The sequence below is a fragment of the Amphiura filiformis genome, chromosome 1 (assembly GCF_039555335.1).
Source record: "Amphiura filiformis chromosome 1, Afil_fr2py, whole genome shotgun sequence".
Classification (NCBI taxonomy): domain Eukaryota; kingdom Metazoa; phylum Echinodermata; class Ophiuroidea; order Amphilepidida; family Amphiuridae; genus Amphiura; species Amphiura filiformis.
This window is the reverse complement of record NC_092628.1, coordinates 1,395,321-1,467,409: the sequence shown is the minus strand read 5'-3', so window position 1 is coordinate 1,467,409 and position 72,089 is coordinate 1,395,321. Positions and strand designations below refer to the sequence as shown.

The 72,089-nt window shown below is 37.3% G+C and overlaps 2 protein-coding genes across 3 annotated transcripts; one reads left to right on the top strand and one right to left on the bottom strand.

Annotated features, from left to right (window-relative positions):
- Positions 1-12,958: 12,958 nt before the first annotated feature.
- On the bottom strand, positions 12,959-46,577 carry LOC140169423 (protein KRI1 homolog). 2 transcript variants are annotated; one of them, XM_072192693.1, is made up of 17 exons: positions 46,484-46,518; positions 41,574-41,617; positions 36,042-36,171; positions 33,435-33,540; positions 32,419-32,629; positions 31,287-31,368; positions 30,419-30,490; positions 28,719-28,828; positions 28,079-28,205; positions 26,732-26,827; positions 25,912-26,082; positions 23,405-23,480; positions 22,385-22,506; positions 20,658-20,790; positions 19,366-19,561; positions 17,663-17,764; positions 12,959-16,314 (listed from the first exon to the last, which is right to left on the bottom strand). In XM_072192693.1, the coding sequence occupies exons 3-17, from the start codon at positions 36,156-36,158 to the stop codon at positions 15,243-15,245; spliced, it is 2,793 nt and encodes a 930-aa protein (XP_072048794.1). In that variant the 5' UTR covers positions 36,159-36,171; positions 41,574-41,617; positions 46,484-46,518; the 3' UTR covers positions 12,959-15,242. The 2 variants fall into 2 exon arrangements, with proteins under 2 accessions (XP_072048794.1, XP_072048787.1); XM_072192686.1 differs by lacking the exon at positions 41,574-41,617 and having other exon boundaries at positions 46,484-46,577.
- A 3,077-nt stretch (positions 46,578-49,654) lies between these two features.
- Positions 49,655-57,998, top strand: LOC140169414 (cell division control protein 42 homolog). The gene is made up of 3 exons (XM_072192675.1): positions 49,655-50,324; positions 52,493-52,551; positions 56,780-57,998. The coding sequence occupies exons 1-3, from the start codon at positions 50,009-50,011 to the stop codon at positions 57,290-57,292; spliced, it is 888 nt and encodes a 295-aa protein (XP_072048776.1). The 5' UTR covers positions 49,655-50,008; the 3' UTR covers positions 57,293-57,998.
- The last annotated feature ends 14,091 nt before the right edge of the window (positions 57,999-72,089 follow it).

The window sequence follows — 72,089 nt, the reverse complement described above, 5'->3', positions numbered from 1 at the left end:
GGTGGAGAAATTTGAAACTAAGCCCTACACACGAGCCAGCCGCAAGTCATCAATTACAGACATTCACAAGTCAGCTATCACCGATCACGTTGCCTCGACAAACCATACCATCAATTGGGAGGACTCAGGAGACATCGATGGAGAAGCTGACAAAACCACCAGATGGCTGAAAGAAGCCATCTGGATTCGCCGAAAAGGAAAAGACACTCTAAACAAGGACGAGGGGGCCTACTCACTCAACAACATCTTTGACCAACTCATCACGCCCTCTATAGCGGTTCCTGTTGCCTATAAAAGGAAGCAGTCAGATGTGATGAGTTGCCAGTCTGATGAAACCACTAGTGTAGTGGTGAAACGTCACTAAAATGTGAGTTTAACATCTTCATTACCTAGCTGGGGGGTTTTCAACCCCCCGAGCTAGGTACTGTTTTGCTATCCGATTCTTCTTTTTCTTTCTTCTTCTTCTTCTTCTTCTTCTGGCAACAAACTTCAAAATGCTTCTCCTCCTACATGTTACACCCTACAATTACGTAACTTGCACATATGTATCGGCTATATCCAGTGCCCATAGGTTACAAACAGAATTGGGATCAAAGGTCATTAAAGGGGCATTTTTGGTATATAACCAAATACCTTCAATATGCTTCTTCTGCCACATATTACATAGCACAATGACGTCACTTACACATGTGCATCGGCTTTACCCAGCGCCCATCACTTGCACACAGAATTGGGGTCAAAGGTCATTAAAGGTATTAAGGGGGTAAAATCTTGCAATTGCATTATCTGGACATCTGTAAGGGGTATGGGGCTTAAACTCAGTGACAACAAATCTCATGACCAGGGGAACATGTTGCAGGCATCAGGTCAAAGGTCATGCAGAGGTCAAATTTTAGAAATGCATTTTCTGGACATCTGTAAGGGGTACGAGGTTCAAACTCGCTGACAACAAACTTAATGACCAAGGGAACATTTTGGAACATTTTGCTAGGGTCAGGTCAAAGGTTATCTGGGGTCAAACCTTTTAATTTGATTGTCTGGACATCTGTAAGAAGTATGGGGCTCAAACTCAGTGACAACAAATCTCATGACCAGGGGAACATTTTGCAGGGGTCAGGTCAAAGGTCATGCAGAGGTCAAATTTTAGAAATGCATTTTCTGGACATCTGTAAGGGGTACAGGGCTTAATGCCAAGGGGAACATTTTGGAACACTTTGCAGGGGTCAGGTCAAAGGTCACCTGGGGCCAAATCTTAGAATTTCATTATCTGGACATCTGTAAAGAGTACGGGACTCAAACTCGGTGACAACAAACCTCATAACCAGGGGAACATTTTTGGAACATTTTGCAGGGGTCAGATACCTCCACAACACCAACACGCCCAGCTAGGTTTGTGGTCTATGACCACCATTTGCCACTAGTTTTTATTGGATTTGTACAAAAAGAAATATGTCAACAGTGACATCTATGCACAGTTTCACCTCAAAGACTTTCCTGCCACACTGTATCGAATGCCTTTTCAAAGTCGATGTAAAACAACAGAATAGGCTTTTCTTCTTCTCAAGGTGTTTCTCTTCCGGTTTCTCTGCTATCTGTCTGAGGGTGGACAGTTGATCTGTTGTTGATCTTCTTAGTCTGAAGCCTGTCTGGGACTCTTGACAGAATATCAGAACTCAGATGCAGGGATGGACGTACATGTGGTATATATTTAGTGAACTTTGGCCACTGGGAATTTCATTGCCATTTTGGTAAAAATGTGAAACACATTTGGACAAATGTTAACTCAAGAGAAAATATCCTTTAAATTTGAACCAATTTGAATATGCTGGGTGTCAATCTGGACCGAAAATGAGCCATTCGCCAGATATCGTTGATTACAGCCAATTTCATACATAAACAAAAAACTTATCCAGCACATTTCATATTTACCTAAACTCTTGAACAACCTCATCCTTTTTTCTGAAAATAGCTACATTTTGAAGGTCATCACAAGAAAGTCTTGCATATGCAAAATGAAGCAAATTCCTATTGCCAACTCAGTAAAATGCATACTGGTAGCTCAATCTCATACATCATACCACCCAGTTTTGGTTGGTGGTTACGGTGGTAATTATTGCAATTAAACATTTCGTTCAAATATGAAACGCTAAAACACAAATCTAGAGCAATCAATCATGAGATATAGCAAACTTTCCATGGTAGAGATTGGACCCAGGATAAATAAATAAGTGTCAATTCAGGGTTACGCACCATGGTGGGAATAAATAAAGATGCTCATGGTAAATGAAATCAACAATTTTGATAGCTATTGGGGGCCTGTGACCCAGAATATTCCACCTCTTTTAAAAGGTTGCAACATGAGAATGATCGGGAATGCCAACATATCCGAATTGACACATCCACAGAGGTTGAAATGACGTGGACCGAACCCGGGGTATCGAAGCCGGAGAATTCACGAACACAGATCATGTCGTGAACTATGTTAGCCTCCATAGGGTGGATTACATCCAGGCATACATTCAGACAGCCTCTGCCTGGGAAGCCACATGTTCTGTACATTGGAACATTAATGAGGTCAGGGATCACCAGGGATCAATTATTATGGGATCACACAAACAACATTTCGTGACTTGAAACATGATTACTCCCAGAACTTTCTAATATGACGTGGGTGTGAGGCTGGAAGTATTTTATTTTCCCATTTGAGCTTCTTCAGTTTTCCACATTGGTAATATATCGTTAGAATGTCCTCAACTAAATAGCATTATATTTTCATGATTAAACGGTTGTTTATGCCCGAGGGGCCGCTTGCGGCAGAGGGCATAAACAACCACTTAGTCATGAAAATATATGAAAGAACCCAGTTCATGCTTACCAGAACATTTTTGTGATTCTTATTTCATCAAAATAATAACAAAAAAATCACGCGCGCTGTTACATAGCGTGTATGTATGAACCATATTTTCTACTATCTTAACTTGTCTTGTGCTGGTACTACCCAACACCCCAAAAAATTGGGAGTCAACCGGGTAGGATACTTGGAGCGTACGGTACTGCGACTGTAAACTAGTTGTTCATACTGCAGTTACTGTCCGTTTTCCTATACACAATACACAGTGGTCTTTCCCATTGACGCGTGACCTCTACAAATAGCCTACGTTAAAAGTATGGGGATATGCCTAGTTAACGTCGCTGTGTGAAAAATAACCGGCCAATATTAAAAGTACTCTTCTAAAGTTCTAGAAAATATAGTTTTGTAACATGTCCTAAATTTTAGCTAATTTAGATGTTTGGAAATACTCGTACTTTGGTGTTTTAGTTAATGTTATAGGTAATGGTACATTGCCTAGTTAACGTCGCTGTGTGAAAAATAACCGGCCAATATTAAAAGTACTCTTCTAAAATTCTAGACAATATAGTTTTGTAACATGTCCTAAATTTTTAGCTAATTTAGGTGTTTGGAGAGGGTCGCACTTTTGTGTTTTAGGAAGGATATGTAAACGACAGATAACACCAAAAATATGAAGAAATTATTTCCAAACCGTGTTAAGTCAACAATCATTATGTTGCTCATTTTCAAGAATGCTGGTTTACAAAAAGCACGCCATTGTCTCATTTCGTGAACAAAGGTACACATACCATTGTTTCCTTTCGTTTCCTTTATAATCGGTTACCCAACTGAAGCTATAATACCAGCTTTATTGCGATATCGACATGTAAAACAGACACTTGTGCACAACCAGAGAAGATCCGATTTAATCAGTTGAGCTGCTTCAATGAGTGTTATCTTGGTTTAATAGCTTTTAATGGGGTTTAAGTCCTGCAAAGGTCGAGATGAATTCTACTGTAGACATGACTGCATCATGTTGCAGGTGGTTGTTGTTATTGCTTTCTTGAAGGTTTCTTTTTCTTGGATGTTGGTTAGGTTTGCTGGTAGGGTATTCCAGTCAGTTATTGTACGGGGGTGAAGGAGAATTTGTAACAGTTTTTATTTGTTGAAATCGGAATAAAACTCTTTGCTGCTTGTGTTGTATGACGCAAGGTCCAATTGACCGGGCGCAGGGTGTTTCGCCTCTTTTTTTTTAATGCTGTAACACTTGTGTTTCTGCCATACATCCCTTTTAAAAAGAGATATGTGACGTGTCATGTCAAAAGGAGACACTTTTGGGCAGGATCGTAAATGGAGAAATTGTCAAAAATCTGACCGGAGTGATTTTTTCACAATTTGGGTTTGTTGCGATTTTGTGATGTTATTAATGTTAAAAATATTGTGGGATAGTTTCAGACCGGAATATAACGGGCGTCTTGTATTTTTTGAGACATTTTTCAAGGTAATTCCCACTCTCAACATTGTCAATAAAATTTTTAAAGGCCGATATCTCAATTTCCAATTTTATAATACCATAACTTACGAACTCAATATCTTCGCTTAGGAATGTCCGATTTCATTGGGGAAACGGCGTTCTGGAGCAAAATATCATTTGTAAGACATGTAAAAACCTCAGAATTGATAACCTGCCCAAAAGTGTCTCCTTTTGACATGACACATCACATATACTCGGTCATTTCAAATATTAAGTTTTATTTTTGGCTTTGGTCACTTGGTGTCCTATTATCCTGCCTAAGCTCTTGAATGACATCATTATCGATATCTTTGTCTCTACCCTTTGAAACTTAAAATTTGTAAAAAGCATTTTTAGTTTTCATTTCAGTTTAGCGTTTGTTACATAATCGAAAAACTGCAGTTTTTAAATTTCGAGGTCGAACAAGTCAAAGACAGAATATATGACTGCAAACTGTAACGCCTAACCAGCACTTGAAGTCTATGGTAGTACCATCAACCATGTCACAGACTTCAGGTATTTGGGTTCCAAGATGGGCTCTAGTGTTGGAGACCTAAAAAGAAGAAAAGCACTAGCCTGGGCAGCTTTCTGGAAACTGGAACGCCTTTGGAGAAGCCCGTCCCTTCCAATCGAAACAAAACTTCAAGCTGTTTCAGACAACGTGTGTTACTGTCTTTCTGTACGGGTGCGAGTCATGGGTAATTACCAAGGACATGGAAACAAGATCAATGCATTTGCAACATCTTGCTACAGAGTCATGTTAAACATCAAGCGTGTGGATCGGATTCCAAACGAAACCATCTACAACCTGACCAACACCACTCCACTGGTTGCCAGAGTCAAGATTCATCAACTCAAATTTCTCGCCATATACTGCGTCTTGAAGATGGCGAGCCTGTGAAAGAATATGCGCTTTATATTCCACCACATGGGAAGAGGAAACCGGGACGGCCGCGCACACTGTACTTACAGTATGTCCAGCACCTCCTGGGAGATACTGAAGGGATGCTGCAGCCAAACAAAATTGTTTCGCTTGCCCAAGATCGCATTAGTTGGAGAAAGCTTGTAGTCGCCTGCTCCGCAGCCGACTGATGATGATGATACAATACACGGGGATCGATGGAAGATTGAAGCTATATTACTCCCAGAATAGACTAGGTAGTCATTTTATAGGCTGTAGAAAATGCCCAAATCTGCATGGATAATTGATTTTCTATTTCACAAAATATGAATACTTCAATTTTGCATCAAATTCATTAAATTTTGAAAAATTTTACTTTTTCGGCCGTATCGTAAAAATAAAAAATGGCATATGACCAATCTTGCTTGATGTTGCCCACATCGCTTTTATAAAGCAATACAGGCGTGTTTCCCATCAAAATAACTTTCTGCGGTCCCTAATTCAGTTCACTGCTGTTTAATACCAACTAGGACAATTATATTGTTGGTATCGATCCATATTTACATCAGCAAAATGAACCATGAATAAATTTGACAGGGCAAGGGTTTTCCAAAAGAGTCATACAATTGCATAATGCACTTTCCAAAAGAAAAAGTAAAATGTAAAGCGAAAACATATTGACACATTATCACACATTTTTTTTCACTTGATTTCTTACTTCCAATTGATAGAATAAATTTCCAAGATGTGGTCATAGACCAGAAACCTAGCTGGGACGTGTTGGTGTTTTGGAGTTATGCCCTTTCACCTAATACCCCAACACTGAGGTTTGTTGTCACCGAGTTTGAGTCCCGTACTACTTACTTGGAGCTATGCCCTTTCACCTTACCCCAACACTGAGGTTTGTTGTCACCGAGTTTGATCCAGAAAATGCAGTTCTAATATTTAGCCCCAAATGACCTTTGACCTGACCCCTGCAAAACGATCCTAAATGTTTCCCTGGTCATGAGGTTTGTTGTTATCAAGTTTGAGCCCCGTACCCCTTGCATATGTCCAGATAATTCAATTCTAAGATTTGACCCCAGGTTACCTTTGACCTGACCCGTGCAAAATGTTCCAAGTGTTCCCCTGGTCAAGAAGTTTGTTGTCACCGAGTTTGAGCCCTGTGCCCGTAATACAGATGTCCAGATAATTCATTATTCTAAGATTTGACACCAGATAAATACTAAACATTGCATTATGGGTATACAATCACTTATACCATTGCTTTAGCATAGTAGCATTGCATTATGGAATGCTATACAAGGTGTCCCAGAATGATTTATACCGTGTTTGAACAAAATATCAAAAATATATAGTCAACAGTGTATCTAATCTTAATAAGTGCAATACAATGCCACACATGTCTCCTACTTATTCTGTGACTTTCATGGAAATAGCTTGATTCGTTTTGCAGACATTGCTATGACTGAAAATGGTATATGTGTGTAATTTACAGTGCAAAGGCACCCCAACACATGGATCCTTTATCACCATCGTCCAGCCGCACAGTGCAATATATTGGAAAAATCCTACATTCTTTTATAGGAAATACACCAAATTTGGCACAGATGTAGAGCTTACAATGCAAAATAATTCTTGATATGGGATTAAGTGAAACATTTCAATATGACATCAGATATTTAGGTTGAAAAACATACTTTTTATGTGATTTTTACCTCAATTTTTACCCAAAAAATTCATTATTACAGAGGATATAACTTCCTCAAGCATCCTCTGCAGTAAATTTTAATCTTCTTCGTCACTAAGCTGTGAGTTTGCCAATATACTGTGGACATAAATGCATGCTGTGACACTAAAGACGAACCTTCTCTATACTTTTATGAAAATTACATCTTTGCCGGCATTTCAAATGATGTGAAACTCACACACCGCAATAATAGGCTTCAAAACTGCCGCCAAAGAAAGAATAGTTTAAGGTCACTCAAGCGTAGCAAATCCTTTATTCCATACAAGGATTGCTTCGTAACATCATAAATAAACGATAGATATCGACTATTTAGTAGAAGAACAGGACACAACAGATATACTGCATAACTTTTTCCAAATTTGTGCTGAATGGTTAGTAATTTTACAGATTTTCAAAATAGGTTGCTTTGTCAGCACTTATAATTCACCATTTTTACGCAATCCTCTCTAACTTCAACTAGAAACATCCAATTTTTAAAATCTAAAAAATCTGAGAAAGCTAAATATATGTAAAACTTAAATTGCGAAACAATATGACCAATAGAAAAGCCCTTCATACCTTAAAAATCCATCTTTCCCGGTACAAATCATTCTGGGACACCCTGTATAATACTACCAACAGACAGAAATGACACATCTACCCATTAGAACATAGAAGTAAATCCTGCATTTGTATTTAGTTTCATTCCCCTGACCTTATAAACCATTTAGCCACATATTGTGCCAACCCACTTTAGGGGCTGCGCAATAATTATGAGCCCCACCCCCTCCTCTCGGCCCCTTATGCTCCGGCTCTGGAGACACAGAGAAACTTACAAAGTTGGCGTGCTTATTATTATGATTCCAATGTATAGCTATACATGTATAAAGTAGACATCTTCTATCCAGTGATACCAAAATACTAGTAAGTACAAACATTCCCTACATGATATCACTATGACGTAATGTGAGTGTGCCTTCATAAATGGAAATTCTAGAAAATTATATGCAAAAATATAGACCAATATTGTTATCTCTTCTTGATAAACATTATAGGGATTACTATAACTATGTACCAAAGTTGCCCTATTTGTTGATGATGCTCAACGTTTTTTAGAATATTGACAGTTTTGATGATTGCCAATTGCTTCAGAATGATCTAATGTGCTTGTTGATTGGAGTAGCATCTGGGAGTTAAATTTTCATCCCTCAAAGTTATTTAGGTCACCAGAAAACGAAATCTATTTCATTTTGACTATTTCATGAACAACATTAAACTCGGTTAAATCCATTAAAGATCTTGGAATTTAAATATCTTCAAAACTAGACTGGAATACTCATATCAACAATGTAGTCAAAAAGTGCAATAGAAAATTGGGTCTGATTAAGCGTACTGTAGGTTTTAATGCACCAGTAAATGTCACCAAAGCCGTGTATCTTGCCCTGATCAGGAGGGATCATGAGTTTGGTAGCTGCCTCTGGAGTGGTACCTCCAGACTGACACAATGTTGAGTGCCCGAGTGTTCAGAGGCGAGCTACCAAAGTAGCAGTATTTCTATGGTTTCCAACCTTGAATAATAGTAATTTAGTGCCTACAGGGTGTCCCAGAAAAAATTACTGGGCGAATAGATGTGGACGTAAGTCGAGCAATAGCCCATCTTATTCTGCATCTTATACGCCAATTTTACTGGAATCGGTTGACTGATTGCGAAGAAATGAGCGATTACATAACGCATGCGTCAATTCACTTCATTCCAAGTTTGAAAGAAAGATCATTCAACACAATGCACACTATAGTGGGCTTCATGTTCTGTGAAATCATTTTCGTTCTTTTTAAACAATCCGTTTCTTGCAAAACATTTAATTAGGTTTTGTTCAAATTTGAAAACCTGCACGATGTTGAAAATGAAAGCTTGCATGTAAGATGATGCTCGGTACTTGTAAATATATTTTTTCGTTAATGTTTATATAAATGTTGCATAAAGAATTATCGCATAAAGAATTCCAGCTGGCTTAAAAAATTTCTCACACACATTAATATTTTTGGAATATTTCCAAGAAATTGTAATGGAAAGTTTAAAACTTCAACATTAATGTTGCATGGTATCAGAAATCACACGTAAAGTTGTAAGTACTTGATCGTTGTTATTCTTGGCTTAAATGTTCTTTGGAAAGTTAAAATATAACATATTTGCACAACATAAATAATTGGAGTTGGAAAGCTTCCAATTGCAGAAATCAAAGTTTTCTCGGACAAACTGTTATCATTTTCAGTGAAAGCATGAATGACATAACACCGTCGGATTATGAAATAAATAATGTGGTTTTAATTTAATGAGATACACAAACTTTAGGTAGCGGTAAGCGAGTATGAAAAAAGCGCCTGTTGATCAAACTTGGAATCAACTGCATTGATGCACGCATTATGTAATCGTTTTTCTTCGCAACCAGTCAACCGAATCAAATAAAATTTTCATATGTGATGCACAACAAAATAAGCTATGCGCTACATTTTGAATTTTATGAATATGATGTCTATTTCTCGACTTACGTTCAATTTTATTCGCTCAGTAATTTTTTCTGGGACACCCTGTATAACTTGCTTTTTTGGCCAAAAATATTTTTTGAAAATTAAAAAAAAAAAAATCTTTTTTTTAGAAAATCAGATTTTTTGGAAAAATACAAAAATCGAATTCGATTAAAATCGGAAGATTGGCATCTCTGATTTAACAGTGCTCGAAGTAATCTTTGGAAGTCTAATGATTTATACTTAAAGTGTATGTAGGTGGGATGAAAACAGGGTTCGCAGGTTTTTGCCACAGGTGGAAAAAACCGCGGTTTTAACCGCTTGGCAAAAACAGTTTTTGCCGGCAAAAATTAAAAAACTGATTTATAGTTCAATTTTGTCATCTCAACACAAATTATTAAGTTACAAAAATCATTTCCTGAGTGTAACAAGGGCAGATTTTGTAATTATAAGTAACATATTAAGAAATTAAAGGCATGCATGTTCATTGCTCAAGTGCAATTACCAGAAATGTGGCATACATCAGATTCAAAACTTTTTCATTTTAAGGACTTGATGAGACAACAATTATGTTGAATCATTCATTAAAAGCTGTGTGCTGCTGTTTATGAGCTTTCTGTGTTATTTTTTGATATTTGAGTGACTATATGTGAGTTTTTGCCAGTTTTTGCCATTTTTGCCGGTTTAAACCAGGCAAAAACGGGCAAAAACAGGTTTTTGCCAGTTTTTGCCACTGGCAACGGCAAAAACAAGTTTTTGCCGGCAAAAACCGAACCCTGGATGAAAAGCTGATGATCAATTGAAAATTAGGGGAAAAAAATCCATATCTTCAATATGAAAGGTCAAAATCTTCAATTGATCGTCGGCTTTTCCTCCCAGCTACATACACTTTAAGAATATATCATTAGATTTATAAAATTTACTTGAGGACTGTTATATATATCAAAATGTGAAAAATATCAAATTTTGATAATTTGTCATAAAATTTGTATTATATCGTGAATTTCAAAAAATGAAAATTATTTGATATGAGAAAGACATTCTTCGTATTCAGAATGCAATTCGATAGGTCTGATGTGCTCTCATGTCCCACAAAAAATACTGTCAAAACGCTCAAAATGCTCATTCCAGATCCCTTAAAACCAAATAGCTGTAAATGCCCGTTTTGAGGGATATATTGATTGTTTCAGTACAAGTATTGCAAACAACTAGTGCACATTCACTTCTATAATACATATTTCAAATGAGTGCTCATGAATGTTCTCAATTTATGATGGCACGCATGCATATTATCCAGTCAAACCACACAAAGCAATTAAATTTGAGTGAAAAAAATAATATTTATTTCACAATTAAAATCAAATAATGTATACATAGTAAATAATGTAATTCGATGCAAGTATACAAAGTCTAGCAAACCTACAGGCTTATTGCTTGGTTTGGCCTATTCAAGTTGAAAACCATACAGCCCCTATGGGTCACTCCATATGAAATCAAGGAGGTGCCCCACCTGACCCCCTCAGATTTGCTTTATATTTTATATGTTGTACCTGTAAAAATATTAAAAACCTGCAAATTTGAGGTCTGTAGCTTTTACAGATTTTCTGTGGCAGCCATTTAAAGTTGGAGTAGGGGGTATAAATTTGGACCCAAAAGTTGCCCTTTAAATAAATTTCATCTTTGGGAGTCTGTGCCTTCTTTATAAAATAAGAGAGAGGTCTGAAACTTTGTATACACATTAACTGCATGCCCAATTTGTCAAAAAATAAAAAAATTTCTGTAATTGCGCATTGTGTCACGGGGTCATTAAATATGCAAGAAAAAATGTAATGTTTTGTAAACTGGCAAGTTTAGCCCCCCTAAATTCATGTTTTTTGTCAGATTAATTGATGCTATATATAGGATAAACACAATGCATATCCAAACAAGGCGGTTCTCGAACCACGAGTCTCGCCTGCTTTTGCGACCGCCTGTTTTTTCAATTACTTTTGGTAGCGGTAAATGAATTTGGCGGTTATCGGCTGGGCACGATTATCTGGCTGATGGTGACTGTACCCACCAAGTGTCATGCCCATGCACGTTTTTACTAATTTGACCTCAGATGACCCCTGGTGATCCTGAAATGACCTTCCAAAACCAAAAATTTGGCTCTAAATGTTGACTGGACCCACCAAGTTTCATGCCTATCCGACAGTTTTTATTAATTTGACCTCAGATGACCCCTGGTGACCCTGAAATGACCTTCCAGAAATTTGGCTTCAAATGTTGACTGTACCCACCAAGTTTCATGCCCATACGACAGTTTTACTAATTTGACCTCAGATGACCTCTGGTGACCCCAAAATGACCTTCCAAAATTTGGCTTCAAATGTTGACTGCACCCACCAAGTTTCATGCCCATCCGACAGTTTTTACTAATTTGACCTCAGATGACCTCGAAATGACCTTCCAAAAATTTGGCTTAAAATGTTGACTGTACCCACCAAGTTTCATGCCCATACGACTGTTTTTACTAATTTGACCTCAAATGACCCCTGGTGACCTCCAAATGACCTTCCAAAAATTTGGCTTTAAATGTTGATTGTACCCACCAAGTTTCATGCCCACCCGACAGTTTTTACTAATTTGATCTCAGATGACCCCTGGTGACCTCGAAATGACCTTCCAAAAATTTGGCTTAAAATGTTGACTGTACCCACCAAGTTTCATGCCCATACGACTGTTTTTACTAATTCGACCTCAAATGACCCCTGGTGACCTCGAAATGACCTTCCAAAAATTTGGCTTAAAATGTTGACTGGACCCACCAAGTTTCATGCCCATACGACAGTTTTTACTAATTTGACCTCAGATGACCCCTGGTGACCTCGAAATAACCTTCCAAAAATTTGGCTTCAAATGTTGACTGTACCCACCAAGTTTCATGCCCATCCGACACTTTTTACTAATTTGACCTCAGATGACCCCTGGTGACCTCGCTCAGATGACCCCTGGTGACCTCGAAATGACCTTCCAAAAATTTGGCTTTAAATGTTGACTGTACCCACCAAGTTTCATGCCCATACGACAGTTTTTACTAATTTGACCTCAGATGACCTCTGGTGACCTTGAAATGACCTTGCAAAAATTTGGCTTTAAATGTTGACTGGACCCACCAAGTTTCATGGCCATACGACAGTTTTTACTAATTTGACCTCAGATGACCCCTAGATGACCTCAGTGACCTTGACCCACTAACCAATACGAACCGGTTCTGTCTCGGGTCAAGATGCACCCACCCACCAAGTTTGAGGAACGTGCGACTCATAGTCTCCGAGAAAATAGGCGGAAAGCAAACTTTAACCAAAACTTTAACCAAATTTGTCACATACACACCCCCACACACCCACCCCATACACACATACATACATACGGAAAAGTGATTATATAGTCTCCTGCCTTATCAGGCGAGACAAAAATTGAGGTCACAACTCATTTACATAAAATTTATTGCAAATTCAACATTTTCAGGGGGCCCAAAGTCGATGTGGTCCACCTGCACAGCTGCAGTTAGTATTTCAAATGATAATTACTGTTACCCAATTGCCTGTTATATTTGAAACACATACTCCCTCTGTGTAAGACTTTGGATAAATCTTAAACAGAGGGAGTGTGGAATTTAAACGAGATAGCTCAAGTACTTGCCTCCATGCTCCCCCACTATGAATGATATGACTTTAATCTTCCACACAGGGAGTATGAATTTCAAATTGAGTTACCTGAATAGGTTACTCCATTTGAAATCTACACCCCCTATGTGAGATATTAAGATCATGTCTTCCATAGGGAGCATGTGGATTTCAACTGGAATAGCATATTTAACCACCTATTTATAGTGTGCATTTTATGCAGCAATACATGATTATGAAACAGCTAAAATAGAAACATATCTGGCAAAAGAAAATCAATATTAATTGACCTATCAAATGACAAGTCTTTTTACCAGTTATATAAAAATAATTACGACTCTAAACAGCGATATAATGTATACATTTTCTGCATACACTATCTTGCCTGTATCTGTTATGCAACAATGGGCTATGCGAGTTGAAATTCATACACCCCTTTGGAAGACAAGACCTTGATCTCCCACACAGGGAGTATAGTTTTCAAACAGAGTCGGGTAACCCTGTTTGAAATTCACAGTTCCTGTGTGGAAGATTAAGGTTATTTTATGTCCTCCATGGAGGGTGTATGGATTTCAACTGGAATAGCTCAATAAGGGAACAACCCAAAATATTGCTGAAGCCCTTTGAGTACTTTTGCTAAAATACTCTCTTCTCATCTGAAATTAAACTGAAAGAATGTCAAAATGACAAATTTTTATATGACAAACATATTCACCCATTTCATTCTGAAGACAGAAATGTTCAGTTCAGTTCATCTCAAACACATTGGTACAGAGGAATAATGTAATACAGTGAAAACATTTTTGTAATTAGTATCACTATACAAAATGCTATACAAAATAATTAAAGGAGAATTTTGTGATCCTAGCATCCTCTTTTTGTGACATTTTTTAGTAGATATCCATGAAAAAAGCTTATTCCCAAAATTTGAGTTGATTCCGATTTTGCGGTGGCGAGTTATGCATGATCATGTGTATTACTCTGCTCCATAGGCCACTGTTGTAATTTCGTTCTAGTATACCAAAAAATTCAAATTTGACAATATTTTTGCTAAACAAATTAATCTGCAAGAAATTTTTGGTGCATAAACATTATGTAGCCAGTGGTTTCCAGTGGTATAAAAATCTTAACTTTTTTGGAAAAAAGTGGGGGATGAGGCTGTGGATCACAAAATGCCCTTTTAATATACAAATGAGATACTTTTGTATTACAAAATAATATTAAATTTCACACAAAGCTTTGTCGATCTTTTGGGTTGTTCCCCGAGTAATCATGGAATAGCAGATGGGACTGGTTTAAATGGGCTATTCCAGATGAAATCCACACACCCCTATGGAATACATGACTTTAATCTTCCACCCATTCAATGTCATCTGCTCCAAAATGGGCTATTCAAGTTGAAATCCATACGCCCCTTACAGAATACATGACTTTAATCTTTCGCACAGGGAGTGTGAATTTCAAATTGATTTACTTTAATAGGCAACCCCATTTGAAATCAACACTCCCTCTGTAGGATATCAAGGTCATGTCTTCCATAGGGGGTGTATGAACAGGATTTCAGATGGAATAGCCCAATCTTATTTTATGCAATACAAAATATTTGAGCCATTGGCTACGTGAATTCATTTGTGAGCACAAAATATGCATCACAGTCACTGAAATGGTGTATTAAGATAAGACTTCAGTATTGTTAAAAGAAATGCTTTATATTTTATAGCTTGTATCTACAGCGATCAGTTCAATGCTTGAGATAGAGTTCATTAGTCTACCTTTTTATGCTGATTTCCTACTTTCCTGCAGTTTGCCGCTTTGATGAAGATTTTGCTTCACTTTGCAGTCGCACCAGCGGCAAGCCGATATAGCAATCACTCCACCGGCAGGCAAATTGAGTTGAATTCAAGTGAACTCTGGAGCGGTGCTGCTCTGATGTACAAGAACAGGATACGATTTAATTGGCCAATGAACACGGAGCACCGACTGCCGCTTAAAAAAATGGAAGTGGCACTCAGTGGCAAACAGCAGAAAGTATGAAACCAGCATTATTCCAGAAATTTATTTTATCACCCACTTTGTCAGCTCTTGTTCTGTTTCTGTTTTTGATATTCTAATTGATACTTTATCTTCTTTGGGTTTACACCATACGCCTTAAGTCTTGCATCAGAAATCGCATTAATGGGATCCGCATTCCCTCGTCCACCTGCACTCTTTCTTTTTTTCCTTCGTTTCCTCCCTCCACCCCCTTCATTCCCTGGAGATTCAGTTTGCTGCTTCTTATACATAGAAGCTGCTTGATTTTGACTACTACTAATTTGCTGCTTTTGTCGTAAGCTTTGGTTCCCTTTCTTGAAACTAGTAAGACTAAATTGTCCTTGTTTATTAGAAGCTCCTTGACTATGAGATTTTGACGACCCACCACCTGATGACCACGCAGGTCCCTTTCTATGCTTAGATTGGGTACCTTGCCTACTATCACCACCATGACTTGGTGATACAAATTTCCCTGCACCAGTATGAACTGGTGTTGGTATAGATTTCCTTTTAAGAGGAGCTTTCACTTTCCCACTCTGTGCAGATGAGGACAAACTTCCAACATGTACCTCCTGTTTCTTTTTATCATGCAATTCCTGGTCTTCATCTTCACTGTCAGAATGTGCCACAGTTCTTTTCATGTCTGCTACATCCTTATTAGGAGATGCTACTGCCTTATTAGAAGATGTATTTTCCTTACTAGGAGATGTAATGTCCTTATTAGAAGATACTACTTCCTTATTAGGAGATGCAGATTCTTCCAAGTTTGATTGTTTGCGTTTCCTCTTTTTTCGTTTCCTTGACATATTCTTGCTCTCCGTCTCATCCACATCCTGCTCCATACTTTCATCCATTTGGCTTGAGGACAAAACATCATCGTCATCCTTGTTCAAAGATACTACTCCCTTATTAGGAGATGTAGTTTCCTTATTAGGAGCTGCAATGTCCTTATTAGGAGACGAGGCATCTTCGTCCTTTCTCCTCTTCTTTTTCCTCCTCTTTTTCTTACCCTCTGGAGATGTCACGTCTGCATCCTGTGATACCTTAGTAGATTCCTCCTGAGGTTTAGTTCCTTCATTGCCTGTGGTGTCTTCATCTTGGTCCTCGTCTTCGGATCTAAAGAAACATGTAAAAAATCCAAATATATTAAAATACACTTAATTTAAACTTCATCACTTGCAACAGCAATTTGTCAGCAATGGATAAGGGATGGCTTCAGAACCCAGCCTCCAGTGCCCTGGCAAAACCAGTGATTGGGCTTGCTTCTATTGCTGAGAACAATAGAACAAGGGTCGTGAAAAATGAAATGACTTCACCGGCAATTTGATGTACAATTTGCAATGGTGTGCGTACAACTTCAATAGTGAAATAGACTTATCCAATATTTGATTGACAGTTGCTGGGCATTCGAGTACATCAAATTTATCCAAGATGGGAACACCAAGTGCCATTTATGGCAAAAATACAGCTTATTTAGCCAATATCAACATGGGGTCATGAGGTAAAATATTTTCTTTACATATTGCACTAACACCTCAGCTACTTGGTACTTCACAATATTCATGATTACAATGGAAAGAAAATACCAAATGCTCATAATTTTTTGTCATTTAGATTTTTTTATAGTGTTTTTGAGTTTGCATGCTTCATGGAACAATTGGCCCTCATCGATCATTAACAGATGATGCTGGACTTTGCCTCTTGGTGACTGGTCTTTATCTCTTTAGTTTATTATGAGTATAGTTAACAAACAAGTCCATTCTAATGATATTCATTAAAGCAATTTTGCAACATGCCTGGTAGGCAGTCATTGATCAATGCAATTTATGTAAAGCGTGACATAAGTTCATGGTTGACATTTTCATCAATTAGCAATAAGTTCCAATTGTCCAGGGGAATTTCAAGCTAACTCAATTTTTCCATGAGAGTGTACTAAACCACAGCCAGGGTTCAAACCCACAACCTCTTGCACCATAGTCGAACGCCTTATCATTGAGCTAACTTGACTGCATTAAATATTGTTCTCCTTTTGTACAAACCATATTTTGAAAAGACTGATTGACTCAACACTCCTGAAGAATAAGAAAATTGCTTAAATTGCAAAGTGGCTGAGAATAAATTCATATCAACATAATTTATCTAAGTATCTTTGTCTCTGCTTGTCTTATACTATCCCACAATCTCACAAAATGGAAACAAGTTTTTTGGATTAATGCTCTTCGTGCTGGCCATAGGCTTCATCATAAAAAGTCCAAGTTTAGAGATACTTTCTCTAAATATCAAGAGCTATCTGAAGAACCACTAAACCAATACTGGGTTTGTTTGCACTCATTTTAATGCATTTTTCATGCTGATTCCAAATCTGGTCATGAAAATGTATAATTCTGAAATTTCCTGAATTTTAAAATAAAAATTTGGAACTTGTCGTCTGCAGTTGTCACCTGTGTGGAGAGGGTTAACTTACATCTCCTCCTCCATAAGGCTCAGAAAGATTCTCTTCTTCAGCTGCTCATTCTTGGATCTCTTTTTGAACATCTTGATGTCATATATTTCTTCTTCCTTGGTTCTGTAACAATAAATGAATATTCATGAGAAGAATAGATGGTCTACAGGCTGTATCAAAATGATTGGTAGCCAGCAATTCTGATGTTTATTGATAAGCCTGCCCCTTCCAAATGCAACATTGGGTACTCTTGAAATATCCAGAACGTATAGTTCAAGCAAGAGAATGGCTTTTTTTTTTAACTGCCTGAAAAAGTGTGTGAATTTGGCCTTAAAAGGCCCAAAACAGGCTGAAAAAAAAAGCGTAAATTTGGCAAAGGCAAATTCAGGCACAAGCCTGACAATTCTCATGCCTGATAGTTTATGAAACATTTTACAATTAATCTACAAATTATTTGGATCTTATGTTGAATTTTGATAATTGTCAGACTCATCCATTATCAATTAAACTGATGGGTACCAAGCATTTTGATACAACTTGTATATTGGGCTATTCACCTTGGCCTGGGGTGGACATTTTTAAAATGAATTTAGAAGAGCAGCAACGACACCACTTGCATTACATTCTAGATGTTAAATCTACATCATATGCAAAATTTGAGGAAAAATGTATGAGTCCGTTTTATTTTAGGGTCATTTGTCTATAACTGGTCTTTACATGTAGCCCTATGGAGAGAGTGCCTGTTGAGGGCGCTATATCCCCCATTTTAGGAACAAAAATGTGATTTAAAAAAAACGGACTCGTGCAAATTTTCAAAAATTTTCAGAGTATGTAGTATGAACATGTAGAAATATAATCAAGTAGTTACCCTACCTGCTCTTCTCCGAAAAAATAAAAAGTCCTATACCTCAATGATAATGAAACCTAGGTGTATTCCACTTTATATCCATACACATCCTATGGCAGACATGACCTTAACCTTAACACCTTCACCTTAAGATAGGGAGTGTAATATTCAAATGGGGTTACCTGAATGGGTGACTTCATTTGAAATCTACACTCCGTGTGTGGGAGATTAAGGTCATGTCTTCCATAGAGGGTGTATGGACTGCATCTGGAATAGCACATTATAGGTCCACAAAATAGGAAGCTACAGAGTGTTCAAATGAAATGCACAACCAGTATATAGTCTCAATACTCTTTAACATTGGAAATATTTGAAAGCATCTAAATTGTGATGTGGCTGAACTTGATTTAAGCATTCGTTTCTTCAAAATTAGATACTGTATTTCCTCGAATAGTCGCCCCCGTCAAATAAACGCCTCCACCATTTTTTTCAACCAAGATGTTTCAAAAATGCCGATATTTCCATGCTATCTTGGCAATCTTGTACACATGGTCGATAATCGGCGAAAATCTGGACGGAGACCCAGCAATCAGTGTTCCTAAGTTCATAGTTTGTCATTTCAGCGTGAATTTTAAGCTTACCTAATGATTTTAACTGGAATTATCGTTCTAAAAATGACCTCTAATAAACGCCGCCTGTTTGGAAAATGCAACACCCCGGGGGCACTTATTCGAGGAAATACGATATGTCGAATTCTATCACTTTGTTGGTCCAAATGTCAAGTGATGTTTAAACTTTCCCAAATCCCAAATGTACTAGGAATACACCCAAATTTAATACAAATACACCCAAATGTATTACAAATACATCCAATTACCTATATTGTGATGTCTTCTTAACAGACACCCACTGGTTGAGTTCCTTGTCCTTAGCTGCTAGCACCTCCTCTACACTCAGACCAAAATCATTAGGCATAACACCACGATATTTGAATCGACATGGCAGATCACCAATTAGATCTTCATAATCCAATTTGTAGTACTCCTCCATGTATTCATCAAATGTTTTATCAGCTGAAAATGAAAATGGAAGAATAATTTACTATTTGTTCATAATGCATCGATTGTACTATGTTTGACGACTTCAACTTAAAAAACGTGCCGGTTTTCCAAAAACCTAAATAATACCCCACGTTCAAGAACCATACACATGCTAACAGAAGTTATATATTGAGGGTTCAGAACCAGAAAACTGTAACTCACAATGATCAGCTCTCACAAAATGAGCATAAAGTTGGCTTCTTGCTTTGCCCTTCAAAAATCAATATTTCCTTCACAATGCCTTTTGTTTTCAGTTGAATTTGGTCATGATCAATGGACTCTATCTTCTATAGTGCCCTGGCGACTTTATGCTCATTTTGGTCGAGCAGGTGATTGAGAGTTGAGGTTTTCTGGCTCTCAATCTTCGATATAGTGTATTCTGTTACTATCAAAACCCATTATTGCATGTTAACTTGTCAAGATGCATCATATGGAAACAATATATTTCAAATCATGATTGAAGATGGAATGCGGTAAAGCGTGCACATTCTACGCAGAACCATAAGCGAGGCTGCTCGTACAATTTTCCCGCAATATGTGTGGTCACTTGCACCACGGATATGCGTATGCGCTTTACCTTGATGTAAACAACCTCAAATACTTGGGCAAAGATGTGATATTTTCTCTTCAAATCACACTATTTGCGGTAAACGAATAGAAATATAGGTTGCTGTCTTATGGGGGTGTGTTTGCCAGTAATCATTTGTATGAAAATATGCGGATATACACAGAATTGAGGATGGTCCTCACTTCCAAACTTATGCCATCGACAAGAAACATTTCAAAATTCCATTTTCCTAAAAAATCCCTTATTTGATACTACTAGGTGCATCCACGGTTGCCAGGTACTATTGAATATAATTTGCATTTGCAAAAATTAAGCACAAATGGCAGAAAATTTCCTCGGTAAGGTGATTGAAAACCAAGGCATACAGTATGCAGATCTATGGATTATTGTGTGCATGGTGCACGGTTGACAGCAAACATGTGTGTGAGGGGTGTCCATGTGGGGGTGTGGTGGGGGTGGGGTGGGGTGCGGGGGGCATGCCTGTTATACTACAATACATACTTGGATCAAAGTTTGGTTTTTCAATCTTCACAGCATCAGCAAAGCCAGCATTTTTCCTCTTCTTTTTCTTAGATGACTCTCCTTTGTCTTTGCCAGATTTCTTGGAAACTGACGGATCGTAATCTGCATCCATCTAAAACAATATCAATATTAATGCGCGATGTGTAAATGCTGGATTGATTGACATCACAAGACAGTATCAACCTAATTAGCATACTTTTCCAAACTTCTCTTTTACATCTGGTTTATTACCCTTTTTAGTCCAATGGACACTGCTGCCTTTCTTACAGTGCCCGCTGTGTGCAAATTAAGAAAAAAATCAGGTCGTCCTGTGTGACTCATCCAGCGGATGACCAGGTCATGAAATCTGGTCATCCGCCATATATATATATATATATTAAAATGTTAAATTTTAAAAGTTAAATTAGAACTTTGCAAATTAAAAGCACTTTTTTTAAAAATCAACCATGAATGATCCTAGCAACTAGCTCTAGGTCAAGTAACACCCCAAAAAAGATAATATTAAAAAAACCCTTTTATATAAAGTATGGGCATCCGACGGATAACCTGCAGTGAATTTCTGGTCATCCGCCACCAAATCTGGGCTTCCGGATGCCCCCTTAATTTGCACACTGAGTGCCTGTGATTGGTTCATTCCATTATAATTACCTGAGTAACCAATCAAAATAGAGGTTTTAGATCTTTTAAATTTAATCCCCTTTAGCCCTATAGGCTATTATAGACCATAATCTCTGATTGGCTTATAATTAATATATCGTTATGAACACGGCAGAGTGCCGAATACGCAAAATTGCTGTTCTGAGTAAACGGCGTTTGAAAATCTTGGTACCATTCCATTGGTCCTTCTAAAAATTGAGAACATTCTTGGGCACTCATTTGAAATGTATATTATTGAAGTGAATGTTCACGAATTATTTGCAATAATTAGATGTTCTGAAACAATCGATATCATCCCTCCAAACGGGTATTTACAGCTATTCGGCTTTATGCTGAATCCAAAATGTCTCTACCGCTGCGCAAATAGTTGTATACGAGGTAGAATACGCATTCAACTTGTGTAGACCATAGCGCGCATTCTTGATTTTGGGCTTTCATGTAGAAATTACTGGTTGTCCAAAAGCTGTAGACTTTACATTTGATATATAAGTTAAAAAATAGTTATCCATGTAATATTTAGCAAAACCCCGAGGATTTTAAACCAGAAATAACAATATTGGCCTATATTTTGCATACAATTTATGGGATTTTACGGGAGCGCACTCACATTATTAAGCCATAGCGATATCATGTGGGGAATGTTTGTACTTATATTGGTATCACTGGATAGAAGACACCTATAGCTATCCATTGGTATCAAATATAATAGTATAGGACATTTAATACAGAAAATTCGAGGTTTTCAGCTATACAATACTACAGATCAACTTGATTTGTACAGCTAAGTATACGATTCGTCTTTTGGTCGAATTCATTAATTGCACTCAGGCGCGATTCGTCCAAATCAAAATTTCGATATCTACGTCAGGGAGTAACATTTATCATTAATTTTTGTTGGAAATAAAAGATCATCTGAAACATAATCACAAGCATACAATAACTCAATTTACTCAAAATTCTCGATTCGTCACTCTGCCAAATTCATAACGATATGATATAAGGCTCTGTGTAACCAACAAAAATAGCTGATAAATATGCCTTATACTTACAATGAAATCTGGGTCATCACAGTGAGGTTCATACGTCTTATCATCTTCATAATCTCCCTCTCCTTCTCCATAATCCTCCTCATCTCCGTATTCCTCTTCCTCATCCCAAGCGCCATAGTTTTCTGAAGAAAAAAAAACACCCCACATCATCATAGGCTTGATGCAGAGAAGATAACGTACCTTTCCCACAATCCTCTGCAACATGATGCATCACCTCATTACATCAAATGACACGCCTATTCTTTATACAGGTTCCATTTGTTTTCATGTTGAGAATAGACTTGCTAAACATGGGTCAATAGTCAAGAAATAAACATATTTTGCAAGATCTGGATGTGCTCTGTTCATTACTATCGACCCATGTTGCACTAGATAGCAAATCAGCACAAAAAATTGAAATGGAAGAAATGCGGTGTATGATATATCATACTAAAGCAATGGAACCAAATTTGAGACCTGTTCCCACAAAATGAGAGGAAAGTTGCTAATCTTTATTTTTGAGTTATGGCCAGATACATAATCTTTATAAAGCTATACACCTTGCCAGGATTGCTCCTTCACTTCATGTTCAAAAGTCAATATTTTAATGAAGAATTATTTTGTTTGCTGACATGTTCAATGAACTCTATCTCCTTTTCTTCCCCAGCGACTATCTGCTCATTTTGTGAGTACAGGTCTCATTTATTTCATTGACAGCTCTTTTCCAATCTTATATGCATAGACGTTACAAGCTTATAATATTCGATGCCGTAGTCATCAGTCTAGTCGTAGCATGCAGACTATCCAAGGGGTTTCTTTTTGTGGGGTACCTTATACTGCTTGTTTACTAAATAAATTCTGCAATGGCAAAATTTGTGATTTTTTTCCTTCTTCTTGATTTGCATAATTTTATTTTATTGAAAATTGTAGGGGCCATTTTCGGCGTTGGGTGCTATATTAAGCACTTTGTTGTATCCTGGGTTTCATATGGTTAGGATTAATGCAGCTAATCATCAAGAATTCAAGCAGATATCAACATACCTTCATCGTACTCATCTCCAATATCTGGCTTCATACCATCATCTGCCTGGGCTTCATAGTCTTCATTGAAGATGTTCTAGAAATAAACATGATCAAATAACAGTCAGGTGTTGATTATGATTTCTAAATATTAAAAGTAAGTCTAAATGGAAATCTCATTCTACAGGGCGAGTCAAAAAAAGTGCAATACAGAAAGGAATCCATTTTTATTTTAAAACCGAGTTGAACCTTTGAAGTTTTAAAACATTTTATATATGGTATATCTATAAGTGACCTTGTGTGAACAAATTAAGGAATTAGCATTTACCGTTTTGTTTTTATGACACATTTTATAACGCTACCCAATTGTAATGTTTGTCCAAGAGACATCTAAAATTTGAATGTCAGCCCAATCTGTGTAATATAGATTTGGAACAACTGCCATGTTCTTAACCTCATTGGCATTGAAATAAAATGGAGCACCCAAGTGTTATTGCCCTTTTCTTGTTTAAGGAGAAGAAACATTATTTGTTGTTATTTTCATTTTACCTTTACTTTAAAGATGTTTATTCTCTATCAAAAACATACAAATTTGTAAGCGGGTTTTTCAAATGTCAAAATGTAATGCGCGCAAATTGAAGTGGAGTGAATTACAAAATATCCAGTAAGTTGGACATATTGGGATTTTTAAAAAAACTGGAGTTGGAGTCAAGTGAGGTATGAAAGACTTCATTTAAGTCAGTTTCAGATCCGGTGCCTTTACCGTGCACTTTGTGCTCTCATTCAAAATACATGGTACCTCGTGGACAAATAACAAAATTGGGTATCGCAGCAAAAGGACTCATAAAAATTAAACGGTAGTCGCGATTCACTTCATATTTTCACAGAAGGTGGCCATTGAGTATGGCATTTATATAATTTTCCAATATTGGGAGAGTTTGACTTGGTTCTTTAACTTCTTACATAAATATCGATTCTTTGCTCTATTGCAGTTTTTTTTTACTCACCCTGTATTACTGTGGCTCATGGTTACATGTAATAGTTATTCCACGCAGGGCCGTAGCAAGGTTGAAAAATGTGGGGCGGCCATCACAAATGTGGGGCGGCCAAATTACAAATATAGGCCCAAATTGAAATAAATATAAAGAAAAACATAACAAATTTCTCAAAAAGTGGGGCGGCCATGGCATCCCCGGCCGCCCCGCTTGCTACGGCCCTGATTCCACGAGTAGCCTTCAGGCCACGAGTGGAATAAGTTACTTGTACTAAGGCAGAGTGATACATGGCAAAAAGGAGCACTCTACAAGGACAAAACTCTAGCCAAGTAATCTATGTTTACAAACATACTGAGGTCATGGTTATGTCTTAAAAGTATACACACACATGGAACCCTTGTTGTGAGGTTACATAATGTTACTGGGAAATTTTAATTGAAAAAAGGACCACTCTCTTGGGCACACCTGTTATGAGGATGGTACAAGTAGCTACAAGTAGTCTCCCATGTCAAATGTTATGTCTGGAGTAGGACCACTCTCTGGGTGGGTCTGTTTATTTTTAAAGTTTATACTAGAGGGTGGGACAAGTAATCTCCCATGTGACTCATTATGTCTGGAGTGGTACATGGGAGTGGTACATGGGTTTTGACTCCACTCTAAACAGAGTGGTACTAGGCAGTAAAACCACAAGGTATGGTACAAAAGCTATTTATACATTTTCTAAATTTAATACCCATGTTAATAAAGTCTAAATTTATGCTCACACAATTTCACAAAAGCGCATGCCAGTTACACAATATGCAAGCGAATTTGTCATAGGAACTGCCCAACTGTGCCTACCCTACTATCAATCCCCAATGTCTTGTCTATTATATGTAGGTAAGGTTAAATAAACACAAAAAATCTTATGCGGAAACCACTGCACATTCATGCATCCCATGTGATGCCATGAGGCAATCACTGAAGTAATATATATGTGACCTCGCATTTTTGACATTTCATGATTTGAATAAAAATGTAAGCACAGGACAATAAGCTTTAAAATGATACCAAAATTATATACATAGCATCAATACTTTTCAAGATATGGATAATTTTGTAAATGATACCTTGTTTTCCTAAATCGATATTCCGAGTAATGCGCTAATTAGTTCCCTGCTTTACACAGGATTGAATAGGGATTATCATAGTTCAACTGTCAATTATTGATTAAATAAACCTCTTTTCAATAAGTTCTTTCAAGGATTTGAAAGTCCACTTAGTCCCAAGGTCAAATAGCATCAAAATTACGAATTCCAAAATTAGATTTTTTTTTATGGGAATGTCATCTTTAAAGGCCTATAACTCAAAAACATGCCTGGCGACTTGTTCCGGGTTTTGTTGGAGCTGGTCACATATACGCACGGGTTCGTTGGCTGGGCCAGCGAACCCCCTGTGGATACTGGTCGGTGATCAGGAAAATTGCTTTTCGACAATATTGTCGACAACATTCTTTTCAACAAAAGCCCTATAATTGTCTCCAACCCTGCATACCTGCATCATTTTGTCGTATTTCTCTGGATCAAAATCCTCTTCTATATCATCCGGATTAAAGCCAACAGTAGCATTGCCTGTGGCTTCTCTTAGCTGTTCCAATTTGTCCATGATTTCTTGTTTCTTTACATTCTTGATGTGCTTCAGTTCATCTCGCTTTCGCTCCTTCTCCTGAAAATAAGAGAAATACAGAGATATCGTCATGACTACCCTATAATGCAAGGTTAAAGTGACTTCTGTGTATTAAAATAATTATTGTGAATATATTAATACCTTCAATAAAACTGCACAGCTTCAAACATACATTGCCTAATACTTTCTCATTGTGGATGAATTAAAGATTGGTCTTAACCCTGGAATTATGGTCTAAAGTATATAAAAGTATACATATTTAGAATGGCAAATACTTGATGAATTAATCTGCGATGCCAAATTTCGGTAAAAATTCTCAGTTTTGGAGGGAAAAAAAGAAAAAATTGACCCAAATATTTTGGGGGCAACATAATCAAAAAATTATTTCTAATGATATGACCTTTGTATAAGTACTGACACTTTTGTCCGTGCCTGGATTCCTCACAAGAAAATCGCACATCTCATCAGTAAACATCTTAACGTGTATAATGGGCTTCTCTAGTTGAAATTAATAATACAACCCCTATGGAAGACATGACCTTAATCTTCCACACATGGGGTATTGATTTCAAATGGAGTCACCCATTCAGGTAAGGCCATTTGCAATTCACACCCCTGTATGAAAGACTAAGCTCATGTCTACCATAGGGTATATGGATTTCAAATGGAACAGTCTATTTTACTTTACCTCTCCTTTCCTCTCTTTTTTCTCTTTCCTTTTTTCTGTTCTTGATGCGTCCTTTCTCCTCACTGAGCCTGACACAGTACGAGGGTATCTCTTGATCTGTGAGAATCAAATCAAAACAAATCAATTTGTTTCCAGTTATAACATCTGCAATTAAGTCAACATGAAAAATACAGGACTGAGCTAACTCAGTCAAATCGCACCCGTCAGGCAACCTTTATTGCAACATAATATTATGGTAAAATCAAAACAACTTTGACAAAATATAAATCTGTAATATGATTACACATTACTGAAAATGGTAAAACACACAATACCACTCACAAGTAACCACCCCCCAAATGCATACAGCACCATTACGATACACACATTTTAGTTGCCCAAACAAGACCGACACATTGGGAGTTTTATTAAATCCCATGTTTTTCATGCTATTTGTGATCAGAGAGAAAGAGCAGTTTACCAACCCAAAGTGTTACTTTAAACAAGACAAAAAATACACACAAATCCAGATCGGCACACAACCCAACTTGAAAAAAAAACCAAGGGAATGTGCCAGCATGGGATTCGAACCTGTGACCTTCCGATCTATAGACGGATGCACGTCTTATCCATTAGGCTACCAGCTCCCACTGATAAACGGTGGTTAAAACTGGGTGCTAATGTAGGCAATCGAGGTATATAATACACACAACCAAATATTACGCTAGTACAAAGTACAGCTGATCATTACTGATGCTTAATCGCTTCCCAGCATAATACAAGTAAAGTAGGTAATGGGGCTTTGCATCCTGCACAAGGACAAATAAACACAATGGGGAAAGACTGCTCGCTACAAGAGGAAACTGAATATAATCAATAAGAAAGAAAGAACAGTTTAACAACCCAAAATTAAATAAAACAACAAATAAACACAAATCTCGACCGGCACACAACCCAACTTGGAAAAAAAGCAAGGGAACACATCCTAATGGACAGGGCGTCTGTATGGAAATCGGAAGGTCAGGGTTCGAATCCCATTCTGGCACATTCCCTTGCTTTTATTTCAAGTTGGGTTGTGTGCTGGTTGGGATTTGTGTTAATTTGTTGTCTTGTTTAATTCTAACACTTTGGGTTGGTAAACTGCTCTCTCTTTCTTTATTAATTTTATTCAGTTTCCTCTTGTAGGGAGCAATCGTTCCCCATTGTGTTTATTTGTTCTTGCGCAGGATGCATAGCCCATTACCTACTTTACTATTTATGATCTATCAACACCATCCAATCAGCACTAACAAAGTTACCCTGCTCTTCCAGGATGTGTTTCCACACCCCAACTCACACAAGCATACACATAACTAGCCATGCACTCACAAAGTCTGTATCAGGTTCCTCAAATCTAAAGTTGAATTTCATCTCAAAGTTGTCCTGTTCTTCTAGGATGCGTTCATCCTCTGAAATCCTGGCCTCCTCCTCATCCTCCTCCTCACTCTCAGATGAACTGAAAATAAACAAACAAATAAATAAATACACACACAATTACACATAAAGAAATCACAGTTGCAACGATAGTCATACTATTTTCTGCCAACTATTCTGCTGACTATTGTTACATCCCTAGCAAATGTAATCAGATCTGAGATGCTGAGATTTCTTTACTGTGCGCCACCAAGCAATAAGGAAAACTTTTACGTTACCAGGGGTCAATGTTTATGTTTCAGGTCAAAATAAGCAGGTCATGATGCACTCTTTCTTTGAAATAAATTGAAAACTTCTTTTGATATTCTCCAGTCATCTTATCGATACTCAAGCACAGATATTACAGCTTCATGTAAAATGCCTTATTTTGTCTTTAAGTGCATCTTTCAACTCAACTACTAGCAGGCTTATGTTAGCAAATCTATGCTCCTATCAAAGATGCCAAAAAAAAGAATTTTTATGATTTTTACAATCCTCCGATTGAGCAAATTGCTGAATGGGCCTTTAATTTGAGTAGTACATCAATATAACATACCTTTCTTCGTCTGCATCTTTGTTGATATATTCCTTATTCAAGATGAAATTGCGTAAGAATTTCTCATCTTCATCAAGTTTAGGATCAGTCCAGTAGGTTCTCAGAGCACCCTGAAATAAAAGCAAAATAAACATACATTGTTGACCTACTGTACAGTTCTATGCAAATGTCTGAAACTCGACCAAGCACTGGGCTATTCCATTGAAAATCCACACTCTCCCTGTAGAAGATTTTGAAAATATCATCCACAGGGAGTATGTTTTTCAAATGTAATTGGTTAGAGTTAATCATTTTGATACCCATACTGCCCCTGTAGTATAGCTTTACCTATATCTTCCTCAACTGGAGTGAGTATTTCAAATGGAAGTTACCCAATTGTCTATTCAAAACTCACACTCTCTCTGTGGAAGACTTAAGCTAAATCTTCCACAGGGGGAGTGTGGAATGGAATAGCACATCACAACCCTCAATATACTAATGCCCTGACTGCAATTCACCTTTTTCGTAAATCCCATAAGCCTTTGTGTGACATACGTCACGTCGATACACACATCATTAGTGAACATGCACATTATAATGCAGTGAAGTTAGCAGTAATGATGTGTGCATTGGCGTGACAATATCAAGGGTCCAACACAAAGGCTTATGGGATTTACCAAAAAGGTGGATTAGTCTAGAGACCTGAAAAAGCATCTCATACTTCAACCAGACACCAGACAGCTGATCACATCATCTCTGAAAATCCCCTCCATATATGCAGACATGCCAACTTTGAAATCCAGATTTCCGTACTCAGAAGAACAAAAATCCGTATTTTGCACCCTAAAACCGTATTTTTTAAATATGTACCTTTTCATGGACTGGCAAATGGAGCAACTGATCTCACTGAAGTTGATGCAGAAACAAGGGACTGGCTGATCAGGGAAAGCATACTGAGCTCTAATATCTTCCACAGGGGGAGTATGGATTTTAAATGGAACAAACACATGGCAGCTCCATTTGAATTTCATACACGCTCTGAGAAAGAATCAACTGAATCTTCCACAGAGGGAAGGTGAGTTTAAAATAGAGTTGGTTAATGTGCTAATTTAATTCCCCCTTGTGGAAGATATTTCCAAAATCAGGGGGAGTGTGGACTTTCAATGGATTAACCCATTGGTTGACTAGGCATCTAAGTTTGATACAGCCAAATTCTGACCAAAGCAGGATATGCAATTTTCCACACAGGGGGCTTCCTTTTGAATTTTTCATTATTTCAAGACACCTTTTCCCCAATATTAATAAGTAGTAGCACCAGATCTTTTCCACCTTTTATGAAACAATGCTAGATAGGTTAAAAGAATCCTATATGTGCGCATCCATATCATAAGGATGCACTTGTCGGCTGCTACAAGTGTCTTGGAGTAAATAGCAGACTCATCTCAAGTGGAGGTCGCTTCAAATCATCCCCAAGTCACATGGTTTAGGAATGTTATCTCTATTTCTAAATCATGTGACTTAGGGGGAATATGGAGTGACCATCACTTGAATCTGGCATTTATTCTCAGCTATTATGTAAAAAAAAAGACACATGTAGCAGCCGACAAGAGCATCCTTTTGATATGGATGTACACATAATGTATCAATAATTTCAGATCACCATCTTCCATTTACACAGCGTCATACTGTTATGGAACATTCAGGCCATTACTTCTTCTTACCATGTCTTTACCCTCAGCTAATTCATCAGTTTCTCCTTTCAGCCACTTCTTGTAATCACTCTCTTCTTCCTCCTATGTGCGGAAAGACAGAAATAAAGAAAATAATTTGAATAGCGGCTCATCGTATTTCTTACCCATCAATGGCGTATTGCAGTATCCACCAACTCAAAATATCCCATAGCTAACTTGGGACGGGTGTGCAGGGGCAGATCCAGCTTTCATCAACACATTTTCTGGCTTGCTTATTTTGCAAATAACGGGATCAGAATCACCCACTTCCATCATATCTGAACAAGTTTTCTATGTTCCCTAGATCTGCCCCTGGGTGTGATCCACAATCAAGTAGGAGTCAATAAATAACTAAAGCAAAGTGATAATAGTCCCTTCAACAGCATTTAGTATAGAGAGATGCAACTCCTTCTTTAAGTAGATAAGATATGGTTCATACATACATGCACTATCTAACACCAAGATAAAGTTCATGTCTTTCAACATATCCCAGCAGGTTAACATCAACACAAGCCATGGTACAAAGCTAGGTGAAGAGACAGACTTCAAATTTCTTGGAGCATGGATGGTTAGTACAGTACAGAGCATGATGTCAAAACATGTAAGGCAGCAGTTTAGAGAGCATGTAACAAGATCTGAAGTCTGCTCTACCAAAGAAATATATAAATTGTCTTCAACGCAAAAGTGGAGTCTGTTTTTTGTTAATATTTTAATGAAATACAGTAACCAGATGTTCTGGTATGTATGGCCAGGGTTCGTTAACAAAATTGAGGCTCTCAGTTCTGCCTCAGGCATAAACAATCGATCATACCTTGCAACACTAATACGGAACCCTTAATTTACTTGATGTTTTGCTCACCTTTTCCTGTTTGGTTTTTGTCTTAGTTTGGAGCAGTCCTTCCTCACTTTCACTCTCATCACTTTCAAAAGCAGCACGAAAACTAAGGGAAAAAAGTACATGATCCCAAATTAATATGCAACCAATCTAATTATATGAAACTTACTAGTTAGGCTAATTCTAAAAACATTACCGTCCCAATCACAAAACTACTGGTTGGATACTATCACTGATTCCAAATTCAAGACTGGTTCTCCAAAACTTACTCAGTCCAGTGTGGTCTGTGTAAAAAGCCTTTTTTTTTTGGGGGGGGGGGTGTCAAGTATTTTACATCTTCAGTGGCATATCAACATCAGTTGTTTGTGGGGGTAAAGACAAAAATGTTGGCAGTTGGCATCATTTTGGCCATGTGTTACTGTGATAAATGTGTTCAATATTTCCCAAAAAAATTAAGGTGAAATGTTGTATTCATCGGGCCAATTTTAAAATTTTACACTATTTGTGTGTGTGTGTGGGGGGGGGGTTAAGGGGTTGACATTTTCTATTGGGGGTTGTTATAAGGGGTTGTGTTAGCACCACACCCCTACACACACACCCACACTGACTCCACTATTTACCCAAATTAAACCAAGCACACAGTCAAGGTGTTAGCAAGCCCACCTGTCCACCCATCATATTGGATGGGCACTTTGCTCCTGGGACAGACAAGATTAATACCTCTGGCAGATTCGAAACTCTAAAAATAATGCTTGAATATAAAGTTCTGTGAACTCAAAACAAGACCAGACTAATAAATCAAGGTTACATCATTAGCTATTTGAACTGACTGAACCTCCAGAAGGTACACATACCTTTGGGCTTCTTATTATCACCCTTCTCTTTTTTATCCCTTCCTCCCTCCCATCCACATCCCTTCTCTTTTTTCCACTTCCACATCTAGCCAAGCCTGGAAATAAGCGGGTGTGGGGAGCAAATTTGCCCTTGTAAAGCCACCAATTGTTCCTGGTACTTGTAAAATTCACATGAACCAGGAGCAATTTGAAAATTGTTCCTGTTTCTTCAAATATTGCTTGTAAAATCCCAGTGAACCAGGAACGAATTGCTCCTGGGTTCCAGTCTGCTTATATCCAGGTTTGCATAGCATGTTACCAACCTGTCTCTGATTTGTTTTTGTTCTTCTACATAAGTAGGTGATGCCTCTCTTTTCTCCCTCTCTTCATCGCTATCTCTGCCCCTATCATCCTCACTCTCATCCTCACTATACTGGCCACCCTTCTCCAGTATAATCTTCCTTTCATAATCTCTCAGGTACATAGCTTTCTCCTTGACAGTGTCTTTGCTCTCTGCCTCTGATGACGAATCATCTGTGAACAGAGAAAATTATGTCATTAGCTAATAGGGTGTACACAGATTTGGGGTCAAAGGTCATTTAGGGGTAATTTTCGATTTGTAACCAAATGGCAATGGGTAATAGGGTCGTACATTATGAATAAAACTTTCAAGAGGCAACCCTCACAGAATTGAATTGTTAAGATTGGAGGCAGAACTTTGAAACCTGCTTTTATTTCTAAGGTCTTCAATTTTTAAAGGAGAACAATGAATTTAACTTCTGTCCTTACTTACTATTTGTTGAACAACATTTTGTTTTGTCTGAATGAAACATTTTGTTGCTCTCCTTTTACAATATTTTCAAGGGTTCTGGGAATTTAGCAGTGTTCGAAATTTTGGTTGTCCGTTCGCCCGGGACAACCAAAACATGCACCGGACAACCAAAAATAATGCTCTAGTTGTCTGGCGGACAACCAAAGATCTACAGCCAAAAGTCACTTTTTCAGCATGTCAGTTTGCTCAAACCTGACACAACTGATGAATTGTTAAATATTTAAGAGTATAACTGTTCATAAATTGACTACACTCACTCCACTTTAATGGTCACATGTAGTTCTTTCAGATTGTGGCAGCTTACGGACAACCAAAAACTTTGGTGGACAACCAGAAATTACAACCTGGTTGTCCGTGGGACAACCCCTTTTATTTTCTTAATTCGGACACTGGAATTTAGGATATTCAGGTTGCCCTGCAGGATTCTAATACACACAGGCTAAAGTTTACCATGAAATTTACTAGTTAGTATATAACCTCTGGTATATAACTCTGGCCACAACTTACCTCCACTCTCATAGAATTTGTTCTGTTTCTCATAAATTCTTGGGTCTTTACTTTTCACGAAAGACAACGTCTTAAGGAAGTCCTTTTCTATTTGTGGGGTGACTCCCTGAAATGGAAAAATAATCAATGAAGCAATCTTAAAGGTGGGTGGTCAGATCTGTTGTGTTTTGTACCTCATCAGGCTCATATTGAGACCTGTACAAAAATAATATGATTCACAAGTTCTGAGTTAAATTGCACTAGTTAGCAGTTTTGATATTAAAAACAAAAACATGTTTTATTAACAGCCCATCGTTTATAGCAGTAGGGGAGATTGGGGTTAGTTGGAACGCGGGGTAAGTTGAAACATTGTATTTTTTTCTGACACAAAAAATTAATTTGGTAAAATACTGGCACCTAGTAATAGGTATTAGTAAGGGTCATCCACCAAATTAGCAACAGCACTGATGCCCCACCAGTGTTGGCTTGGGAAAGGAATATCAGTTTTTTGACTTACTGACTAATTTTTATACCCCTCAGAAAAGATCGTTATCTCCATGTTGTTTGAAGATTCAGGGGATTATTTTTTGAGTATCATAAGCACTGGTAGTAAGTCCCAGAATAATGTTAAATAAAAGTTTTATTGTATTTCTTCTTTTGTGTAATGAACTTTGAAATGTAAAAATAGGCATCGGGGTTAGTTGAAACATTTGAGGTGGGGTTAGTTGACACGTGAAAATCGCATAGAAAAATATGGTTACAAATTTGACTTTTTAAAAATTTGTAACATGTTTACCATTTCTTCAATATTGCTTTAATATGGTTAAAAAGCAATAATACAAGCAAAAAGTGCACACAGAAAGTACATTTTATAATATTTTAGGCTTCTCATATTTTGGTCCATGGTGACACTCGTCACCTTGTGTCCAAAGTATTGACCCGCTCCCACATATATATTTATTCATTTTTTCACACTGATTGTATGTTAAAGGGTGCCTTCAAGGGAAGTATAACCCTAACAACACAATAATAATTGTTTAAAATATTCATTCTAACACAATAATAATTATTTTGAAATTTTTACAAGCCGTGTTTCAACTTACCCCAGGGGTGGGGTTAGTTGAAACACTTTTTTTCAAATTTTCAAATTGGATTATGGTCGTGCGTCATGAATTGGGGTATTGGAAAAGGTGGAGGCGTTACATTTTTTCATTTTATTCAGGACGTTTTGTCCTAGATCTCAAGAATGGAGAGGGGTACTGAACTAGTTTTGGTCTCATTTTGTTGCTTATTTATCTAGCTCTAATTGTGGAAAGAAAGAACATCACACTTTATTTACTTATTGAGATATTGCAATTCAAACGATGTGAAGTCAGGGGTGGAGGATCCTACGGTTGAGGATCCTACGGTTGAGGCATGTGTTAAAGTATAGGGAATGTTGATTTTTAGCGCCTCACAAATATATTTTTTACTGTAACTTCATAACCCAGAAAGGTATTGAGATGGATTATGTACATTGTTTAGGTATTTATGTCCAGTTTGAAATGTGACCAATTTTACTCCAAGCTAAGTTAATTTGTTGCAAGTGTGCTGCATTCTGTGTCATGGGTTCTAGGCTTTTCCTATACGTTAAGTGTTTAGCATTCATTTATGCTCCGAAATGTTCCAAAGGTCATATTTCTTGAAGGAGTTGCCCTACTGCTGTAAAAGTTTACATTTTTTGGATGGAAATTTGACGAGGAATTCAAATATATGCCATTGGTTTTTGTGTAGGTCATGAAGGAAAAAAGTTTTGATTGATTATGTTATAAAAATCATAAAAATTATGTACAACTTTTGAACACCCTGTATCTCAGTTGGGCAACATAACTCCTCATTACAAGTTTGCTTTTTTTGGAAGCCTACAATGTTATTAGCACATCTAAAAAGGTTTCAGCAGAACAGGAATTTTTGTTAGTAAGTAAGAGAGGAACAAAATTGTATACTTTTTGAACCAAAATTTAACTTTTCCACCCTATATGACATTTGTGGCACCCTGTATATTGACCAATTGTTTGTACATGTGTATTCCTGGTACCCTAAGCTTTACAGTGATATATAATTTTATAGGGTTTTGATGAACAGTTTATGAATTACATGTAGATCAGTCCAAGTACAAAAACATGCAAATTGTTCAATTTTTTAGTATGTAACGCATTTGGCCCCCAATTCATGGCGCACGCCCTTATGTGAATAATCATAAGCAGGTCCAATAAAGTTTAAGGCTGTATTTGTATCATGTATGACTATGTATGTTTATACTGATATGGTTAGTGTTTCTTGAAAGTAATCGATTTGCGTTAAAAAGACGATTTTGTGAAAAATGTTTCAACTAACCCCAATCTCCCCTACGGTGGTATCTCACCATGGGGATGGAAGCGATTACATTTCCAAAATCTGTTCCAAATTTTCTTTAAAAATTCAAAAATGTCACAATTGTAAATAATTTTCCTGGAATCGGTATGAAAAAGTACAAACAAGCCTAGTAGACTTGTAGAGCAGACTGAGTATCTCCAAAGTAAAAAGGAATTTGTTTTGCAATTTATTAACTTTGCAGATACTACCTGGGAAGGAGGTACCTCTACATACCTCCGCATCATCATCCTCTATCTCTGAGCTGGAATCAGATTCATCTGATATCCGCTGTGATGAAGACTGCTGCTGTTTACCTTCCCACCGTTTCCAAGACTTATGTCTACTAGCCATACTTTTCTTTGCACTGTAAAAAATGCACATTTCATGTTAAAAACTTATAAGTATAATGTTAAATTACTGATTAATGTAATTAGGAATACAGTATGTACACAAATGTATACATGAACACTGATGGCGTCAGTAGTTGGCGAAAGTCTGATCGTAAACCCGGAAGTGAACCGGAAGTCATTGATGATAGCCTATTGTTTGTATTAGGTAATAATGTTTTGGGACACAGAAAAAGGGACAATCCAGGGTAAAACTGGACAGTTGACAATTGAATACCTGAGTGGAAGAAGGGCCCAACTCCAATTTTTTACAAAAATGAGTTAGACCCAGCATTTTATTGCCAGCAGACTGATCTTCCTTGTGTGTGAAAGATGAGCCAAAATCCACTCTCTAAATAGTCTTTCACGTACACTTAATCATGGTTTTCATGCAAGAAAGGCCCAACTCCATGGAGTTGGGCCCTTCTTCCACAAATATAGGGTTAAAGAGGAATTTTGTTCATCCATGAAATCTGCTTTTCACTACAATAAATTTTCTTGCTAACATATTATTAAGTTGTACTTGTTCAATTAATGGTGATTACGTAATTTCTGTAGCTATTTATAACACAGAACTGGCACTTGCAGTATATTAGTGGAAGAAGGGCCCAACTCCAACTCGTATTAAGACCTGTACCGCTGCCATGGAAACATCAAATATAATTTCGAATGTATGTACTATTGTATGTTCATGTATTAAAGGTCCCCTGAAGATGAAAACGTTCTGTCTTTAAAACTTTTCCAAATATTAAGTTTTTTCTTAATATCTCAAAAACAGTTTTGATGGAGTTGGGCCCTTCTTCCACTCAGGTATTCAATTATGGGATATAGCAGGTCATGTTTTTTGAGGTGGGACCCAATTGTGTCACATCTTGCAATTTGTCAAAAATGAACTCCTTTTTTGTATTTCTGATTATATTTCAAAAACTTTTCACCCAAACTAGTAAAAGTATACATTTTTAGAAAGCATATATTGTCATGATTGCAAATCTGTAAAGTTTGAGTGGATATACAGGGTGTACCAAAAAATATACAGGGTGATTCCATTGACAAATACAGAAAAATTTAATTTCTTTACCACTTCAATATTTCTACATAGTATATTAAATTGGAAAATGAACTTGATATTTGCAATGTACACAGTTAGTCCTTTCATTAAATATATAGTTTGCACTATATTTGTTAAGCCCATTGTGTTATACAGGGTGTGAAAAAAGTTGTATTTTAAATTTTTTAATTTATGTAAAATTTCCCTAAGTGCCATTAAATTTGGAAAATATATTCAATATAGTTTAAAGAATTGCTATAATATCAAATTTAGATATCCAATTCGTATAGGGTGTTCCAAAAATCAATATAGGGCCTACAGTGAATAATTAGTAACAAAGGTACATACTACATGTACATGTAGGCATATACATGCACAAATAGCCTACATCAATAAACTTTTAACAATAACCAGAGATCAATATGTCATCAGATTAAATCCTTTGACTGTAATAATCTCCTTTGAGAAGATTTATTTTATATTTCAAATATAAAACAATATTGAAATTTATTTCATATGCATGCAAAATTTAAAGCCCATTTTATTGCATGACCCACATTCCACTTCATTAATTAAAAGCTTATTAAATCCTTAATTACTAAGTTTATTAAGATTAACTTGGCAATTATAGTTATAGAAAGTTAAAAAATAAGATTAACATTTTGCAAATGCATTTTCACTTCTACTAGGCAACAAAGTGCATAAATTTTATTAATGAACACCAACTTCCCATTGGAATTACACAGAGCTCCTCCGCTTCCGGCTCCTCCACTTCCGGCACCACCCCTGACTAATTAACTTAATTAAGCTGTTGTAATTAATTAATACATTTGTTTAATTATATTTGTTATTAATTCATTAGATTAATAATTTATCTTCAAAATAAGACCAAAACCATTTGTTCATGATGAATTTTAGCAAAAATATAGGAATAATTAGACAAAATGATTTAGCAAAATGTGACAGCACCACCTTTTTTAGGGTCCCAGTTTAAAAAACATGACCAGCAGTTCTTGTGAGAATGACGAGATATACGCTTGACCGGGTGCAGCAGGTTTTGTATCGGGATTGCTAGGAGACACCCCCCCCACATGCCTTATGGAAGTTTTCCTACGAGTAGCGAGGGGTTCAATACTGGGTACCCAGTGCAGACATCATATCTGACACGCTACTGTAACGACCGTAGTCGCTCATGATGAATCTAAAAGATCTTCTTTGAACAGCTTCCAATTTGTCAATGAGAATAAGGATCCCATACGGCAGCACTGTATGTGACCAGCTCCAACAAAACCCGGAACAAGTCGCCAGGCATATTTTTGAGTTATAGACCTTCTTCTTCTTCCTTATTAGTGCCTCCCTCATATGTACGACCCTTCTACTCTTCAATCAGAACTTCAGACTAACTTTGATCATATTGCTGATTGGTTCAAAAGTAACAATCTTACTTTAAATGTTAAGAAAACTAAGTTTATGGTCTTTGGTACTCGTCATACATTGGAAAAGTTCAATAATGTTCACATATATTATGATAATGATAACATTGAGCGTGTAGATGAATACAAATACCTTGGTGTCACATTTGACCCTATCTTGTCTTGGTCAAATCACATTAACAAAATGTCTTCATGTATTTCCAAGCGTTGTGGTATTATTAGACGTATTAAATATTTTGTTCCAAGAGATACTCTCATCATGCTTGCTAATGCACTTGTCATGCCAAACTTTGATTATTGTAGCTCTGTTTGGTCTAATTGTGGTACTGATCTTTCAAACACTCTTCAAATTCTGCATAACAGATTAGCTCGCATTATCTTATCTGCTGATATTAGAACACCTGTTAATGATATGATGAGTATCCTACAATGGAACAAACTAAATGATAGATGGACTAACCAAATGTTGGTTCTAATATTCAAATGTCTTAAAGGTATGGCTCCTAGTTACATTTCATCTCATTTCAATTTCATGTACAACATGCATTCTAAAGGTACCAGGAGTCAAACCAACTTTAATCTCCATGAAGTAGCATGGAATATTAATGCAGGGAAAAGGACTTTTACTTCACGTGCTGCCAAAATTTGGAACAGTCTTTCTGCTGATATAAAATGTAATTATGAATCCATGAGTCTTTATCAATTTAAGCATAGGATTCTTACTTCATAAATTTGTTTATTCCATCTACATTATTATAAGAACATCTGTGTATTTGTTATGTAATTTTATAATTGTAGCATATTTAATATAATCGATGTACTTGTATGTAATTTTATCATTTTAAAATTGTTTTTAATCTCTGTTTAAGAATCTTATACTTTTTGCTGCAGGGCCTCCTTGGAAATCAGTGTATTAACATTGAAGGGGCTACCCTGCCTAAAGAAAGAATAAATAAATAAATAAATAAATAAATAAATTATCGCACTGCGTACAGACAAGATGTACTTATTTTAACTCTGGACCCTAGAGTAGATGAGTGTATTTTTGAAGTACAGTCAACAGTACCGGATGATCCCCTGCTCTTTTGAATAGCCTGTGACATTCTTTAACGTGCACACTGCATTAATGTCAGAAATACATGTACACGGGACCGACGGCTTAAAGTGCCCTCCGAAGCACTAAGCAAGTAGAGTGAAGTGCCTTGCTCAAGGACACAAAGAGCCAGCCAAGCTCAGGCGGACCTCGGATTCGAACCCTCGACCCTTGGATTTACAGTCCAAAGCCATAACCGCTAGGCCACGTTCCCCTCCTTTAAAGATGACATTCCGATTTTAAAAAAATCAACATTTAATCAATAATTGACAGTTGAACTATGATCAGCAAGGGATGTCAGACATTTTGAGAGTTTCAATTTTGATTATTTCCATCTCAATTTTCAGATAATTGACTTTTTAATGAAAATAATGAAAGTTTTGGTGAAATTGAAACTGATGTGGGCGGGTGACGGGAAACTAATCATTTCATTTCATTAGCCTAAAATCCCTATTCAATCTTGTGTAAAGCAGGAAACTAATAAGCCCATTACTTAGAATAACCGTTCTGCAAAAATATCAAGACCGTATCATTTACAAAATTATCAATATCTTGAAAAGTATTGATGCGATGTGTATAATAATGATGATTTTGGTATCATTTTGAAGCTTATTGTCACATGCTTACATATTTTTTCAAATCATGAAATTATTGAAATATCAAAAATGCCACTTGTTCCTGGTTTTGTCAGAACGGGTCACATGTCTTATAAGAGTTGTGTACGCAAGCAATTTGATGGGCCTATTTAATACTACATGATTTCATATTCATGATATTTTGACGAACAAAGCCAAGTGAACAGTTTGCCTTAGGCTTAGCAGCAGTAACTCTTGAAATGTGCTGGTCAAGTGAGTGCCGTTCTTCTCTGAAACCCAGTGTAGTTATGACTGCATACATTTGTAATACATGAGTAAAAGCATTTCATTCATTCATTTTCATGCATTGCCACAGAACTGAAGTTGTTACAGTTCATTGACATGAGTTATAGCTAAAATAATAGATAGTTTCTTGATCATGAGAGCTCAAGGCACGCAATGACAATTGCGTCGGCGTACAACGCCTACCACACACGCTTTGAGTAGCGCTGCATTTCCTGTGCGTGCACAATCGATCGCGCTATCATGTCATTCCGCTAAACTTGCAACATTAGCAGTGCACGCAGTATATTCATTCTCTCATGATCGAGAAACTATTATTTTAGCTATAAAATAGCATGCATGTACACATGGACGGTAAAAAGTATCTAGTACAGGGATCTATACGGTGATTTTTTTATTTTGGGTCGATCACCGTACAGGCATTTTACATTGAAAATACATGTCACCCATGCACCACGCAATGCGCGATTGAATAACAGAGCGATACTGCACAGGTTCGCTGATTATCAGTTGCTCTCGTCTATGTAATCGGCAATCGCGGAGCCTAAAAACGTAGCGCACATATCATGACATTGGGAATTGACGAAAATGTTACGGTATATAAAAGCAGTCATACCTAGAAAGGATAAAATTCAAATTGAGAAAATGGCGATCTTTTCCTTTAGACCACCCTCGCTATATAGGGACTAAATTATTACCGGGTACTTTTGCATCAAGGTTTACTTTTGCATCAAGATTAAACAGTTGCCAAACACTTTGAAGTCAAGGTTTAATATATTTGAAGGAGGGCAGGGCTTTGATAAATGAGGGAAATTATGGGGTAAAAAACAAAGGTTAAAACAACTTTTTGAAAACAAGTGAAAACACCTATTAGAAGTTTTTGTCTCAAAAAACAATATAAAAACTATCGGAAAAACCAGAAACGTACCTTCATAAAATCAGCATCACTTTCGTTACATGTAAAGATATTATCTGATGAGTGGAAAGTGGCAAAGAATTTGTGAAATGAGTGATTTTTTTAAAAGAAAAATGCATCGGGTTTTTCGAGAAATTCGCCACCTTGAATAAATTCACAATTGCGTCACGCAGTAAAAAACTGTCAAACGCGTTTGGAAATGCTGATACGCGAACATAAATCACTGTCAAAACGAGTGTACATGAACTTAATGAAGTGCTTGTGTTACGCGAAGGTTTTGCATTCAGCTCTTTTATGTCCAAAATTGCGATAAAAACATGGATTTTGGAACAAAATTATAAGCTTGCTCAACTAAGTAAAAGTATGTTTTAATAACTAAAAACTTGGGACCCTTGTTTAACCTTGATGCAAAAGTTAAATTTGATAAATTCACAATTTTAACCTTATATAGCTCGGGTGGTCTAAAAGAAAAGATCGGCGAGTAAAACATGAAAATAATCTAGGTACCATATGACTTGTTAATCATGTTTTAAAGGAGTATTTCGTGATCCTAGCATCCTCTATTTATGTCATTTTTCATTAGATATCTACGAAAAAAACCTATTCCAAAAATTTCAGTTGCTTCCGATTTTGCGTTCGCGAGTTATGCATGATTATGTGTATTACACTGCTCCATAGACAATGCGTTGTAATTTCGTTCTGGTGTAGACTTGCTTGCCAGTCCTATATATGCTGTACCTATGTATATTAAGGACTGGCTTACGCCATTTTGGATGTCAATGGAAAATCCACACTTAACGAGTTGCGCCGGCTAGAAACTTGAAAAAAAATCTTTAAAATTTTATCAATGTATATACATGTAAAAGTGTACCAACCTTATTGTGCTTGCTAATTTAAGACTCGGTTGAAACAAAATTAAGGATCGAATGCATTTTAGTGTCCAAAAAGGCAAAATTATTGTCAAAGTTCTGCGAAATCGGCACCCTTGCGAAGGGTTCAGAATTCGAATCGGGAACAAAAATATCCGATCTTTTTTTTTTTGCGATCAAAAACACAAAATTACAACTTTAAACATACTATTGGCAAAGGACATTATTACCAAACAATATAGAATAGAAAATTTTACATAATTTTCTCAAAATATTGAAGAAATTGCTCACTAGACATCAAAAAAGTACGCAATCCAATTCCCGTTCAAACGCGTGAGAAACTGAAAGTGCATAATCCCGACTATTCTGGTGCACCAGAACGAAATTCAAATTTCACGATATCTTTTCTAAACGAATTAATCTGCAAGAAATATTTTGTGTACATAAACATTATGTAGCCAGAGGTTTCCAGTGATATAAAAATCTCAACTTTTTTTGAGAAAAGTGGGGGGATGAGGCTGTGGATCACGAAATGCCCTTTTAATTGTTGTTACAATTAAAAGTATAGATCTTGAGTAGTCCGAATAATCAGACCCAGAACAAAATATTAATTTCTGACATGATCGTGTACTGGGTCTGAACTGTTTCCATATGAAATCTTGATGGCAAATTGGACAATAGAAGCACATGGTTCTACGTGATAGCTTTTTAATCCCTATAATTCAGGTTACGTGAATCACGCTATTGTGGACCATCCTTCTGATACTTGGACGAGCGGAACGGTATTTTGTCTACCTCTCTGTTTGTAAACAAACCAGGAGGTCGAAATCGTCCTCCTCGCCGAATAAGAAAGTCAGCGTAATATTTTGTTCTTGGTCTGATTATTCGGACTACTCAAGATCTAGATACTTTAAGATCTTGAGGACTAGTACTAGCGAGTCCACCGCATACGATGATTTACGCATTTGTATCTGTTTGTGTGTGAAACTTAGTGAAAACAACTCACCATTTCTCACCCTTTCAAAACTCAAAATACACTAGGAAATTATTTTTGAAGAGTTTAAAGATGAAATTTTCCAATTATTTAAAGTTTTCAACAAAAAAAGAACATTAAGCATGTTTTTTAACGTCGTGAAGTCGTTGAAGTTCAGGAGTTACACCGTAGCGACTCGATCGACGGGACGCCATTTTTTCGTCTGCTTGAAATTCACGAAATCTCGATTTGGATTTATCCACGAGACTTCACGAGACTTACCTGGATGATGTCATCATTTTATAGGAAATTTCGTGACGTTTGCACTCATACCAAACACGACGGGGCTTGTTTTGGGGAAAGCCCCTAATTTTCTAGGTTTTTGAGGTCTATTTTGTAGGTAAGATTTTCATGATTTTTGGCGTAAAAAGTTGCCAAAATGGAGCGGAAGGAGGTCATTAAACCCAACGCTCTGCAGGGTCTATTGTTCTATTGTTTCCGATTAGAGCGCTGACATATTGGAAAATGTTGCCAATCAATATTCATGAGAGTGTACATTCAACGTCCAGTTTGCGAAATTGGGTGAGTTGTGTTTGGTAGGTGTGAAATACATCTGACTGGGCGTTTTAATTATGTAACGAATAAAGGCATTGACATAGTCGAATGGCTGCCCAGTGCTGTTATGTGTTTAGTTATTATAATAGGCCTAATAATTATTATTAAATGTAATTCATCATTCCTTTCTTTTCTCTTCTCTGTACTTATTCTTTCCTAGGCCTACATTTTATCACTCCCTCGCTCTCATTGTCCCTCTCACCCTCCCTCTCTCATTCCCATCATTTTCCTTATAGGCCTATTTCTATTTATCTACTTGTCTTTATTATATCTTTTTATTTCTCCCTTCCTCCAGCCCTCTCTCATTCTCCATATCCCCTCCTCCCCTCTTCCTCCCTCCCCCCTCCCAAGACTTCTCACAGAGGTGAATCTGCCCCTCCCCAACACCCTCCCCTCTTTGGGTGCCTACTATGATCTTCTTAAAATAAAATTAAATGGAAATTTCTTAAAACAACCTTTATAGGCCTATACTTATACTTACATGTATACGTATAGCGATTACCATTATAGTGTAATATAGATATATGGACTGGGCGTGGCAGCCTTCATACATTCTAATGTGTAATCGATCACCAAGAGCATTCAATTTATTTAAATGAAACACCTATCGTCACGTGGGTGGTAAAGATGATTGCATCGACAGCTAAAGCCTCCTTATAGTCTTCAGACCCACACAAGCACACATTTGGGATACATCAGTACAATGGTACCACTTTACACATGACTGCCCTTACACATGACTGTAGTGTGGTCACTTATTGATACTCGCCTGTTGTGTAGAGCGTTAATATGCTGCCGGATCAGTGACCAATTTAATGGCGGAACCCCTTTATTCGAAACAATGGTACCACTTTTATGAATAGCCTGTCGCAACTTCTAATCGGCATCAAACGAACAAAAGATTATATAATCTATTGCGACTCTATTTCTATTAAAAGCTCTTTGATTAAACCTATATTAAACCTATATATAATATGAAATTTTAGAGTATTCTGAAGATGTTTGTGGTCATTCTTGTGCAGAAATCCATCGCAAGATAAATGCGCAAAAACAAATTACTGTGATGACCCGTTCTGGCAATTGGCCGTAAAAATACGACAGTACGGGGAGAAATGGTGAGGTGGCGGTGCATGCAGTGTTCTTGGTCGGGCTGACGCCGGGGTGGGAGATGTAGCGGACATCGGGTCATGTTGTATGTGGTAAAATGCAAAACACACACTTAATTCAAGTGATATTATTTTTGTTACTAATTTTAATCAACTCTATCATACTTTAAGAATCTGTGTAATATTTTTTCATTTTTTTTTTCACTTCCTTTGTATTTTTTTTCAATACTGAAATTGAATAGTGCAGTGTCAGATGAGGTTCACAAGTAACATCACTGGCAGAACATGTGTTGCATGGGTCACATCAGATTAGGCTATGATTACCTACATATTCATCAGGCCTCGAAATAAGAACAAAATTCCAAGGGTCCTCCGGACCCTTGCCTTTGAAATGTCAAGGGTCCTCACCAATTTTCAAGGGTCCGACCCCGGACCCTTGTCTTTGAAATTTCAAGAATGAGAATTAGCTACGGCGATCCTGGTTGAAAACTTGATGGGAAACTAAAATGAAAGTCTACTCAGGGAGCTGTACGTATTATATGAATCGGATTTTTCAGTGGAACAACAAAACTAGGATTTTTGCCCTTTGCTTGGTTCAATTTTTACGGGTCACGCGGACCCGCACCGTCGAAATTTGCGGGTCCGCGCCTACTTTCACGGGTATTTGACGCAAGGACGCCAGCTTATTTCGAGCGCTGATATTCATTTGTTTATTTTTTTATTAATTTTCTTTTTTTTTTATTCCTTTATTCATTCCAAAATTTACTTGTTTATTTACTAACAATATTTATTTCTTGGTGGAGGCAATATCATCGTCTCTAAAATACTCCTGTATTGTACACAAAAATTGACACACAAAAAACAGTAAACTTCACATGGCTTTAAATAGGCATAAACCTCCCCATATTTTAAGTTATAGAGCTGATTGTGGTACCATTGTCTTTCTTTATTAATGCCCTTTACAGTGATACCAGATTTGTAAGTGTTATTTGTAAAAATATACAAGTGCTAGACAAATAAATCCAACGTACCGCACACAAAAATTGACAGACAAATACCGCTACCCTTCACAACTTTAAATACGTATAACTCCCCCATACTTTGAGCTATAGAGTTGTTTTTGGTATCATTGTCTAAGTTTTTTAATGCTCTTTACAGTGATACCAAATTTGTAGATGTTCCTTGAAAAAACCTAAAAAGTGTCGTCCTCCCTACTAGCATGACTAGTACTAGTAGTACGTCATGAGTAGTAACTAACTAGTTGACAGCTAGATAGTTTATGTGTTCATGGACAGTCACTGTTTTCACAACATTTTAGATGCGATTCTTCAAATATCAGTTCATGTATCGTTTTCTCACCTGAGGCTTGATATTTTCTTCAAAAATCACAAACTTAGCTTCTTGACCAGCCCAGACGCGTGATCATCGATAGCAATGGTTGCAGAATTCGGCAATATCGAAGCGTGAAGCAAGTTTCTAGAATGTTTTGCATACGTACCAAACACAATAAACTTAAAAGGATAATTAAAATTTTTATTTAATAATTGATCACAAATTGTTTGTAAATAACTAATATCAAACTATTATCAGCTATTTATAGACTGGTAACTACACTCGAACACTCACTTTAGGAGCTAAATGTGTTTTTAAATTATAAATTTTGGCAAAGGATTGTGGGACCAGGGAATTTCGCCATCTGCTGGGTGTGCTGCTGGTCTTTTTCTTGATCACATCACATGTCTAGTTTTGTTCATTTTTTATAGAGGTTAAAAATCCACAGAAACAAGCGTCTTCATGCAACATCCACTGTATACCCCTGCAGATTGGGTTCTCTAAATTCTCTTTACGTTTAGGCCTAATGTCACTTTTTTGCGACTCATTAAAGACATAGCACACTAAGCATGACAGGCACTGCTTGAGCTGCGAACATGTCAGGGGTTTTGTATACTGCCCTCAAATTATAGACAAATGGATTTTGACAAATCAAGTGTAAAAAATGTATATAGTGAAAAACTCACTCCCCAAAAGAGTGATTCACTTATAAAACCACTCAAAAAAGAGTGAAATGTGTTTTTTTAACTTTAAACCCACTCTAGAAAGATTGAAACCCACTCTAAAAGAGTGAATTTCAACTCGTTCAAGGAGTTTATGAAGGACAACACAGAGTTTGAAAGAGTTAAAATTCACTCTTTTAGAGTGGGTTTCACTCTTCTATACTGGTTTTAAAGTTAAAAAAAAACACATTTCACTCTTTTTTCAGTGGTTTTATAAGTGAAACACTCTTTTGGGGAGTGAGATTTTCACTCTTTTTTTACATTTAGAGGGTATAGGCTAAGGGACATGCACATTTTTACACTTAGCCCATGAAGTTCAGAACAGGGGCCATCCCATGGCCGGTCTTCAAATTTAGGCCTTGTATTAGGCCTTCAAACACAAATTACACAATGTTACGTTTGAAGGCATATATGCTGAGCTGGGATGAGACGTGTTGAAATTAGGCCTATAATGGCCAAAACCAGGGGCTATCAGCATGTCTTTTTTTAGCTTCTCTTCTGCTGCTAGATGATAACTAATGCGGACAACAATCGCGCCTGAAGAAGAATTTAAGGTGCGGAGGTGAGGGTCAAGTGTAGGCCTAGTCTGGCCTACGGTATGGAAAAAGAAGCACCGTTGAAATTGGTTGAATAAACCTTTTATCCATCAAGTTGAAAATACACCCAAAATGGTTAATTATCAAGAAAAGTTAACCAAATGGACCATTGATTTGAAATTATAGGCCTACTTGCGCTCGGTCGGTAAGCATGAATAGGCCTATAGCCTTTCATTATTGCTATAGAGAATCCAGGACTGAGCTTTCGGAACCCATAACATGATGATGCCCCTTAGTATACATGGGGATCTCAGAAGGACATGTCAATGTACATTGGCCTGGGCGGCCCCAATAATTTTGGTGTGGGTATGTGGGGTGGGGGGAAGTACCCTAGCCCCCTCCCTTTTAGAAGGTAAAATTCATAATTTTAAGGTGAAATTCATAATTCCAGGTAGGCCTATACAGTTTAAGCATTTCAAAAGCTTCCGTGCTTCGTGCTGGAGAGTGACATCACCTCCTGCACCTACCCCCGCCCCCTCAGCGTTCCTCGATGATGCAGAGAAGGTCTCGTATCGATGCCCCCCTCCCCCTTCAGGAGCCTCAAGTCTGATGTGATTGACAGGAAGTGTCAAGAGGGGTTGTCAATATGATTGACAGGAAGTATCAATGAATAAAACGGGAGTGCTTCTTGTTCACTTGTTCATGTGTTGCGGCCCGTCATACACGTTCAATCTTATTGATCAATATCAAAGACCCTAGATACAAGAGTGGATACAAAATCTACCATTCACGCACAATGGTAGATTTTGTATCCACTCTTGCATCTAGGGTCCACAATATTGAGAGTCTAACCCCCCAAAAGATAGAATTTTAGGGGGTTGGGTCATGAGGTATTTGGAATTTTTTTTTTTTAGTATAGGTTATAATTAATTGAGTATCGGAAAGCCATTTTTTTATCTTGATTTGAATCTGTTTTATTATAATTATGCAGTTATTATCATATGCAGTTGTTTCACCAAAAGTGCAATAATTTTATATGTAATTAAAATGTACATTAAAATGTTTTAATATAATTTTATAAAGGACCCCAATGGAAATAAGGGCTTTCTTGGGCTATCCTTGGCATTGTATGTTGTTTTATAAATATGTTGTGTGATGCATTTATTCTGTTTTGGTGTACGCGGTATTGTATAATGTTTTTTGAATTTGCCAAATAAAATCTAGGCCTATCTACCGTATCTTTCTAAGACAAAATACACTGATCAATGTGGATATTCATTATTGGTCGAGCTATGAGTTTAAAAATATGGACCTGGGCCATTGTCGAGTCCAATATTTTAAAACTCATGTAGCGAGAACAATAATATTCAGGCCATTATCATGTTTGGGATCCAATATTTCATCAAAACATAAAAATAAAGCAATTTGTCCATATTTTTTTATTCTTTCAATTTTCAGATTAAATTTGCTGATCAAGTTTAGGCCCCTATGACTATTTAAAAAAAATCAACATGAATCACTTGCAAGTTAGTGTTAATACTAGATGTCTCGAGTCGACCGTCTCATAAATTAATCTTTTAAAATAGACAAAAGGGCATTTCCTGGCAGATGCTATATGCTGAAAACTGCTAGCAATACTAGCATAGCCTAGCAATGTCAATTTTATATGAAAACTGCTGCATGTTGTCAATAATTTAGAAAAAATGATGTGTCCTAACAATAAATTATAACATTGAGGGAATCGGCAGAATTAGAGGTGGAATCAGGCAGGTGGAATCAGCACAGAAAACTTCAACTCACCTGCTTCAACTTTCCTGAACTTTAACTTTCAGAAAACGCAAGACTGCCCTCTCCTTGCCCTGTCGGTGACCAACTCATTTGCATGAAGCACACCACCATCCAAACCATCGATCCCGCGGTGGTGGTGTGTGTGTGCCATTCGTGAAATCATTTACAAAAACCTCACGAAGAAGAGTGGATGTCGACTTCAGCTGCTCTCTACGAGACTAACGTATTGAAAATACTGGATTATTTACTCGGATTTTATAAACTTGATCGAGCTTGACATCACCCACTAACTACTCAACAAGGATCTATACACATTTGGAATTATAACCTTTGATATAAAATCGTCAAATCCTGGTTGATTTTATGGATTTTTAGCTGTTTTAAAACTGATGTCTCCTGGATACAAATTGTAGACACGATATACTGTACAGTGCAGCGTGTCAGTGGTACTGAAATGGTCATGTACAGCTACACAATGATTGCAGAAAGTTTGTGTTAACTTTGCCATGGTTCTCGCTGGTTTCTCTAACGACTATCGTGACTTGGAGTCTTTCAATAAAAGAAGTGCAATGCCACCCAATGCTCATCCACAGGCTGTAATGGCCCAGGCTTCCCCGCAAGAGGAAAGGCGAGGGGGGAACAATAACAACAGAACAGGGCTAATTTTAAGGACAGATTCTTTCCAAGATCTGGACTCTTGTGCCAAGATAAAGTGTGTGCTTGTTGGTGATGGAGCCATTGGAAAGACTAGTTTAGTTGTTAGTTATACAACTAATGGTTATCCTGTAGAATATGTGCCAACAGCTTTTGACAATTACTCTGGTGAGCATCATGATTTCTAGTGGAAATAAATGGCATTGACCAGCCAAAAAATACCAAAATACATTCTATTTCTATTGTAATTTGTATATGTCATGTGTACCGTACTAAAAATGTTACACAATACAAATTCAATGTGACTACAGATGTAAATATACTGAATATTACTGTACTTATTTTATAAATATGCAAAGATCTTTCGTACTGCCCGATTCGGGGATCAATCTGCGTAGTATGCCGTGATGCAAATGTGACCCAGTTCTTTTCATGCGATGGTCGGCCAGTGCGAAAGGTGGTTGCAAAATAAAATAGTGTACCATTGTCACCATGTGCTATAGTTACATACAAGTACTAGTAGCAGTAATATTTAAAAATGTATTTCATTTTAAAGTTATATTTTGTATGAACTATGATGACCTGTGTCTTTTTGTAAATTTCAAGTTTCTTGCTTCCAGTCAACTCAACAATTTGAAAAATTTTGGGTTAGGGTATGGGTTAGGTTAGTGCTTTGCTTAATTCAAAAGGCCTAAAAGTATACATGTACCTCTGGAATACCAGTTAACAGAATTGGAACCCACTGAATTATACACTGAATGACTTTTCAGTTCAGTTGCTTTTGTACAAAAAAAGGTTTTATGCAACATTGTTCATAGCAATTATTCAATCAGTCCCATGTGAATGGAAGAAAAGATAACAAAAGTTTAATTCATTTGAGGAGGCCTATTATTGTATTTAAAGTATGGTATTCTAGAAACATACCCAAAAGCTATGATGAAGTGAATTGGAAAAGGACCAACTGTTTGCTGTGGTCCTTGACACAAATGTGTATTGTTGGAAAGTACACAGACTGCATTGACTCACCAGGTAGACAATAGTGTGATGGTGGGCATACCTGGTGAAAGCAGAACTCTTTAATTGAGTAATGTCCAAGAAAAAAGGAAGGAAGAATAAAGGAACAAAAGAAGTCAAAAGTTGGGGATAATTATGAGATTTACCATATCTTGTACATGTGGCAGATTGTGGCTACAGAAGCATCAGTTGAAATTGTGGTTTTATGACATTCCTGTTGTATTACAGTATCAGTTTTTTTTATGTATGTTACACAGTGGCGTACCGAGGCCGCCCCTTCCCCGGGGGGCTGAAGAAAATCCAATTTGCCGCCCTTCTTCAACAGCCCAAAAGGTTGCCCCAATTTTTTTACGATCGTTTGAAAAAAGTGAGAGAGAAAAAAAAAAAAAAAAAAAAAAAGGATTTCTAGGCGCTACCGCCCCAAAAGCAACACATTTTGATGTATAGTCCAATTTTTCACATTTTCCGACCTTTTTTCTTTCCTAATTCATTTTGCCGCCCTTCTTCTTCCGCCGCCCTCTTTTTGCCGCCCTTTGATTTTGCCGCCTGCTTTGTCCCGGGGGCTGGCGCTAAAAGCCCCAAAATACGCGCATGTTACAAGCAGTAAATTGAATGTGAAAACTGAAAAGAATTTAGTCCTGGTCTGATTACAAAATTTACAACCATTTGTGAATGTGAGATGACATAAACATAGCAGTAAAAGTTGATTCCAAGTTTCCTGTCACTTGCCCGCATCATTTGATTCATTTCGGCCAAAACTTTCATTTATTATTGACAATTTTGTTTTACTAGTTGTGGGGTGGGGTTCATGTACAGGATGTAGTCAATAATAAACATTCAAGGATTCCCTCCTGTTTCCTGGTGATTACAAAAGTTGCACATTTCTTCTCATTTTAATTTTTTTAAACCCAAAATTTCAAATCTTTTCTCAATCTGTAAGCATAAATTATATTTATGGTCTTACATCAGTATACGTAGGCCCATGGCCATAGGTAAATAATGAAAGAGAGTAAAATTAATGAAAATGAGAAAGAGTCACAGGTCATCTTTTGTCAAATATGATGCATATAACAATAACTATATCATTGCCCAGATACTATAAAACAAAATTGTGTATTCTTTGTGAATGAGCTTGGACCACTTTGCTTGGACGGAGAACAGGCTTCTTACATGTTTGTACATGAGTAGGCAGCAAAGAAATTGTGTTTTTAAAATATTTGTGTGTACTGTTGACTGAGTGAACATTGACAACAAACAATACCGGTACTAAATTTGTAGACTAATTAATTAATTAGACATCTTTTTTTTCCTTTATATTTCAGTTGTAGTCAGAGTTGACAGTAAACCAATCAAACTCCAAATATGTGACACAGCAGGCCAGGTGAGTTTACATTTAAAATTAATGATATTTTCCTTCAATCATTTCCTATACTGGTAGTCCGGTATCGTACTATATCGGCGTACCGGTAAAAAGCTAACAAAAATCCGCTTTCTGCTTGTGCATTTCATGGACCCCATTCTCCCAGGTTAGTTTGATGTGGATGGATAATTTGATGATTGCTAGTGATGACACAAGGATAAATGATGATGTGGTTAATTGATTATAATCTTGTGGTTGAATCAAATCCACAGATTATCCAGTGAGTCACAGGAACATTTGTTTACATTGCACACTTTGTCATCAAGTATCTGCACAAAGGTCATCAACTGTAAATGTGTCCTCATTGAATTAACAGACCTGTCTAAACAAGTTCAATTTCTTGATCAGCCCTCATTAAAAAGTTTTAACTTTTAAAACAGGTTTAAACAAGCTCAATTTCTTGTTATATGCCCTCATTAATTTACCAACAAACCAGTCTTAATTTTGTGACACTTAATTTGGAAAATTAAATGGGAGCACTGAGTAAAGATAGCTACTGTAAAATTGTTCATAAAATAAATTGCAATGCAGGACTACATGCATGACTACAGGACTACTGATATAATCGCAATTTGCAGACACAATTATGCAAAACTTTCTTCCAGGGATAGACCTATGCATTGCGCCATGCAACAGATAGCATTTGTTACAGTTCAGTGAGCCGAAAAATCAAACTGCAAAACAAGTTTGTTTGTTGTGCAAACTTGACCGGAGTGTAGCAATGCATGGTTGAGATTGCTAGCTCTGTGCACTAGGTGCAAAATATGGTGATAAAACCAACCAAACCAAAACAACCCAACACCATGTGCAGTGTACCTGGCCTTATAATTATATTTTTTGGGTACTGTACTGAACTTTCTAATTCTAGATATTTTCAACCATACACATTGTACAGAGACCTACAATTTGAGAGACTCCACTGTGTCAATTACTGAATTTTAAAATGTTGAGTAATTATATCAGCTTTATAATTTGTGAGAAAAATACTACGTTCATTGCTGTGAGCATTGAGTCCGAGTAGTCAGTACTAGTCATGCTTTGAGTATTGCAGACTTTGTGTATGGTCCCTGAGTCAACACACATCAACCTGTAGCTTTGGTAGCTCAGTGACCTTTGGTTTACAGCTTTGGGAAATGGTGAAATCCATAAGATTGGCCAATGTATTGTAGTGGATGGAATGGATAGGGTATTGTAATAATGGTGCAATTCACAAGTTACAAACTGCATTGATGTTGCATTTTAAACTTTATTTTTTAAGTACAAAATGTACAATGTAGTGCTAAAGCCCATGCTAGAGCCAGTTCCCATATAGGCCACTAATCCTTTCAAAATGAGCAATTGGTCCTGGCAAATTTTGATACCAGTTGGGTTTCAAACTTTCAACACAGATCTAGGCCTACATGATTTTAATGCCTTATAATATGAAAATAATTAGTCAAGTTTTCATCAAGTGTTCACTGGCAGTGCCAGCAAGGTTATGTCACCAATCACCATGGTCATTCATTTTAAAGATTAATGAAATGTGAATTTCCTGTAATACTGATCAATAAGATCTTCAAATTTGGTCTAAATTTCTACTTGATAGCATGACCAGTAAAATCACTTATGTGCATACAAAAGCCATACCAGTAGGCGGTAAACGAAAAAGACAATGCATTAAATTGTATTTTAATGACTCGTAAGTCTAGTGATTGTGTGCATGTCCCCATTCAGCATGTTCAGTGTAATTTGTAACAAAAGATCATTTATTGGTTTCCTGGATGACATCATCAGTGGGTTTGTGTGTGATTCTGTGAAATTTTGTGGATATTTATCAATAAATGATTGATGTTGATATTGATCTGGTGGCTTATTTTTCATTGAAAATTAGTGATCTTTTGATGAGGTCAAGGACTTAGTGTGCACTGCACTGTAGGCCCCTATATGTTTTGTATTTAATCATATATTGTGACTAAATAAAATACCAAGCTCTACTGTAAAGAAAATTGAAGCTGGGAAAAAGTCATTTCCAAGATAGAATTTAGAAATCAGAAATTTTCAAGGATTAAACTGGGTTATTGAGGTGCATTACATGTAGGCCTATGTGTTGTTGTTATTGGTTTTTTTACCAGTTGCAAGCATAAGTTGTATTCAATAATTTGCAATTCTGTCAGCAAATCCAAAGTTCATCATTCAGTGTTCACAGTTTATGTTCATCTAGGTTTAAATGTAGGGTGCATGTAATGCAGTGCCACATCTTACATGTTTTGTAAAAAATTGTATGTGGTAAACTGAACTTGAAAACTGTTTGCTATGCAGTCCGAGTCCAGTCTGACTAGTCTCCATCTTCTAGTTTTAGATAGGGCCTACATTGATTTAAGTATAACGGGCCTTGGTAGTTGGTACTATGATATCATACATGCATCGACTGCTGAATTTGCACTATGTATGTAAATCAGACCATGTTCAAGTTCAAATTTATTGTCAAGTGAATAAAATCTCCAAAGACCATTACTTGGAAGTTCAAACACACCAGATGGGAGTACAATACAAGGGTCAGTTACCATATGGCTGGCCCTGGGCCAATCCAAGGACTTGACAATAATAAACAGATCAAGTTGAGGTGAACTTTCATGTATGGGTAATAGAGATAGAACATGCTGGCAGATGGCCCTTTTATGTTGCACACAAGCATATCCTGATTTCAAAGAAATGGTTTATCTATTGCTGCCCTAAAAGCATTCAGCAGTAAGTGCTGTAAACTTGACATGTCATCGGCTCGATATTGACATTCATCAGGTTTTTGTGTCACTTTAAACTGCAGTGTTGTTAAAACTGGGAAATGGATTACCAATTCTTCTTGCTTGGTTTAAATTTCTTCAAAGACACATCTACTCCAACACAAGTACACCACCCTCACACATAACGAATACAGATTACAGACCCTCCCTTCCCCAATTTCATTTTTTAAAGTACATAGGCAGTTGAATTGTTACCTGAAAATTCTGTGATCTGAAACAGTGATCACCTCATGGTGCTTACATAATGTACTACATGTATAAATATTGGAATAATGTGATCAAAGAAGGGAAACTAATCTTGGGATTATTTGGGTTTTTGCATTATGATATTATGTAATTATCCAGCATTTAATACCACAGAATGATCTTTAATCTCAAAAGTACACTGTAAAAATCTGTTTCGTGGCAAATCTTCTCTACAAATTATTAAGTGATTTAATACATTTTTGTGCTCATCTCATCAAAATTAATTTCCCTGATGAGGAGATCATAATTTGTGTGATGAAAAGATGAGGAAATCATTGTGTGATTTAAAAAAAACAATCCAAAAGGAACACATTCATATGCACACATGCATGACCTTACCAATTGCTTTTAAGTTTTATGACCAAAACAAATTTTTAAATGCTTGGAGTGCTAGGCACAGCCTTACACCATACACTATCTATGCTAGCCCTACCACAGGGCCTTTTTTCTTTTTACATACTACATGTATATACTCCGAGACATCATGCTATAAACTGAGAACTGCTAAAAACCCAGTGATAGCTCACAACCCACTAACCGCTGGGTTAAGCAGTTCTCGGGGTATAGCGTATCTCTGAGTATAGCATAGTAAAAAAAGAAAGAAAAAAAGGCCCTGTAGTAGGGCTAATCTATGCTTACACGTACACATAAAAAGTCAAGAGATATTTTCTCAAAATATCAAGAACTGGGCTAGATGAGTTTGTACTACTCATTTTAAAGGGGCATTTCGTGATCCACAGCCTCATCCCCCCACTTTTCCCAAAAAAAGTTGAGATTTTTACACCACTGGATACCTCTGGCTACATAATGTAATGTTTATGTACCAAATATTTCTTGCAGATTAATTAGCTTTAGCAACATAATCGCTAAATTTGAATTTCGCTCTGGTGCACCAGAACGAAATTACAACACATTGTCTATGGAGCAGTGTAATACACATAATCATGCATAACTCGCAAACGCAAAATCGGAATCAACTGAAATTTTGGAAATAAGCTTTTTTCGTGGATATCTACTGAAAATGTCATAAAAAGAGGATGCTAGGATCACAAAATCCTCCTTTAATAATGTATTTTCTATTAGTCTGCAATTGACACCTGTGTGGAGAGTGAAAGTACACCAAATAACGAGATTCTCTTTGTTTTTTATTTGTCTCTTTACAGGATGATTTTGATTCCTTACGTCCTCTCTGCTATCCACAAACCAACGTCTTCTTGCTATGTTTCAGTGTCGTCTCTCCAACATCATTCCACAACGTTCTGGAGAAATGGCTTCCAGAAGTTCGCCGCCACAATCCAAAGGCTCCAATCATTCTAATTGGCACCCAATGTGACTTGAGAACTGATGTCAATGTGCTTATAGACTTAGCTAAATATAACGAGGTGCCAATAACAGAATCGGAGGCGATGCAAAGAGCAGAACGAATCAACGCAGTCAGTTATGTTGAGTGTTCCGCACTAACACAACACAATCTCAAAGACGTGTTTGATCTAGGAATATTATCAGCGCTGCAATTTACGTCACCACCAAAAGAGACAAAGAAGTGTGGAAAGTATAAGCCGAGTAAAAAAGAGAAAGCAGCACAGAAGAAAGCAGCAAAGGCAGCAAAAGCAGCAGACCCACCGAGGAAGCCAAAGAAAACACTATTGAAAACGCTATGCTGTATTCCAGTATGAGCAGGTCCGTCTTTTCGATGCTGTGCTGTATTCCAATATCTTGAGAACGCTAGACTCAAAATGAAGAATAGAACTTGGTGTTTGAGAGTTTCCTATTTGAGCGATTTATGTCACAACTTTTTAATGTTCCAGAGGCAATATTGTACAGAGATCATTTATGGTGAATTGGTGTTAAAAAACTTTTCAATCATTTCCCCAATAATTACCAGGGGCGACACCACAGTCCCTCCCCTAAAAGGGAGAGCAAAAAAAAAAATCAGAAAGGAAAGAAACTGAATTTTGTCAACGCCATGGGTTAGATTGTTAAATTATGACAATTTTATGGGTTTTCTATACTTATTCATAAAAAAGCGTCAGCTTCAGGCCCCCTGCAAGGGGCCAGCCCACTGGAACCCCCATTTATGCCCCCCCAATATTCAGCCCTGGCACTGCCCCTGATAATTACCATACGAACATTGATTGTACATTGGGTCACCTTCATGAAGTGTCCAATTTGAACTCTCAAAATGTATTTGAACAGACAGGCTTCCCTGAACAGACCTGTTTCTACAATCAAAGTATGTTTCTCCACCTCCAAACAAGGGGCAGCTACAAGGGGGGGGGGGGTCATCAATCAAATTGGGAACTTCCAAGAGGAGATATGGAAACTAATTTTGTTTTGCAAGAAAAACTTACAATGACCCAGTGTATTGTAATTTATACACCCCCCCCCCCCTAATGAAGGTACAATTAATGTACATGATCTTAATATTCCATACATTCAGGAAGGAGTTCTGTGAAGGAGTTCAAGGTCATTTCTTCCTTAGGAGCAATAGGAGGGTGTATGAATTTCATTCAGAACAGCCAACTTTGAAGACTGCACAAATGTTTCAAAAGGAACATCTAGAATACATCTCATTGTGTGGGGCATCTCTCTGGGCAGGATCTGTGTCCAAATAAACAAAGTACATCAAAATAACTACACCATTTTCACCCTGATGTGGCAGTGACGTCTTTAAGTGTGTGCATGTGTACACCAGCGCTTTTAAAGCGACAATAGCGATTTGAAGCTGCGTGCAATGAAATGCGCACTGATGTCACTGCCACATCAGGGTGAAAATGTATAGACAGTAGTCAGTACACAGTCAAGTGCAAAATGAATGTAACTTGCTTTTGGTAATTTTCCTTCTGTGACTAATAATAATATATGGTTTGTAACACTGCAATTGGTAATGTGTTCTAGTACATTTTATATCAATCATTCAGCTTCTGAGCAGACAGTAAACTTACCTTATTATTAAATGAGATCTCAAATAGTCCAATATACCCAGGACTTTGTTCGTGTACATACATTTGAATGTATTTGACTCTACAAAATGCTTTTAAACAACATGGGAAAGGGTTTAAACTATCATTGTTGATTGGAGATTATGGAAAGATGTCATAGAAAATGAAACCATTGTTGCTCATACTATGAAATACTTGAGATGCCAAACTCCCAAAACAGGGTGTTTATTAAATGTAAATAAAATAGATGTACCTGCTACAAAATGTACATTTTTTCTTGTTTGTTCCAAAAAACTTTCATTAAATTTATATATCATTCCTTGAAGAAATTGTTTGTACATGTATGTAAGATGCAATAGAACTGTATTCACACCTGATGATGACACAGTAAGATGTTTTATAAGTTTATGCTTTTTTTTTTTTTTTGAATGAAGAGGCTCAGCAAATCCATGATGGTTACAAACTCACATTGATAGTAATTAGTATGTTTTGATCAGTAACAAACTTGGATGACAGATTCCGCAAATGGATTAGCCCCAGTACCATTATATAGCCAGGACTCTTTCAGATGGGGGGGGGGGGACTTTCAAGGGGCAAAATTTACAAAAATTGTCAAAAATGGGCTTCAAAGTACAAAATAAAAGGCCTAAAATCTTAAATATCACGCCAACCAGCATCCCATGGGGCAGACTTTTCACAGGGAGGGGGGGGGGGGGGATTTCTTACAGGGGGGGAGGGGTAGCTTCCCCAGCTACACCACTGATTAGCCCAAATTTACATACAAGTTGCCTGATCACAGCATACTGATATATGAATACCTAAAACTATAAATCTATCCTTTTGTGTTATGATTATAGAGAGCAATGTTATTGAAAAGAATAAGGACCATTTATAGTAATTTAGTATTCATTATCCAATGTCATCATGTTACATAATGTGAGTTTGTATCCTGATCAAATTTTAAGTTTATTTTCAACTACAGCATTGATTGATGTTAAATAATGTTTAGAAAATATAAGTGTGATAAAAGATTAGTTATTTGCACATTTTGTGTTTATGACGCATGATGGTTGTACATGTACACCGCTGCCATGCGAACCCTTGCACTCGAAAATTGTAACATTTGCAGAATTCTGTGAAAGATAGCCTTAAATATTGCACTATTTTATAGAAGAATCATGCTTTTATTTCATGTGAATGTTTGTATCAACTTGTGTACATATTTTCAAAACCAAAACTGCTATCAAGTGATGCTAAATTGCATAGCAGATTTCGTAGGCCTACATGCACCGTATTCGACTTAAAGCGCACATCCTTTATGGCATTTTGAGAAGTGCCCCTTTTCTAAATCAGTCAAATATATCTAAATAACTGGCTTAGAATTACAGTGATTTGAACAGTGTATTTTCAATGTGTGACTGTGGTGTAGACCCTACAAACATATCTAGGGTTTTATAAATCATCAATTTTAACCTTCATACCAGTTTTTATTAAAAACCTTCTCTGAAAATGAAACAACTGATTACAAAACTGCTGATTTTGTCGAATATGGTAGTTGAAAATCAAAGTTAGACATTTCAGTATGGTGTTTAAAGAAAAATATTGATTGAACTTTATACATTTTTTGTACACCAAGTAGAGGAGTTAAACCACACACCTGTTTTCTGTAACCAACTGTTGCTATGACGATAACAATAACCATTGTATTAAATCATGGTGGTGTGTCAGATAAGGTTACTGCACTTGTATGATTTGTAATAATTGCCGCCGCTTAATTTGTAACAATAGTCAGTTACTACATAGTAAAAATGATTTCGCAACATCACCATCTGCTGAAGTCGGCCTATTGAAAATGTTGCATGCGAGCGTAAAATCTAGTGTTTAATATAAAATGTTATAAACTCTTTAATGATTTGAAACAGTTTCAACTTTCAATCCATGTTATAAATTGATGTGGAATTTGCATTTATAATTTGTAAACTAACATTTTGTCCAAATGTGAGAAAATAATGTTCTTAAAAATGTGATAAATGACATTACAGTGCCTGTGAGTAGATAAAATGTGTTGATTGCATTGCAACTTCATTCCTATCTCAGTAGAAGGTTGATTTTAAGGCTGTTGTGATTTCATTGCTCCTATTCTCAAAATGAGTGAAGCTATTAAATTGGGGACTTGTCTTTTACAGTACATCATTCATGATTTACTTCAAATTATTTGCATATTATATGAATAAAATCTGTGAAAGGTAACTTTACCCCTGATAGAAAGTTCACGTAAAAACAGGATTTGTCTTACAAACAAAAAACATGCTTTGAGAAGAGGAACATTAGGAATGATAATAATAGTATTTTGTGGATTTGTTGAGTCTGTTATGTGTTGATTATTTTTGCTATTCAAATTTTGCTATGTAATTATATGTGTTTATTTTGAATCATTATACATTCAGCTTGTTACTGAAATTTATATTGTATGAAGGAGGAAGAAGATGGAGAAATAAAATACGTGAAAACTGAAAATCTCTTGTATCCACTGTCATTAAAGATGTTTACCACAGGGGCTCAGAATGAAGATAGCCAAACTAATAACTGATAATTAGTTTACTAGAGCTATGGATGAGAGAGGAAATGAAAGGAAGGAAGGAAGAACAATCAAGAACATTAATAAAGAATGTAGGACGTGAAAAGACGAATTCCAAAGGCACACTCACTTCCGCTGATTACGCAATAGTCGTTATCGATTCAAGTTGTGTTTTGAATTACATCCGAGGATTAGTGTAACATGTAAATTAATTATGTAGTGGGTGTTTACACTAAATTCGATTCTGAATTTGTATATCAGAAAAGTCCCAATTTGGGCCATTCCTTCACATACATTGTAATTTTACACAAAAATAGGGTTTGGGTTAGGGTTAGATTAGGATTAGGGTTAGGATAAGCTTACACAAAATAATTTATACTGGGAAGGATCAGCCAGTGGCTTAGCATCACAGGGGCATGTGCCCTCAATGAATTTGAAAATTTAAGAAAATCCCACAGGAAAAATAGTACTGCCCCAATCAGACCTGGTGCCCCCCTCACACCACCCATCATGGTCATTCCCCCATCATGGTTGGTCCCCCAATAGGATGACTCACGCTATGCCACTGGGATCAGCCCAAATTTGTTGGCCTAAAAAATGCCAGAAGTGAATCATTCATGGGTCACTAAACACACAAGTTGTGTTTGTTTACATTGTAAATTTTAATATGGAAAAACAATAATTATGTTTATTATATTGTTAATATTAATGATTAGTAAGTCTTCATTCCTGAATGTGAATTTAGAATCAAGTTCAGTGTAAACACGCACCAAACGAATTAATTTATGCAAACCGCTGTCGTAATTCAAAACACGACTTAGTCGATGATGACTTTTGCCCAAACGTGGTGCAAGTCGAATACTTTTTCCCAGTGTACATGTCATGGGGTACTAGATAAGCAAGTGATTTGTACTATTTCTATAGTTCTATGCATAGGCAAAATAAGTGATTCTCGATCATGAGAAGATGTACCTTTTGCGTCGGTGTACTTTGCGTAGATTAATGCGTGCTCGCACGACCTACATGACCGAACCTTGACTTTGCCTAGCAACGACCGTGCGATTGGTTAATTCTCAAAAGCTGTGTTTGAGCTGAAAGTGCCGGTCTTTGCGTAGTATGCTCGACACAAATACCTGTGCGTACCCAAGTTGGCTCTCATGATCGAGAATTAGATAGTACCAGATATTCACCCTACAAACAGCTCCCCATGGGAGTATTCACATTTGAACAAAATGTAATAAGTTTTTATTCATACATCTTCTCTATTTACTCTGGTACAAAAGATCTTTTAAGGGATTTAGGTGTGTGTTAGGTCCACTATTGTCCACCCAAGGCTGCGTGTATTTATAACCATGCTATAGGTCTATTCATCTTTGTCATATGCAAACATTCACAATACTGGTACAGAGTTGCCAAACCCACCCAATTTGGTGACTTTTTAATCCCCCCAACTTCTAAATATTTCCCGTCCCATAGAAATCAATGGTTATTGCATGACTTAAAGGTTGCCAAACCCGCAATTTGGTAGCCCAATTGGACGGAAGTTTTTGCTTGCAAATTTTGACAGTTCCTGTCCCATAGACACCAATGGCTAAGAAAAATATTGGGCGATTTTTTTAAACATTGTCTCCTGGACTTCCTGAAGTTTCCTGTCCCATAACAATCTATGGTTATTGGGCAACTTAAAAAAATGAGGATGCTGCACTGGGTTTCAGAGAAGAACAGCAGTCCCTTGCTCAGATTGATGCGAGCGCCATGTTAATGAGCGACATACGCGGAGCTTTGTAGGCGCCAATCTGCACGGACCAACAATTTGATGCACAATCGGCTAATCAGATTATCGGTCTGTTGCTATGATTGTCAGACAATTGATTCAGCCAATCATAACCCCACTTCTGTGTTTACGCTCTGCCATGCTCTCAAAATGTAGATATAGCTGATGAAGTAGTTTGTCATCAGTAGATATAGCTGATGAAGTAGTTTGCTGTCAGCAGTAGATAGCTGATGAAGTAGTTTGCTGTCAGCAGTAGATATAGCTGATGAAGTAGTTTGCTGTCAGCAGTAGATAGCTGATGAAGTAGTTTGCTGTCATCAGTAGATATAGCTGATGAAGTAGTTTGCTGTCAGCAGTAGATATAGCTGATGAAGTAGTTTGCTGTCAGCAGTAGATAGCTGATGAAGTAGTTTGCTGTCATCAGTAGATATAGCTGATGAAGTAGTTTGCTGTCAGCAGTAGATATAGCTGATGAAGTAGTTTGCTGTCAACATATATAGTTGATGAAGTAGTTTGCTGTCAGCAGTAGATAGCTGATGAAGTAGTTTGCTGTCATCAGTAGATATAGCCTGAGACCATAATACCTAAAGGGATTGGAAGGTCTGGCCAAATATCGAGCGTGCAGCGAACCAGGTCTGTTACGGTATTGTTATGATAATTGCGTTGATCGATTTTCGGAGGCAATGCTTCACTTCCTGTTTTCCGTTTTTTTAGGTATTATGGTCTCAGGATATAGCTGATGAGCTGATGAAGTAGTTTGTTGTCATCAGTAGATAGCTGAAGTAGTTGCTATCAACAGTAGATAGCTGATGAAGTAGTTTGTTGTCATCAGTAGATAGCTGATGAAGTAGTTGCTATCAACAGTAGATAGCTGATGAAGTAGTTTGCTGTCATCAGTAGATAGCTGATGAAGTAGTTTTCAGTATCAGCAGTAGAATGTTCTGGCACCCTATTTATTTTGTTTAGCTGCCACTCTGTTTATGCCAGTGATGCCACCATGATAACATCTCAACTCCCCTTCCCAGACATTAAATATATTGAGCACTTCATCAGCTATCATATCTACTGCTGACAACAAACTACTTCATCAGCTATCATATCTACTGCTGACAACAAACTATTATCAGATTATCGGTCTGTTGCTATGATTGTCAGGCAATTGATTCAGCCAAGCATAACCCCACTTCTGTGTTTACGCTCTGCATGCTCTCAAAATATAGATATAGCTGATGAAGTAGTTTGTCATCAGTAGATATAGCTGACGAAGTAGTTTGCTGTCAGCAGTAGATATAGCTGATGAAGTAGTTTGCTGTCAGCAGTAGATATAGCTGATGAAGTAGTTTCTTGTCAACATATATAGTTGATGAAGTAGTTTGCTGTCAGCAGTAGATAGCTGATGAAGTAGTTTGCTGTCAGCAGTAGATAGCTGATGAAGTAGTTTGCTGTCAGCAGTAGATATAGCTGATGAAGTAGTTTGTTGTCAACATATATAGTTGATGAAGTAGTTTGCTGCCAGCAGTAGATAGCTGAAGTAGTTTGCTGTCAGCAGTAGATAGCTGATGAAGCAGTTTGCTGTCAGCAGTAGATAGCTGATGAAGTAGTTTGCTGTCAGCAGTAGATAGCTGATGAAGTAGTTTGCTGTCAGCAGCAGATAGCTGATGAAGTAGTTTGCTGTCAGCAGTAGATAGCTGATGAAGTAGTTTGCTGTCAGCAGTAGATAGCTGATAAAGTAGTTTGCTGTCATCAGTAGATAGTTGATGAAGTAGTTTGTTGTCATCAGTAGATAGCTGATGAAGTAGTTTGCTGTCATCAGTAGATAATTGATGAAGTAGTTTGCTGTCAGCAGTAGATAGCTGATGAAGTAGTTTGCTGTCAGCAGTAGATAGCTGATGAAGTAGTTTGCTGTCAGCAGTAGATAGCTGATAAAGTAGTTTGCTGTCATCAGTAGATAGTTGATGAAGTAGTTTGTTGTCATCAGTAGATAGCTGATGAAGTAGTTTGTTGTCATCAGTAGATAGCTGATGAAGTAGTTTGCTGTCAGCAGTAGATAGCTGATAAAGTAGTTTGCTGTCATCAGTAGATATAGCTGATGAAGTAGTTTGTTGTCATCAGTAGATAGCTGATGAAGTAGTTTGCTGTCATCAGTAGATAGTTGATGAAGTAGTTTGCTGTCAGCAGTAGATAGCTGATGAAGTAGTTTGCTGTCAGCAGTAGATAGCTGATAAAGTAGTTTGCTGTCAGCAGTAGATAGCTGATGAAGTAGTTTGCTGTCATCAGTATATATAGCTGATGAAGTAGTTTGCTGTCATCAGTAGATAGCTGATGAAGTAGTTGCTGTCAGCACTAGTAGATAGCTGAAGTAGTTTGTTGTCATCAGTAGATAGCTGATGAAGAAGTTTGTTGTCAGCAGTAGATAGCTGATGAAGTAGTTGCTGTCAGCAGTAGATAGCTGATAAAGTAGTTTGCTGTCATCAGTAGATAGCTGATGAAGTAGTTGCTGTCAGCAGTAGATAGCTGATGAAGTAGTTTGTTGTCATCAGTAGATAGCTGATGAAGAAGTTTGTTGTCAGCAGTAGATAGCTGATGAAGTAGTTTGCTGTCATCAGTAGATAGTTGATGAAGTAGTTTGCTGTCAGCAGTAGATAGCTGATGAAGTAGTTTGCTGTCATCAGTAGATAGTTGATGAAGAAGTTTGTTGTCAGCAGTAGATAGCTGATGAAGTAGTTTGCTGTCATCAGTAGATAGTTGATGAAGTAGTTTGCTGTCATCAGTAGATAGTTGATGAAGTAGTTTGCTGTCATCAGTAGATAGTTGATGAAGTAGTTTGCTGTCAGCAGTAGATAGCTGATGAAGTAGTTTGCTGTCAGCAGTAGATAGCTGATGAAGTAGTTTGCTGTCATCAGTAGATAGTTGATGAAGTAGTTTGCTGTCAGCAGTAGATAGCTGATGAAGTAGTTTGTCATCAGTATATATAGCTGATGAAGTAATATTCAGTATCAGCAGTAGAATGTTCTGGTGCCCTATTTTGTTAGCTGCCACTCCGATGCCACTGATGCCACCATGATAACATCTCAACTCCCCTTCCCAGACATTAAATATAATGAGCACTTCATCAGCTATCATATCTACTGCTGACAGCAAACTGCTACAACAGCTATATACTGCTGATAGCAAGTTACATCATCATCCATCACTGCTGATAGAAATGTAGCATCTCTCTTAAATTTTCTTTTTGAATTTTCTATCAATAAGATTGCTTTTTCAATATTTTATCAACTGCAGTTGGGAACAAATTGTTTTCTACTGAATATTCAGTCAATCAAAAGGAGTGATTTTCAATCTTTTAGAGATTAAAGTTAGCGATATATAATTTTTTTTCAGTTTGAATATTCAGTCACAAGGATTGATTTTTATTTGTTTAACCTTTAGTCAATTTAAATTAAGGACAAATCCTCTCCAATTGAAAAAAATCAACTTTTTCACTCTTAAATTTTTTTGAAACCTCATACATGTACTATCAACCACATATCATTTGGTACATTAGGAGCAGCGCTTGATGGCGAAATCATAATCCAAAAATCCATATAAATTTATTCTTCAATCTATAGATCGATTCCAATTATCAACCATTAAAAGATTGAAATATTTATAATGGTGAATTTAATACTTCATCAGCAACCAATTTCAAATAAATGGTCTTTTGGTGTAAACATTTAAATAAGTCTCTAGATTGTATTCAACCAGAAAAGATGATTATGATGAATCATCTTTGTAAGTTGAACATTGTGTTGTATCATCAACCCCCAGGCCCATGTTCTTGGTGGTCCTGTACATATTAACCTTTAAAAGAAAAGTTTTGAGTGGATGTCTGGAAAAGTCTTGATTCACAACACAAAAGAGAGGAAACAAGTGATTACCAGGGATGGTATCTCAGCCTTCCCAGAATCCTTTGCAACATGATATATCGCCTCATTTCATCCTGAGACTAGAATACCTAAAAACAGAGCTACTTTGTACAATAGTCTCAGGTACAGGTTACCTTTGTTTTCATTTTGAAAATGTATTTGGCTAAAGTGCGGTGATAGTGAAGAAATAATCATATTTTGCGAGATCTGGATGTTCTGTGTCTTTTTTGTCACTATCGTCCCATGTTGCACTTACATGTCGAGGGTTGAGAGCCAGAAAGCCTCAACTCACAATCACATGCTCAAAAAAAAAGTTGCCAGGGCACTATTACAGGGCTGTCAACTCTCACGCATTGGCAGTGAGTCTCACGCATTGGGTCACTTTCTCACGCCAAGGTAGTATAATCTTACGCCTAGGTAGTAAATCTCACACAAAAAGTTTAAAAATGAGTAAAATCTCACGCACCGTCATGAATAATTTGTTGCTCCTACAAACCTCCCCCCTTTTCACATTCTCGAGCGCCGTGGCTCAAATAATCATGGTACAAAATGAACATTGGAGTCGGCAAATCCCGGTACGCCTCTGTCTCATGCCAAACAATTCCAAAAAGTTGACAGCCATGACTATTAGTATTATAGAAGATACAGTCCATTGATCATGACAAAATTCAACTGAAAACAAAAGACATTGTGGAGGAAATATTGATTTTTGAAGACCAAAGCAAGGAGCCAACTTTATGCTCATTTTCTGAGAGCTGCATGGTCATAGTGAGTTACAGCTTTCTGGTTCTGAACCCTCGATGTAGAAAGCAAAGGATTATTCCCACTTGGTCCAATCCCATTTGGTCCAATCCCACTTCGTCCAATCCCATTTGGTCCAATCCCACTTGGTCCATTCCCACTTGGTCCAGTTCCCACTTGGTCCAATCCCATTTGGTCCAATCCCACTTTGGCCAATCCCACTAGGGCCATGTCCCACTTGGTCCATGTCCCACTAGGGCCATGTCCCACTTGGTCCATGTCCCACTAGGGCCATGTCCCACTTAGTCCATGTCCCACTAGGTCCATGTCCTACTTGGGCCATGTCCCACTAGGTCCATGTCCCACTAGGGCCATGTCCCACTAGGTCCATGTCCCACTAGGGCCATGTCCCACTAGGTCCATGTCCCACTAGGGCCATGTCCCACTAGGTCCATGTCCCACTTAGGCCATGTCCCATTAGGGCCATGTCCCACTTAGGCCATGTCCCACTTAGGCCATATCCCATTTGGACCCGTACATAGGCCTAGATGTACATAAAAAGATGAAAAGGTTTAGAAGAACAGAAAGGGAAAAAATGAGATGATGTAGAAGGAGCAGAATAAGGTGGATGAAAAGGGTGAAGAATAGACAGAGGAAGGAAAAGAGAAAGAATCAGTAGGACAAAGGAAGGAGATGGAGACTGAAGGAGAAGAAGGGATTGTTTGCCAACATAATGCCGGAGACTATGAACAGAAATGACCCATAAATGATGATCTTTGGCTTGTATAATAATTATGTGCATAATCATACGAAAGTGGCATTTTATCATAGGCCTATGTAATTTGAATAGCTCGCATTATATTATATAGACCATTTAAGGTTTGTAAATTGTGTGAACGCACATCGTCACACACCAATTTTGCAAGAAAAATGAGAGTATCTTCTATCATGCACGATAAGTTGACGAAAAAAGATACCCTATTCTACGTCGGTCGGCCTTTTTTTCTTCTTTTTTTAATGACTCAAAAATCACCAAAATTTGTAAATAATTTGATATTTGAGAAAATACAAATAAATTTTTTTTTCCCAATTTTTTGAGTCATTGTCGGGCCCGTAGAACAGGGTTTTTTTTTCGTTGCCTAAAAACAAAAACAAAATTGCTCCTTTCAGACTCAAATCAAAATGGGTACCATTAGACTCTGAAAACCAAAAATGAAATTTGTCATCTAAGATTCACATGACCACAACCAAATCTTGCAACAAAAGAAAGAACTGCTCTATTACAATAAACTCTATAACATCCACGATATAGTCATCAAAACCCCCAAAAATGCATGATAAAGCTCACCATGTACATAACTCCAAATATATCAAGGAAGATGGGCCTTTCTTGACCCATATATAACAAACTACACATGCCTTTTACCAGAAGTCCATAAACCACCTCCAGATAAGCCTACTACGAGGGGGTATCAAAAAGGTTTAGAAAGAATAGCCCAGAAGTGAAAGAGCTATATCAAGGAATTTTTGTCAGTGCAATCACTGGTCCTTATGTACACTATGGTGCAAAAATGGTCTCATAGGTATGTTTACTTTTTTTACCAGTGGGACTAGATGCCAATAACCTGCTGCCCCAGTTACTGCGCATAAACTGCAAGATTGAGAAAATTGAGGCAAGCAGGATTATTAAGATCCTGCTTTTGAAGGGTTGCAGTGCCTAGAAAATTGATGATGAAATGAGAGTTATCTTCGGTGGTGATTGTGATATGTCACTGTCGCTTTTTGGAAAAGGAATATTTATTTCATCCCTTAAAATGGAACTTAATCATGCTGCATGCCTCAATTTTCTCCATTTTGCTGGTTATGCGGTTAGGCAGGTAGTGTCATCTAGCTCCTGTAAAAAAAGTATACATACCTATGAGACCATTTTTGCACCATAGTGTACATAAGGACCAGTGATTGCACTGACAAAATTTCATTGATATAGCTCTTTCACTTCTGGGCGATGTCTAAAACTTTTTGATACCCCCTCGTAATTATTAGTCATAATGGACCTACATCCAAAATATCCACATGTTATGACTATTTCTTAAAACTTATAACCTCAAAACAATCTATATAATTATGTGAACGATGCTTCTGACATCATAAACAAACGTAGAGGCTAACAAACCAGTCCCACTCTAATATCTCACTAGAAATAATAGTTGGCACAGCTATTATACTGAAACATTATTAATCTGAAGCAATAGGTATAGCATGCAAAGCCTTTGAAAACTCCAGGTTAATAACATGTTTTAACAAACCACCAACTGAACAATAATTTAGAAATCTTTTAAGTCTCGTTCTTGAATACAACACCTTTTTTTAAAAGAAAAATGGCATGGTCATGCACGCACGGGACCCACTCTCAGTGCAACTTTATCCAATCTTACATTATATTCTCAATTACTGGATATACTTAGACGACTGTGATCCTATACCAAAGAACAGAAGAACTTATAGACAGACATTGACTATCTTTCCGTTCACAAACACTTGTTAGGGGACCTAAAATTATTTTCAGGGCCCCCTTTTGGCCATGAAAAATGTCGATGTATGTCAACCCCATAGAAAATATAGTGTAAACTCATGTTCTGCGAGAAAATATTTTGGTGATTTTTTAATGAGCCTCTACAGACGGATTAAAATATTTAGGACCCCCTTTTTGCCTCCGCCCCCCCCCCCCCCTTACAACTATAGGCCCTACTATGAAAACTAAAACAAGTACTGAAAATGACCAAAAACAAATATTATAACCATAGTGGGACATGGCCCTAGTGGGATATGGATCAAGTGGGACATGGCCCTAGTGGGACATGGCCCAAGTGGGACATGGACCTAGTGGGACATGGCCCTAGTGGGACATGGTCCAAGTGGGACATGGCCCAAGTGGGACATGGCCCTAGTGGGACATGGCCTAAGTGGGACATGGCCCTAGTGGGACATGGACCTAGTGGGACATGGCCTAAGTGGGACATGGCCCTAGTGAGACATGGACCTAGTGGGACATGGCCTAAGTGGGACATGGCCCTAGTGGGACATGGACCTGGTGGGACATGGCCTAAGTGGGACATGGCCTAAGTGGGACATGGCCTAAGTGGGACATGGCCCTAGTGGGAATGACCTAAGTGGGACATGGCTAAGTGGGACATGGACTAAGTGGGACATGGCCCAAGTGGGACATGGACTAAGTGAGATTGGACTAACTGGGTCTGGACAAAGTGGGATTTGGACCAAATGGGATTGGACTAAGTGGGATTGGACCAAATGGGATTGGACCAAGTGGGAATAGCCCAAAGCAAATCAGTACAGAAAATTGAAACGGGTGATATGCATTATGGGAAGTGTAAGATGACTTCTCTAGTGATTACAATGCTATTGTATGGTAAGTGTGAATTGATATTGTCTGACATAAGTGTTAATTGCTGGGATTGTTCAACTCATCTTTTGTGCAACTTTTCTAGTGTTTATTGAGACTTTCTTACTTGTCATGAGAAGCTTTACACCTATGTTTGAAGTCATAACAAAATGTGTTGTGCTATTATCCTACTGACCTGCACCAACCAGAGTTGCCCAACCTGTGGTTTTGTAGCCCAATTAGATGACTTGAAGATTTTCCCTGTAACTTTTGACATTTTTCTGTTCCATTGAAACCAATTGTTCAGAAAAAGAATTGGGCGACTTTTCATCATTTGCTCCAGTGACTTTTGGTGGTTTCCTGTCCCATTGAAAGCAATGGTTAAGAGAAAAATTTGGTGACTTTTTGATTACTTTGATCCACAAATTGGCAACCCTGCTGTACAAACCAATGAGGTAGAAGCAAAGAGTACCAACTCTGCCATGTCGCTCATACTCAATCATAGCAGGCAAATACCTGGGGCAAATAGTGTACCTCCAGCTCCTGCTAATTTCGCCTTGACGCCCGGCAACTTCATTTCAAAGATACATTAATTATCATTCAATTTCAAGCTCAAAAAACATGTACACTATTCGCCCTCCATGAGCCACACACACACACCTATAATTTCCATGGTGGATTTGCAAGAGGCAATTTTGAGTCAATACTCTTCAGGTATAATCTCTTTGGCAACACAGACAGAGAAGATGTAATACATCCAGGGTTTAGAGCAAGAAAGGCCTACCGGCAATTATATAGCTGTCATGTGCTATATGTGTATGGGATATTGTCAAAATATAGTGCAGCTATTGCAGATATGGCCTGCTTGCACCAAATCCATGGGCAGGAAAAACCTGCTATGTCTCTTTGGTACCTGAACATGTTTCGAGCAAAACCTTTATGTACAAAAACAATTTTGTTTTAAACATGTTCAAGGGCAAAAGACACATAGGAGGTTTTCCTGCCCATTGACGAACATAGATTTGATATCTTCTTTAGTACAGTAGACCCAGTTTTGCTGGGTTTATTCACTTCTTGTGACAATGCTAACTTACTTCTAGCTCTTTAGCCAAATTTGAGAAACAAATTGTCTT

Coding starts and splice junctions, on each gene's coding strand:
- LOC140169423 (XM_072192686.1), bottom strand. CDS start 36,158: ATGGCTAGTAGACATAAGTCTTGGAAACGGTGGGAAGGTAAACAGCAG. Junction 26,828..28,078: donor AGGAACCTGATACAGACTTT/GTGAGTGCATGG, acceptor TGATTCTCACAG/ATCAAGAGATACCCTCGTAC. Junction 17,765..19,365: donor AAGAAGACATCACAATATAG/GTAATTGGATGT, acceptor TTATTGTTACAG/AACCAAGGAAGAAGAAATAT.
- LOC140169414 (XM_072192675.1), top strand. CDS start 50,009: ATGGTTCTCGCTGGTTTCTCTAACGACTATCGTGACTTGGAGTCTTTC. Junction 50,325..52,492: donor AGCTTTTGACAATTACTCTG/GTGAGCATCATG, acceptor TTTATATTTCAG/TTGTAGTCAGAGTTGACAGT. Junction 52,552..56,779: donor TATGTGACACAGCAGGCCAG/GTGAGTTTACAT, acceptor GTCTCTTTACAG/GATGATTTTGATTCCTTACG.